Genomic DNA, 72,089 nt, shown 5'->3' with positions numbered 1-72,089 from the left:
TGAAGGGTATTCAGATGATTGGATGTATTTCTCTTTGGAACCTCCCTTTACTGTAGCTCTCCTGGCTCATGCTGAAGACATGGTGTACAGTATATACAGTACCTTATCCTAACCGCTCAGAGAAGCACATCGTCTCCCATAGATGTATAAAGAAGACTAAAGTTGCTGTGCCTTTGATACCCATGTCCTCTGAATTCACACATATATACCATACATGGCAAAATGTGTAAAGTATGGAGGTTAGGATGGTATATTTGGATGGTTAAACGTGGCTAGGGTTAGGGTTAGGGTTAGGCTGCTTTGCACTTGTTCTCCTGGTACTGAAAAGCGAGTAGAGGTTAGTGAATGTATAGAAGAAGGATGGTGTAGAATTCCAAGTGTGAGTCCATAGGACTGGATGGCTGTCTGACTTTGACATAGTAAGAGGTAAGTAGGAGGTGATGTGTATTTGGTTGAATGTAATAGTAAACAAAGATCTTTTCTACGGTGCCGTCCCATCACATGAAAAAACACATGCGAGTAGTAATAGTGACTATATTGCCTAGTTTAAAACATACCAAAGATATATATATATATATAGAGAGAGAGAAAGAAAACATATACAGTAGATAGTATATCTGTGTATCTATGCGTCTCCAGGCAGCATGTATTTACAGTATATCTACAAGGCTCTGCTGTGTACTAGCTCTGGTTGTACACAATCTATTGACTTGTACATAGCTGAGGAGCTCCTAGCTGGATTCCTAACACAGTTAAGTAGTCTAGGTAATATCTGATGGATTTGTAGTGACCTGAACTGTGTTTGTTCGTTTAATTTAGTTTTTGTATTGTCTGCAGGGTGGGAGAAACATGTTTTTACAGTGGCTTGGTTTACATAACTGATCAGGGTAGTGCCTTTTGTTTTTGGCTTTGAGGAATGACTGCTACTGAACAGAAGACACAGGAACTGATAGTTACAGCTGGTTTCAAAGCCTGTTTATAGACAGACTATAGATTATGTAGTCTTTTAACCAATTAATACCTTTAGTTAGATTTAATTCAAACAAATACACAAGTCGTTTTAATGTTTTAACAAATTATTTAGGGAATAAACTACTCAACAGCCATTTCAAAAATACTTTTGAATAAAGTATTCACAGTTTGTTTTTCACCTGCACATCTTTTTTTTCTTTGTCCCTCAATCTGATAATGTACTATGTTACATATCAGTGGATGATTTGTTTTATTTTTATAAATATTATTTTTAAACCAGTCATTCAGTTCCTGGCCCATTCTGTATGTTCATTCTTACACCTCTTATGCCTTTTTGTGTTGTTTTACAGTGTCTTGTCTTAGTGATTTAATAGCAGCTGTCAAAGAGCATTGTTCATGATGTGAATCTACAATTACACTTAATCAGAATGACATTGGCAAAGCACCATTGTCACCTCATGGTAAATGTTGCAAAAATGATACCAGATGCAAAATGGCGTTTATTTTTATCACAAGATATACGATACCATTGCAGGCATATTCAAATGTTTATTGTTTTATTTGCCTTCAACCTGGTTGGTAATACTTTTAAGTCCTGTTGCCTTACAATAGACTATGTACTGTATACCATATGCCTTCAAAAATATTGTGTACAGCTTGTTTTTTTTTACCTAGTAAAACCAGCTTTGTTGTTGTCGTCGTTGTCATCGTCGTTAGGGGAACATGATGAGGACACAATGCTAGCTGACTCCAGGGTTCGGGTTAGGGTTGGGCTCTGAGTAGACACACCTGTATCAAGCCTCTGGGCCCTCCTGGTAGACACACCTGTATCAAGCCTCTCACCAGGTCACCAGACTGGACACGCCCTCTGAACTTTCTATTGGAGAGTTAGAGTTACAGTAGGGGAGGGAATGACCTATTTATTAACTTGGTGGGATTTTTTGTTTTGTTTTTAGGTTTACGGAACGTTTCAAGATGTGCATTCTCATTGCTTTGTGTCTAACTAATGCAATAAAACCTTTAAATGTATTCTCATTGCTTTGTGTGCTAACTAATGCAATAAAAGCTTTAAATGTATTTTGGAACGTTGGCTGTTGACTTGGCGTGTCTCTACTGCACACAACAGGGTCAGGGTTAGGGTTAGGGTTAGGGTTTTACACAGCCCAGTCCCCGGTCATCTCACACATTATTAATACAGTCATTCATTCAGTATGGCCTCAGATTACATATCTCTTTCCCATTTAACCACCTGCAATGACTTAACCTCATACATTATGTGGTTTGATTCAATTGATCAGTACAGTTTGTTTACAGTGTGATTGGATGAGAAATTAGTTCCTACAGTATTTTGACTAAAAGATGACTGAGGAAGTATTATGGGTCATTGGCTGAATGTTTCTCTGTTTCTTATTGTTGCCCCCTGAGTACCTCCTTTCCATCCCAACCCCCACTCCCTACTCCCTGCTGGCCAGACAGCAGTAGGGCGACGCGGGTAATGAACTCCACTGGGACACCCACCACGGTTCAATTTCATCACTGTTCAAATTGCTCCCATGGAGCCATGAACACTGAAAACAAACAAAAATAAATATCTGGAATTGATACTGGAGTTGATTGCAAACCTAAACAAGACAAGATATTTATATCCTGACAGGAGAGGTTGCTGGGGAAATTGGGTATGCATAAAACATGTGAAAGAAAAAAAGTTAACACCACATGAACACATTATAGATTGTTTAAACTTTGCATATTGTCAGGGTACATGTGTTCTATAGCAGAGGCATAGTCCACCTAGTGGTGAGATGAATCTACTGCATATTGCCTCATCATACAGCTCTGGAAACATGCACTGAACTAGGTTCATCTGTTTATGACTGACTCACTATCACATTACACATATATTCACATATCAAAACAACTAGCATTCAATGTGGAAAAATATAATCTACAATAAAAATTCAGACATAATATAATATTTTCAGTCAGGCAACACAGACAGCCCCAATGCTTTCAGGTCATTTTGTTTGTTTATCAGCCAATACACTGGGAAGTTAGTCAAGTCTCACTGTGGAATCACACCCAGCAGCCGGAAGCACCTCATCGATTTTTTCTTCCTTCTCAGTGCTCTTGCCAGAGCTTGTATCACCAGTGAAAGAATGCGCTAATGTTTCCTGAATGTATATTATAGTGTCCAGTTTATGCCTCTAATCTGCATTACATGTATCAGTCAATACTCACATGTACTTAGAGAGACAGTGTGTGCCCGTTTGTGTGTGTGTGTGTGTGTGTGTGTGTGTGTGTGTGTGTGTGTGTGTGTGTGTGAGTGCGTGCGTGCGTGCGTGCGTGCGTGCGTGTGTGCGTGAGTGAGTGTGTGTGAGAGAGAGATGTGTGTGTGAGAGAGAGATGAAGAGAACAATATTTTGTGAGACCTTTTTTCTTATCATTTGTCCCAAGTGGATGATGTTCTGTGGGCAGACTGGCTGCTCTGGAGGACGTGGAATTGGAGTTTTTTGTGTTTCATTTTTCGAAGTCTGAAATATCAATAGTGTTTTTGGACCATTGAAATAGCTTGTGGCGCATGCTTGGCAATGGCAACCAAAACTTCAAACATATTAGTTTTCTGGGAGAAAAGAATCACCAGGGACACTCTCAAACATATTTTACACACCCTTGTTTAGTATTTAGCATTTGAGAGCTGTTATTGTAAAATGATGTTTCTTGTTGGTTAAACTTGTGTTACTATAAACAGGTCAACTCTAATGTCTGTGATATTATAGCATTCTCAAGGACAGCGTTTTGTTTGTCCTTGACGTTTTTGAGATCCAAAGACATTTACAATCCTTTAGCTGAAAGATCCCAGTGTGCTACAGCTGTTGTCACACACGCACACACGCACACACACACACACACACACACACACTCTCACTCACCCTCTGCATGTCTCTAATCTAATAGCATCAGGCCAGCACTGAGGGGGCACAGTAAGGTACAAGCAGCCCGCAGCGAGCTAAGCCAAAATAAAAAGCCAAGTGGCTCGCTAAAACGGTGAGGGGTTTTTAAAAGGCACGCACTGCTTGCTGCAGAAGCCAGTGAGGGTTTATGGAATGCTGGCCAGCAAAAGGAACTCGGAAGCACCAGCTCGGCCTTCCGGAACAGGCGTTTTCACAAACTGTAACTATTGGAAACAAATGCTGTGTTAAAACTGTTCAAAAGAAACTTGATCTAGAGAGTGGCTTTACAGGTGGCCATGGTGGAACGTCAGATCTCAACCCCCCCACCCACTCCACCTCCTCCCCAACACAGCTGGTTCTAGTTCCTGGATAGATTTTACTCACGCCACCCCTTTTCCTGTTGACCATTCTAGAGAGGCAGTAAATCCTAGATTAACATCATAAAAGAAAAACATTTGATTAGATTGTGTCTCTGATATGAATAGGATTAGGATCGTGTCCTAGAAGAGCTTTGTCATCTTATGTCCTTGGTTATTATGGCTTTGTTCAGTAACATGGGTCAGTTTTATGTCCTCCTAAGCCTCCTATATATCAAGCGTATGCCAGGCTTCCCAATGGATTTACCTCACTGTCACATGCACATGTGCCTGAGTCCAATAAAATAAGCACTCTGGTCATAAACTTGCCAATGAGCTGTCCCCAAATAACCACATCTGTCAGCTTGACTTAAATAGGCTCTAAACAGTCACCTTTAAAGATGAAGGGACCTTATCTGAATGCAGTGATAACTCGTCCCATGTAAATAAAACCACTCCCAGATGCCAGCAGGGCCTAGAGGTGGATGTGGAGCAGCTTTAAGATGATCAGCCGTTGGTTTCTGGTGATGAGGTGAGCTCGTTCCCCGGCTCCTCCATTCCGCTCTGAACTCTTGACTGAAAAGTTGTTTTCAACTTAAGTAAGTTGGCCAATGCCTTCACAGTAGCGTTTCAGTCCAGTGTCGCTTCTGTAGACTGTGATTACTCAGTCCTGTATGCGGTAACATAGGTAAGATAGACAGGTTAGACTTACAGAGTTCCTCTCTAGTCAACCAACCAATCCTTTACCGTTTGGGCAGAAATCAAAGCAGACATATTGACAAAGACCAAAAACTATTTGATCCTCCCATCTACAATGCCCACAGCTAAACAAAGGCTCCTCCACACCCATCACATGCACCCACACACTCCACCATACCTCCATGTGTGTGTGTGTGTGTGTGTGTGTGTGTGTGTGTGTGTGTGTGTAAAGGTGTGTTGTGGTTGAAGTTCTCGTTTGGAGAGTGAGTGCTGAGGGACAAGAGGAGGATGGAGTCTGTGTTGGCAGCTGACAGTTACAGTAAGTGTGTGTGTGTGTGTGTGTGTGTGTGTGTGTGTGTGTGTGTGTGTGTGTGTGTGTGTGTGTGCGCGCGCGCATGCGTGTGTGTGTGTGTGTGTGAGTGAGAGAGAGAGAGAGAGAGAGAGAGATGAAGGAGGGGGCGCGGTGTGTTTTAGAGCCTCCCTCTGACAGGAAGGGAGACAACAAAGCAGCAAGACTCTCTGACTCTGAGCAAACAGCTTGTTTAGCTCAGTAAACTACAGACCCGCTGGGGTCTAACCCTAACCCTGCATCAGCGGGGCGCCTGCTCAGGTGTGGAGGTGAACACACACAGCAGAAGCAAGAGAATAGATAAAACACACACACACACAGCACATTAAAAACAAAGCTCTGTCCGTATGGCAGGAGCACCTCAACATGACACTGGAGTGTTAACAGTGTGGTCATAAGGAGAGTTCTGTAACTGCCCACACAGTCATTGCATTACATTACATTACATTACATTACAGTCATTTAGCAGACGCTTTTATCCAAAGCGACTAACAATAATTGCATTTAACGTAGGAAGAGCCAATGTACTACTACTTGCCAGAACTCACAAGTGCATCTTCTTTCTAAAACAAGTGACTAAGAGCATAATCTAGTGCTGAAGGCAAAGTGCAAGAATCGCAGTCTAAAGTACAGTGCAATACAATACAATACAATACAATAAGTGCTTAGGAGGGAGGATTGTTGTAGTACTTCTTGAAGAGGTGAGTTTTGAGCCTGCGACGAAAGATGGGCAGCGACTCTGCTGTCCTGACGACAGTGGGCAGTTCATTCCACCACTGCGGGGCCAGGACAGAGAAGAGCCGTGACCGTGTCGATCGACCGCAGGGGCCTCGGAGTGACGGGGCAGCCAGTCGCCCTGAGGTAGCAGAGCGTAGCAGTCAGGAGGGGGTGTAGGGTTGACCATGGCCTGGAGGTAGGAGGGGGCTGTTCCTTTCATTTCCCTGTAGGTTAGCGCCAGAGTTTTAAACTGGATGCGAGCCGCTACAGGGAGCCAATGTAGGGAACGGAGAAGGGAAGTTGTGTGGGAGAACTTGGGGTGGTTGAACACCAGGCGAGCAGCAGCTTTCTGGACAAGTTCCAGAGGTTTAATGGCTGACACTGGGGCCCCAGCGAGGAGGGAGTTGCAGTAGTCCAGGCGGGAGATGACCAGGGCCTGGATGAGTACATGCGCTGTTTCATCAGTGAGGGAAGGGCGAATCCTCCTGATGTTGTAGAGCATGAATCTGCAGGAGCGTGTGACGGATGTGACGTGCAGAAAACGACAGTTGGTCATCCAGGATCACACCCAGATTCCTCACAGTCCGAGTCGGGGTCACCACTGTGTCTTCAATGGTGATGGCCAGGTCCCGGTGCGGGCAGCCCTTCCCCGGGAGGAACAGCAGCTCAGTCTTGTCCAGATTGAGCTTGAGGTGATCGTCCACTCCGAGATGTCAACCAAGCACCCAGCTATGCGTGTCTCCACTTGTGTATCAGAAGGGGGAAATGACAGGACCAGTTGGGTGTCATCGGCATAGCAGTGATAGGAGAAGCCATGCGAGCGAATGACAGAGCCCAGAGATGTAGTGTAGAGAGAAAACAGGAGAGGACCCAGGACAGACCCTTGTGGAACCCCCGTAGTCAGTCACTCCCTAACAGGTAATAAACACAGAGCTCTGTGGATAACAAGTGTACATGTGGAGGTGAGGGTGAGGGTCTGAGGGGATGGGAGATGACAGGGTGTGTGCGTGTGTGTGTGTGTGTGTGTGTGTGTGTGTGTGTGTGTGCGTGCGTGTGTGCGCTGTATGCGTTTACTCTGTTGCAAAGCACCTGACATGCCTTCAGCCCAAACTACAATTAGCACGCTTATCCCAGCCCCACCACCTTATTCCATTTATTCACTCTGCCTGTGTGTGTCTGAGTGTGTGTGTGACCCATATGTATACCTGTTATCTGTCCGCTCAGGCACATGTATCACGCACTGTAGGTGTCACTGCGTCGCTCGTCAGTATTGCTTCCACCCTTATGTCCAGGCTGGGTTCGACTGGCTGGCTGGGTTCGACCTCAGGTCCTCTGACCTGCCAACTCACATGACCACCTCTCATACTGTACTAATAGCCTAGTAACGGGGGCCATGTAGCTTGGGAGGTAGAGTGGCTGGGGATCGCAAGATCCCGGTTCAATCCCAGATCCTGCCGTTGTGCCAAATTTGAGCAAAACCCCAATATGTTCACGTGCGGCACAGTGGCATAGTACCTAGTACTGTCGCCTCACAGCAAGTGAGGGCCTTTCTCTGGGCTTTTCTGTGCTGAATTTTCATGTTCTCCCCGTGTTTACAAGGGTTTCCTCCCAAAGAACCCAATATAACAACATCTTTATTGATCACACAGTGAGACACACTCACATACGTAACACTGTGTAGGCGGCAATACCGAAACACAAATGGCTGGAACGTCCACCAATGACATTTCCTCCTGCTCTTCACCCATCCCGTCATCCTTCCCCCAAGGGCAGCCCGGAGCAGACAGTAGGCAGCGTGCATGAGCCGCGCCCGGGGGCCAACCAGGTGCTCCTGTCTGTCTTCATCAGGGACGGACAGCTTTAGCGATCTGTTCTCCTGCATGTTTTTTGTATTGGGTTCTTTATGGGGGAAAGCCTTGCGACACGGGGAGAACATGCAACCTCCACACAGAAAGGCCTGGAGACCCTCTTGCTGTGAGGTGACAGTACAACGTACTGCGCCACTGTGCCACACGTGACTGATTTTTGTGGGTTCAGTGTCTTGCTCAAGGACACTTCGGCACACAGCCAAGAGCTGGGATCAAACCAGGGACCCTCCGATCCCCAGCCGGCCGCTCTACCTCCTGGGCTACGTATCGCCCAAAAACTCAAAAATACGAAAAACATGCAGAAGAACAGATGCTCTTCAGTCCGGTCCCTGACCAAGACCAGGACTGAGCACTTGGACCTGGTCCCCGGGCGCCATGAACGATGGCTGCCCACTGCTCCTGGCTGCCCCTGGAGGAGGACAGCCTGGATGGGAGAAATGCACAGAGCAATTTCCATCGGCAACCCTCGAAAATGCATGTGTGTGTGCTGTGTGCCGTGTCACTGCTGACTGTGTGTGCAATGTGTGTCACTGTGTGGCCAAATAAAGAGCCCCCCATGGGTCCTGTAATTTATGTAAAAAAAATAAATAATTAAGCATTGTTTATGCTGAGGAGGACCGATTCAGCTTGTTTACACCAGCTGAATGTGTGTTTGTGTGTGATCTCACTTCAAAAACGGAAAACCATATTCAAACTGTCAAAAGTACTTAAGACAGGTATAGAGTACATGGCTATGAGGCACATACATTTTGACATCTCAAAATTAATAGACATGGTGAACTTTATTTTCTATTTTTTCCAATGCCAAATAGATATGATGTGATATTCAGAGCAAAATGAGTGTAATACACATTTATGCAAATGAAAGGGCATGGGGAAGTGTTCCTTGAATTCGTTTAAATGTCAATATTAGCATACAGGCTCCTAATGAATGATTTCTATGTACAGCGTCAGTCCACAGAGTTCACCAGACAGACTCTCTGTGTCTGTCCATCACACCAGACCTCTCAAATGAACCAATACACAAACTGAAAATTCTGATTCCGACCATGCATTCAACTTTCAAATGTGTAGGTGCGGCGGTGGCTCAGGAGGTAGAGCGGGTCGTCCAATGACAGCAGGGTCGGCGGTTCGAAACCTGGCTCCTCCTGTCTACATGTTGAAGTGTCCTTGGGCAAGACACTGAACCCTCAATTACTCCCAATGAGCAGGCTAGCTTCTTGTATGGCAGCTTCCGCCATTGGTGTGTGAATGAGAGGCCATTGTAAGGTGCTTTGGATAAAAGTACTATAAATGCAGCTCATTTGCCATTCAACTCTCACTTTTATCGATTGAGGTGATTTGAAAGGGGTAGAAACAGTGGGCTGAATTACGAACCGAGGCACACAGTTGCCTCCAACACCTAACCTTTTAGCCTGATGTCCCCTGCTATGGAAAAGTCCTGATTAGTTTACAGTCTACCCAGAAATCAGTATAATAAAGCACGTGATGAGGATGATGAGAACAGCCTCCGCACGCGCTCAGAAGCGGCACCCGCCCCATCTCTGTTTAAGCAGTATGTGTCACCAAGCCACCTGATGCGTCTCTCTCTAGCTGTGTTCGGAATTGCTCCCTATTCACTTTATAGTGCACTATATAGGGCGTCAGCCATTTTGTTTGTAGTGTCCGAATTCTCTACGGAATTTTCGTTCCCTATATAGTCCACTATTTATTTCCCACAATTCACCTTGATTTGCAGGGAACAGTGCATGTACCCTACATTTTCTCCGTTCCCTAGGTAGTTCACTACATGGTGAACCCTATATAGGGAATAGGGAGTGAGGGAACACAGCTCCTATCTCTCTGACACGCTCACCTGCAGTACACGCACACGCACGCGCACACACACCACAGTCGCGCGCCAGATCTCAGTGGAGACCAAGAATCCGCGCGCCCCTCTAGGCTAGTCCTGGGGTGCTGTTGCTTCTCAGCAAACACACACACACACACACACACGCACACACACACACACACACAACCTTGCATCTAATGAGGCTGAGAGATCCCGGTATGAAGGCGACAGCAGAGCGAACCTATTCACCAAGGACTGACCCGCGGTTCAGGGGCGGGAGCGAGCGCAGCAGGGGAGCTTCTCCGCGTGCTGATCAGAGGGCTGTTCCCCGGATGTGGGAACAGGGGAACAGGGAAACCAACTGATTAGACGCCGTCGTCGCTTCAGTTGAGCTGGAACCACGACAGAAAGCTCTCTCTCTCTGTTCTGTGTCTTTCCCCCACAGTTTGTTTGTCGCCTTTGTTTCCTTCATCCTCGTCAGAGACAGCGGAGGATTTTCATGAACCAGGGGTTTGGACGTAGGCTAATTAATTGAAACATTCTCCCAGTCAACACCAAAAGTTTCATTTTGAACTTCCAGAACTATTCCATTTATTGTTTTCTTCGAGACACTGCTTTTCTTTTCAGATGTAAACCTTCTCACCCAATAGGCCAATAAACTTCCATCACTCAGGCTTTGTAAGGCGGATGGACACGGCTAGCAAGAAGAGTAGCCTAGTGATTAGGAAGCCTCAGCTTATTTGAAAACTCTTTCCAAACTTCGAAGAATCAGACTAGCATGATTGCGAGATGGGATTTATGGCTCTTTGAAGGGAGCCGGATCTTGAGGATCCGTTCCTTTCAAAGAGCCGTTCAAAAGACTGGCTCATTTTTATATTTATTTATTTTTAAGAAGCCAGCCTTGGGGTGACCCATTTTATCTGGGAAATAATCACTGGGAGGAATGATAGGGTAATATTTAGATCAGAATCATTCAAACTTAGACCTCCATTATATATTCTATTGGTGGGATATTCTCAAATAATGATTAGGCTATCATTTCATTTGGTAATGGCTTGTGTGGACATTTGTGGTAAACATTCCACAGGGTGGCGCCACATGCCTCTGCTTTGACAGCAAGATCATTTTTTGGGATTTACCCTTTTTATAAAATGTGTTTGTGTGTAAATAAACCTGACATGTTATTCACGCAACACCTAAAAAAACTAAGCAGGCTACAATGAATGACTGTGCTCTCCTCCTGCCTGTTCGCCAGTGAAGTAGTAGGGAGGAGCTTGAGTGAAAAAATAACGGCTCCCACAACTGCGAATCGGTTCCCATCGTTCGTTTTAAAGAGCCGTTCAAAAGAATCGGATCGTTCGCGAACGTCACATCACTCACTACTTGCAACTAGACTCCCCATCATGAACTACGTTAAGTCTGTAGAGTAACAAAGGACCACAATAGTAAACACATCCTGCTTTCTTAAATTCTAACCAAAGATACATGTTTTCCAATCTGTTACCTTCCGTAGGCTATATCATTTTCTGATCACTAAACAAGGAGAGAGAGCGACCGCAGTCCCCCTTCATCAGATATTTTGCAGTCAAGATTTCTCATATTTGGGAGTCACATACAATGGGGGAAATAAGTATTGAACACATCAACATTTTTCCCAATAAATTAATTTCCAATGAGGCCATTCAAGTGAAATTTGCACCAGACTTTGGTATTAAGTCAAGAAATCCAGACAAAAAATCAAAACATTAAAGTCCATATGTAAATAAAGTTATGTGTAATAAAGCGGAATGACATAGGAAAAAAGTATTGAACACATTAACTGAAATTAATTCAATACTTAGTGGAGAAGCCTTTGTTTGTAATGACAGCTTCAAGGCGCTTTCTGTATGAAGTAACTAACCGCCCGCAGTATTCAGGTGTGATTTTGGCCCATTCCTCTACACGATTGTCTTTAAATCTTGAAGATTGTGGGGGGCCCTCTTGTGAATCTGGATCTTCAGATGGTTCCACAAATGTTCAATTGGGTTTAAGTCAGGTGATTGACTGGGCCATTCCAACAAGTTGATTTTCTTTCTCTGAAACCAATTGCGAGTTTCCTTTGCTGTGTGCTTTGGATCGTTGTCCTGCTGGAAGGTCCACCCACGTCTCATCCTCAGCATCCTGGTGGATGACAGCAGGTCCACCCATGTCTCATCCTCATCATCCTGGGGGATGACAGCAGGTCCACCCATGTCTCATCCTCATCATCCTGGTGGATGGCAGCAGGTTCATCTCAAGAATCTCTGTGCATGGCTCCATTCATTGTTCCTTCAATGATATGAAGTCTGCCAGTACCACGAGAGGAGAAACAGCCCCATACCATGATACTTCCACCTCCAAACTTCACTGTTGTTATAATGTTATTCGGGTGATGTGCAGTGCCATTTCTCCTCCAAACATGGTGTGTTGTGTGACAGCCAAAAAGTTCACTTTTGGTCTCATCTGACCAGAGTACATGCTCCCAGTAGTTCACTGGCTTGTCCAAATGTTGTTTGGCAAACTTTAAACGAGCTTCAACATGTCTTTTTTTCAGTAGTGGGGTCTTGCTGGCTGAGCGAGCACAGAGGCCATGGCGGTGGAGTGCATTGCCTACTGTCCTTTCTGTCACAGTTGTACCTGCTGTCCCCAAGTCTTTCTGGAGCTCTTTCCTAGTGGTCCTTGGCTCTTTGGCTACTCTTCTAAGTATCATTCTGACTCCCTGATGAGAAATCTTGCGAGGAGCTCCTGTGCGTGGCCGGTTGATGGTGGAGTGATGTTGCTTCCACTTACGGATAATGCCCCCAATGGTGCTTACTGGAAGATTCAGAAGTTGTGAAATATGTCTGTAGCCAATTCCATTTTCATGTTTTGCAACAATCTGGTTGCGAAGGTCTTGAGAGAGCTCTTTGCTTTTACCCATCATTAGATGTTTCCTGTGTGGCACCTTGGTAACAAAAAAACCTTTTATAGCCCATGTTACGTATTGTTTGTGTTGGCTATGTGTTATTTTCTTTTGGGCCCAGTATGTGTTTGGTGTTGTCTTGGTGTTGTTTTTGTCTCCCCCTTCTGTTTCTTCATTGTCAAGCTTCTAGCAGATGCGGCCGCCTGGTTCCAATCATCATTCATCATTCACACCTGTTCCGGTTCTCCAGCCCACCTCCCCACTCATCCAATCATCCAATCGCCTGGTGTCCCTCCCCTATATATATGTCCTTTTGTGTTCAGTTCTGTCTCTGCTACCCGAGCGGTGGCAGAGCTCTGGGTATGTAGAGCGGTTTGGTTTTGTTCAGCCTTCTTGTTTGAGTTATTGGTTGACATTTTGTTGGAGCTTCGAAGTAGTTATTATTAGTTAAACCTGATCCTTGTTTTGCTTAACAGCCCACTTTAGTTGTGTTCATTTGTTTGTCTGTGTTTTGTTAACTGTTTCTGTCTGTTTGCACACAGGGAGCAGTGAGCAGGCCTTAGACACCCCGGGGTTTCCATTTCTTTCACCACATGTCGTTATTTTCTGTTAGAACCCCAGTTTTAGTTGTGGTCACCATTCCTTGTATTTTGTTGGGTGCTTTGCACCTGTTAAGGGAGGGGCAGGGGTATATCTTTGGTTCTTTATTTTGGTACCACATTGTGTTTCTCACTGACTTCCCTGTGTTGCCTTTGTTTGATAATAAATTCTTTATTGCATATTAGTGTCTTGGTTTTGTGTACTTGCACCCTCACTGACCCATTGTGTCGCCCTATGTTGCGCTTTTCTGCCTTGGGCCACCAGGGGGCGTAACATAAATGGGGGCTCGTCAGGCATCTGTGATCCCTTCGGGCGGCCAATGGGGCAGTGTTGGTGTGCTGGGTGCACGTTAGTGGGCTGTTGGTTGGGTTGGTTTTGGTTACTGGTTGTGACATTTGCCCTGTAGTCATGAGCGCCTTTAATTTGGAGGCGTTTCTTGGTGATCCTTCTTTGGAGCGCATAGGTCGCTGTAGGAAAGAGGATTTGAGAGCTATTGCGGTCCACTTTGATGTTACTTTTTCAAGTAGCCTGGTAAAAGCTCAGCTGAGAGAGGCTGTAGTACATTTGTTGGTAGAATGTCATATGTTGGGTACAGGTGAAGGTGCTACTCCTGTCCCAGATGGTGATAGGCCTACTCCCATCTCTGACCCGCTCCGTTCTCAGCAGCCTCCTATGGATGAGGAGGTAGGGGAGATGAAAGAGTCTGAGTTGTCTGGGTCCGAGACTGGGACGGCGTCGGAGGAGGAGGTGAAGGAGGAGCCCGCTCTGATGGACAGTACTCCTATGAAAGAGGCTAACCCTCCTCGTACCTGTAGACGGTTTTCTCTTCCCTGGTTCTCTCCTCCCCCCTCCCCTCCTGGAGGGGGTGATGCCCAGCCTAGCTTGAGGTTTGTTCGTTTGCAGTTGGAGGCGAAGGAGAGGGAGAGGGAGGCTCAATTCAACCATCAGTTGGCTATTCGGAAGCTGGAGTTAGAGACGGAAGTAAAACTGAAGCAAATGGAATTAGACGCTGTCACTGTTCGTTCCATCCAATCCTCTAATTCCGTTCCGACAGTTACACTCTCCGCCGTCCTCTAGTCCCGCCAAGGCAAACGATTCATCCGCAGTTGCAGGTGGTTTCAATGTCAGTAAACATATAGCCTTAGTCCCCCCATTCCGTGAAGCAGAGGTTGATTCATAATTCAACGCTTTTGAGCGTGTCGCTACCTCCTTGCAGTGGCCAAAGGCAGTCTGGGCTCTACGATTACAATGTAAGCTGACAGGTAAAGCCCAGGAGATTTTAGCCTCACTATCCTTGGAGGATAGCCTGTCCTACGAGACGATCAAAGCAGCGGTTCAACGTACCTATGAGTTAGTCCCAGAGGCATATAGGCAGAAATTTAGGTCCTATCGAAAGTCACCTGGCAAAACCTTTGTTAAGTTTGCCCGTGACAAGGAGACCCAATTCAATAGGTGGTGCAAAGCCAGCAATGTGACTGACTTTAAGTCATTGTCGGAGTTGATTTTGATTGAGGAATTCAAGAACTGCTTATCAGACCGTCTGGTGACCTATCTTAATGAGCAGAAGGTTAAATCTTTAGCACAAGCTGCAGTGCTTGTAGATGAATTTGTGATAACCCACAAGCAGACATTTTCCCGTAGCGAGAGGGGTTCAGCTCCCTTTGCCTCTCCAGCGAGAGAGCAGGCTGGTGGGCACTGCCCGTCATCTCCCCGGTCTACTCCATGGTTCACTCCCCGGTCCGTCATTCCACGCGCTGATGAGGAACGAGTGTGTTGGCATTGTAACCAAGCTGGCCACGTCAGGGCCGACTGTTTCATGTTAAAACGTAAAATGTCGCAGCCCAGCAAACACCCCAAGGAGGTTGGTTTGGTACAAGCAATAGCGCCTCTGCCACCACAGTTGGGTGGAGTGTACGGTTCATTGGACCCTGGTTACGCACCGTTCTTGTTAGAGGGGTGGGTGTCTCTCTGTGGTACGGTGGCGGACCAGTGTTCAGTGTGCATCTTGAGAGATACGGGAGCAGCCCAGTCTCTTATACTCTCTGACATTCTGCCTTTTTCTGAAAAGTAATCCACTGGGTCTAGTGTATTGGTGCAGGGCATTGAAATGAGTTGTGTCGGTGCCTCTCCATCTGGTGCACCTTAGTGTCGGTGCCTCTCCATCTGGTGCACCTTAGTTGTGAGCTAGCCAGTGGAGTGTTTAAGGTTGCTGTGCGTCAGTCTTTGCCAATCAGAGGTGTAATGTTTTTGCTTGGTAATGATATTGCTGGTGGCAAGGTTATGCCCATGGTGGAAGTTCTGGAACATCCCACTGTTCTACAGCCTGATGTGTTGGCCCAGAGGTTTCCTGCAGTGTTCCCTGTGTGCGCAGTCACCCGTGCGCAGGCACGAAGACAGAGTGAGGTAGTTGACTTGGCTGATACCATGTTCGCGACTAAGTTATCTGACTCGTCAGCTGCTCCAGTTCCATCTATATCCACTTCGCCTACTGCTGAGACCAGTGCTCGTACTCAGAGCATGCTCCAGAGACAAAACCTTGTGTCCGAGCATACCCAGCTACCTATGACACGCAGTCATCTGATGTCCTTTCAGAAGACGGATGTTGGGTTGACCAAGTGTTGGGAGGCTGCTCGGGAGTTAGACATGGGTGTGGCTACGAATAAGGATGTCAACTATTTTGTAGAGAATGATCTCCTAATGCGGAGATGGAAATCCCACTGTGAGTCTGACAGTCAATGGAACACAGTGGTTCAGATTGTTGTGCCCACACCATATCGTCAGTCGGTTTTGACTCTGGCCCATGACTGCCCCTGGGCGGGTCATTTGGTCGTCACCAAGACCTATGACCGCATATTGCGCCATTTCTTTTGGCCAGGTCTAAAAAAAGATGTGGTTTGGTTCTGCCGTGCGTGTCATGTTTGCCAGGTAGCGGGGAAGCCTAATCAGGCGATTAAGCCTGCCCCTCTGCACCCGGTTCCAGCTATTGGGGAACCGTTTGAGCATGTACTGGTCGATTGTGTTGGTCCATTGCCTAAAACTAAATCTGGCAACCAATTTTTATTGACCATGTGTATAGCCACCAGATATCCTGAGGCAATACCTCTTAGGAAGATAACATCCCAATCTGTCATAAAAGCCCTGATCAAGTTTTTTTCAACATTTGGACTTCCTAAGATTGTGCAAACTGATCAGGGAACTAATTTCCTGTCAGGAGTATTTGAGCAGGTCTTAAAATCTCTTTCTATCTCTCTCAGAATCTCCAGCGCGTACCATCCTGAGTCCCAGGGGGCGCTGGAGCGGTGGCATCAGTCTTTCAAGTCGGAGTTGCGAAAGCACTGTACAGAGAGTGGTACAGACTGGGACGAGGGTGTTCCCCTGGCTCTCTTTGCCTGGAGAGAAAATGTGCAGGAGTCGTTGGGTTTTAGTCCTGCTGAGCTGATATTTGGTCACACTGTGAGGGGTCCTCTACGGGTGTTAAAGGACCAGCTCATGGGCCCGAGCAGTTCATCTGACCAGAAACCTGTGCTTTCATACATCAGTCGTTTTAGGGAAAGGTTACATGAGGCTTGTAGCATGGCTAGGGATAGCCTTTCGTCTGCTCAGAATGACATGAAGCCTCACTTTGACAAGCGCGCCGATTGCGTTCATTTGAACCTGGTGATTCAGTGCTAGTCTTGCTGCCGGTTGTTGGTTCCTCAATGTGTGCTCGGTTCTCTGGACCATATACAATCGGGCGCCGGCTAAGTGAAACAGACTATGTGGTAAAAACCCCTGATAGGATGAGGAACACCCGGGTATGCCATATCAATATGTTAAAGTGCTTTTATTCCAGAGAGGAAGCTCAGCCTACTGTGCAGCGTGTGCCTGTTGTGGTCACGCCTGCTGCTTTGGCGTCAGTTGTCCCCTCTAGTGTCTCAGTGCGTGCAGTGAGTGATGAGGATGGTCTGAGTGTGAACCGTTCAGCAGCAGATTCCTTATGTAGGTTATGTAACTCAGACATGTTAAAGAACCTTCATTCTCATGCCTCATCTTAGCCGAGAGCAGGAGGCTGACCTACTCCAGCTCATTTCAGAATTTCCCTGTCTGTTTGGGGATGTTACCACGCGCACTAAGGTACTTGTGCATGATGTTGACGTTGGCGAGGCAAGGCCTATTAAGCAACACCCTTATAGAGTCAATGCCACCAAAAGAGCTCAGATGGAACAGGAGGTTGCATATCTAGTGCAACATGATTTAGCGCACCCTAGTTCTAGTCCCTGGAGCTCTCCTTGCCTACTGGTGCCTAAGCCAGATTCCACTGTCAGATTTTGCACTGATTATCGTAAAGTTAACCAGGTAACCATTCCAGATTCATTTCCTATGCCGAGAGTAGATGACTGTATTGACACTATCGGTTCAGCCCAATTTGTCACTAAGCTAGATTTGCTCAAAGGCTATTGGCAAGTTCCGCTATCACCTCGTGCCTCCGATATTAGTGCATTTGTAACTCCAGATTCATTCCTACAATATACTGTGATGGCCTTTGGCATGAGAAACGCTCCTGCTACATTCCAAAGACTTGTCAATATTGTGTTTTCTGGGGTGTCCAACTGTACTGCATATTTGGATGACGTAGTTATTCACTCGTCTGACTGGTCATCTCATATGTCCTCGCTGAGGACTGTGTTCCAGCGTTTGTCCGATGCGTCGCTCACCTTGAATTTGGCCAAATGCGAATTCGGTAAAGTGACTGTCACTTATTTAGGGAAACAGGTGGGTGGCGGTGAAGTGCGCCCCCTAAAGGAAAAGGTTGCTGCTATTGAGTCTTTTCCTGTGCCGGCTACGCGCCGAGAGTTGCGTAAATTTCTCGGCATGACGGGTTACTACAGAGCCTTTTGTAGAAATTTCTCATCCGTTGCAGCTCCACTAACTGATCTTATTAGTCCTTTAGTTTCATTCGTATGGACAGATAAGTGTCAGGCTGCCTGACAGGTGCAAAGCACTCTTGTGCAGCGCTCCGGTTCTTATGGCCCCTGACTTCAGCAAGCCTTTCTCTATTGAGGTGGATGCTAGTTCTACTGGGGCTGGTGCGGTGCTGACCCAGATGGATTCTACTGGGTTGGTCCATCCAGTTGGGTATTTCTCGAAGAAATTCAGTTCCAGCCAGAGCCATTATTCTACCATCGAGCAGGAGACTTTGGCTTTGTTGCTTGCGATGCAGTTCTTCGAGGTCTATGTTGGGTCTAGTGCTGAGCCTGTGGTCGTGTATACTGATCACAACCCACTAGTGTTTTTACAGCGTATGTACAACCACAACCGACGACTAATGAGGTGGTCTTTGATTTTTCAAAATTATAATTTGGTTATTCGGCACAAGGGCAGCGAGAATCTTTGCTGATGCCCTGTCTCGTGCGTAAATTTGTGCGCCCAGAAGGTTTATTCTGATGGGGGGGATTGATGTGATGGGGAGGTTTGGAGTGTCGTCAGCTGTAGACTGACTCTTTGTGGGGGGAAGTGTTACGTATTGTTTGTGTTGATGATGGAGTGATGTTGCTTTCACTTACGGATAATGCCCCCAATGGTGCTTACTGGAAGATTCAGAAGTTGTGAAATATGTCTGTAGCCAATTCCATTTTCATGTTTTGCAACAATCTGGTTGCGAAGGTCTTGAGAGAGCTCTTTGCTTTTACCCATCATTAGATGTTTCCTGTGTGGCACCTTGGTAACAAAAAAAACTTTTATAGCCCATGTTACGTATTGTTTGTGTTGGCTATGTGTTATTTTCTTTTGGGCCCAGTATGTGTTTGGTGTTGTCTTGGTGTTTTTGTCTCCCCCTTCTGTTTCTTCATTGTCAAGCTTCTAGCAGATGCGGCCGCCTGGTTCCAATCATCATTCATCATTCACACCTGTTCCGGTTCTCAAGCCCACCTCCCCACTCATCCAATCATCCAATCGCCTGGTGTCCCTCCCCTATATATATGTCCTTTTGTGTTCAGTTCTGTCTCTGCTACCCGAGCGGTGGCAGAGCTCTGGGTATGTAGAGCGGTTTGGTTTGGTTAAGCCTTGTTTGAGTTATTGGTTGACATTTTGTCGGAGCTTCGAAGTAGTTATTAGTTGTAAACCTGATCCTTGTTTTGCTTAACAGCCCACTTTAGTTGTATTCATTTGTTTGTCTGTTTTGTTAACCGTTTGTCTGTTTGCACACAGGGAGCAGTGAGCAGGCCTTAGACACCCCGGGGTTTCCATTTCTTTCACCACATGTCGTTATTTTCTGTTAGAACCCCAGTTTTAGTTGTGGTCACCATTCCTTGTATTTTGTTGGGTGCTTTGCACCTGTTAAGGGAGGGGCGGGGGTATATCTTTGGTTCTTTATTTTGGTACCACATTTAGTTTCTCACTGACTTCCCTGTGTTGCCTTTGTTTGATAATACATTCTTTATTGCATATTAGTGTCTTGGTTTTGTGTTCTTGCACCCTGACTGACCCATTGTGTCGTCCTATGTTGCGCATGGAGCGATTAAAACGCGTTTTGTCTTCATTTTGCATCAATACTAACCTTTTTTTCATTTCCCAGCATGCAATACTGTATCAGATCAATAGGCTACCTTTGGTTTTCATAAACATGAGTTCGTTTTCTAAGTAAATCACAGTGAATCTCCACAAACAAACACCGTTGCATATCGTATTCAAACAGTCAGCCAAATTTATTTTATATAAAATATACTACAGCAGGCACTCCCAAACTGTGAGGCGGGCCTCCCCTGGATGGCCCCAAAGAAATTCAGGGGAGGTGCAGAGGGATGGTTAGAAAAAAAAGAGTTTTTGGAATGAATTTTCTATGGTTTTCTGAATGAAACGCGATTTTAAAGGACAGAAAATCCAAATAAATAATGGGAGAAATGTATACTAAATTTGTGGATAGTGCAGAGAGAGCCTCGCCCCGCAAGCATGAATGTATTGTGCGAAAACGTCAACGTTAACTAGCAACAGGTGCCACCGAGTTAACTTAGCTGTGTAACGCTGCGTTGCAAAATTGACAAATTTGGGGGGTCGGGGGGGCGCGGGTGTGTCACTTTTCAGAGGGGAGGCCCACATTGATGGAGTTTGGGAACCCATGTACTACAGCATAGGCTCCACGAGAACCATGACAATTCAGACTGTAGTTCAACAAGCGAACACTGGGGGGACACGCGTGCGATCCACTCGAAGATGACCTCGCGAATCTACAGCATGGAGGTCAAAGCCTATAGTCAATTGGTGGAAAATAGGGAGGGAAAGTAATCTCATCGCCCCCTAGTGGTAGCGTTCCTAATGCCGAGAGAATGAATGGGATTTCTCATAGACACGGCTTTTGAAAAATCATATCTTGGTCGACACCGAAAAGTTAGTAGAATGCCTTAAACGGCAAATCCTTGGAGACTAACTTTATTGATTCTGGTGATCATAGTTGATTTTCAATCACAATCCGAATTATGAAAATATTTTTCGCTTAAATTCCATTGACTCTGACTGGAGGAATGGAGCAATTTAGAAAATTTGAAAGAAGGTGAAATACTGTTTTGAAATTCTCACGGTTAGTAGGTTATTACTGTAAAGGTACTCACAAGTTTTTGTTTTGATAACTTTAATGGCTTCATAGTAATTGTTAGAAAATCCGGTCTAAGGGAGTTTACATTGAAACTCCTCTCCGATAGGAACAAATCCGCTAGGGGCGCATGTTTTCACTTTCCCTCCCTATTATGTGTTCTGATTGGTGACTGACTGTAGACTCCCAATCAGATCATAGAATTCGACTGTAGACTACCAATCATAAGTCAAATAGTCAAGTAATCATATACAGACCATCTCAGAAAATGTGAATATTGTGGAAAAAGTCCATTATTTTTTGTAATTTAATTCAAACAGTGGAACTTTCATGTCCATTACACAAAGTGAAATATTTCAAGCCTTTTTTGTTTTAATCTTTATGATTGTACAGTATGTTCAGTATGTTCATTTATACACTCAATACTTGGTGTTGGCTCCTTTTGCACAAATTACTGCATAAACGTGGAGCGTGGCATGGAGGAAATCAGCCTTGAAATATTTCACTACATGTGTAATGAATCTATAATATATGAAAGTTTCACTTTTTGAATTAAATTATGGAAAATAATGAACTTTCCACAATTTTTGAATTTTGACGATTTGTATTTGCAAATTTGCCATTTTATAAAGATGTCCATGGAATCATTTTTAATTAGAGAGCAATCATGCACATCCAGGCTTGTATGAGCAGCCTACATCTGACAGGTTTGGAAACACTAGTGCAGCCCAAGCCTGGCCTAGGTGCCAGCTAGACTATAGCTCACTCACTGTTAGCTGGTCCTCAATACTGAATCTACATTTCAATCAAATCTGTCCAAATAAGACAAGGTTGCAACATTGCTGAAACATTGCAAAAACAGACTGGCTCACACAGATTAGGGGGGATTAGGGGGGTACAGAGGCTCTGTCTGTTAGTGAGTGAGATCTGTAAGTCATGAAAAAAACTCATGAAAAAAACGTCTGCACCCTTGGACCAATGGCCTTGGATAGCAGGTGCATAGGAGAGCAGTGACTGAGTAAAAGGAAAGAAGATGCAGTACACAGGGGCTGCCATGGCTCAGGAGGTAGAGCAGGTTGTCCAATGATTTTAGGGTCTGTGGTTTGAATCCCGGCTCCTCCTGTCCACATGTTGAAGTGTCCTTGGGCGAGACCCTGAACGCCAAATTGCTCCCATTGGTGTGTGAATGTGTCTATAAATAGGTGAATGAAAGGCCATTGTAAAGTGATTTGGATAAAAGCGCTATATAAGTGCAGTCCATATTTACCACACCGCACAGAAGTAAAATGACTGGAGGGGTCATACATACTGTATTAAGGCATTGGTAGAACTGTGTGTGTATTTGATCTGGTGGTTGGAGTCTCTCATTATGGAGTAATGGTAATAAAGGTTGGAGTGTATTTTCACATAATTCTAGAATTCTATATATTTTGCATTTTGGTGGGCGAATTTTGGAATCGGCACTAGAGCCATGTTCGTTCTGCCAAATCGGTTTCTGTGCCCAACCGGCCACAACCATCCACCCTGCCTCATGCCCTTGACTGGCATGACCTGGCCACAGAACACTTTGGCTGGGAACGCACATCATGACCTGGGCACAGAGCACTTTGGCTGGGAACGCACATCATGGAGAGGCTGGAAGAAAGACAGGAGGACACCAATGACACAGCAATGTCCTTGAACTACTGAGAGCAAACTAGCCCAGTCTGGCCAGCTTTTCGTTTTGTCTTTTCAGTTATTGTCCCCTTCCTATACTTTCAAGCATCTGGAACTCAATTTGACTATATCCACTTTCACTCAATCCAAACTCCACCTAAACTCTGAGCTCCCTGTGAAAGCCCGAGGACAATCCCAGGTGGGAGAGAGGGTGCAAGGGGAGAGGGACGGGCGGATGGGTGCCAGAGGAGTAACAGTGGGACACAAGGAGGAGACGACTGAGGGGGGCGGGCCAGAAGAAAGACAGGAGGGGCTAGGGGGAGTGACGGAGGGATGTGAGAGGAGTGAGAGAAGGATTAGGAGAGGAGCAGGAAGTGGGACATGGGAGGGACAGAGGGAGTCGCAAAAAAATAGAAGCTCAGAGAGTGGTTGGAGGTGAAAGGAGGGAGCAGAGAGAGAGACAGAGAGAGAGAAAGTGGCTGAGCAGTGGAAGGGATCCCGTAACCAAGAGCAGCATGGCTGGCTGGCTCCCAGCACAAAGCATGGTCCTCCCTGTGTTTTTCAGCTCCATTAACATCCAAGCGCTGCACAGATCCTCATTCATTATTCATGATGGCCCAGGCAGGCGAGACAGGGGCCAAAGGCAGGCCTGATACATTCCGGTTTAAAGTGACACTGAGTGACAGAGCCTGGGGTTTTTATGGCTCTGGGCTCCCTGTGCATGCGGCGCCGTGGCCAAAGGTCCAAGCTGACCCTCTGCTAATGACTAGCTATGATGTATGCAAGGCTGCCGGGACCGCCGACGCGGGGACCCGAACTCGCACTGGGCCGCTGACTACCCCACGCCTCCCAACACCACCCTCTACCCACGCGTGACGCGTCGCAACACCTTCCCTCGACAACCCAACGCTAGCTCTCAGCTCTCCTCACAGATGCCAGCGGGGTACTCTAGATGCAGCTGACGCAGGGCTTGTTGGTTACCACAGCTCAGCACAGCTACATCACTCTCCCTAGAGCCAGGAGCACTGGTGAACCCTGACCCCACGCTTATGTTAGCGTAAGTCAAAGCATGTTTGCTAACATAGTTGAATCCAATACACTGTCTTGGATTTTGAGGCATCTTCCCTTTTAATTGAAATGGATGATGTTGAGTTACTACCATATAGCTTTTAAACAAAAGTGTCTAATACTATGGCATGCTGTATTATGTCTGGGGGCATTGGGGGTGTGTGTCCCCTGTGTCTCAGAAATGGTAATGCCTCCAACCCCACTGCTTTTGCTGTGCGGGAGGACTTAACGATACAGTGAGTATTGACTTTGTGAACATTCACCATTGAGGATTCAGACTATTCAATTCTATTTCAACTCACGGCTGCAGACGGGAGGGAGGAAGTCCCTAGGCTCCATGTTGCATGCCTTATTCTCCAGTGATATCGACTCAATCGGATTTTAACCCCTCTCTGCTGGAGCCGAATGGAGACAAACGTTCTCAACATAACAAAGGCAGCACACTGTGTGTGTTTGTTTGTGTGTGTGTGTGTGTGTTTGTGTGTGTGTGTGTGTGTGTGTGTGTGTGATAGTGTGTGTGTGTGTGTGCTACCTTTGAGATTTTTGTCTCAAAGGTATGGCAATTTGAATAGCTCCCACAAGGGAATACAATAGGGCCATTCAGCTTTCTCCCTTATTAATAATCATAATAAATCTATGTTAACACTGCCCTTTTCTTCTTTATGCCTTCAATCAATGTGTCCTTATTGTTCAACTGTTTTTCACTAGAGGTTATTTGAATGTTAGGATTTTGTTCCGACTTGAATGTTGAATGAATTATTAATTTCCTGCTTACCTTCTCAGCATAATTCCCCATTCTGAAGCAGTTTTATTTATATTGTGTTTCATACAATTGCCATGACTCTTAAAGAGGTTGAGGACTGGCAAGCCAGGCTCACCCATCACACAGGGTTAGGGTTAGGGTTAGTTAGGGTTATATCCAGTAATAGGTATCCAGGGTTAGATCCAGTAATAGGTATCCAGGGTTAGATCCAGTAATAGGTATCCAGGGTTAGATCCAGTAATAGGTATCCAGGGTTAGATCCAGTAATAGGTATCCAGGGTTGGATCCAGTAATAGGTATCCAGGGTTAGATCCAGTAATAGGTATCCAGGGTTAGATCCAGTAATAGGTATCCAGGGTTAGATCCAGTAATAGGTATCCAGGGTTAGATCCAGTAATAGGTATCCAGGGTTAGATCCAGTAATAGGTATAGAGTATCACAGCACCTCTATCTGGCTCGCTGGCTGGGGGGCAGGCTTTTGGGAGGCCATAGATCCTCATTAAACGGGTGTGTTCCCAGGTCCTGCCGCCGCCCTGCGGTTATACGTCTGCTCTTTGATTCGTCTAAGACTGATTCTTAATTCCAGCCTTCTGGACCGATAGGGGTTGGGGTTGGGTTAGGGTTAGGGTTAGGGGGGGATAGGGGTTGGGGTTGGGTTAGGGTTAGGGTTAGGGGGGGATAGGGGTTGGGGTTGGGTTAGGGTTAGGGTTAGGGGGGGATAGGGGTTGGGGTTGGGTTAGGGTTAGGGTTAGGGTTAGGGGGGGATAGGGGTTGGGGCACAATAGTCAAATCATATCACCTCTCACTTTTTATCTGTTTGTCTTAGAATACTGTGCATGCCGTGCTGACACACACACACACACACACACACACACGCACACAAACACACGCACACACACACACGCACACACACACACGCACATACATACTGTACATACATACATACAGTACACTGAACAGTTAAAAAGTATTTACTGTAAGGGAAATTTCTTAAGGAGTTTAATGGCAATGTAAAAGGGCCCCTGCATATTTCAGCTGTGCGTCTGCTTACTGTAAGTCCATGGTATTAGGATGTGTGAACCATAGTCCAATCGCCCAGTGTAGTGGTCAAACGCGGTCAGGAGATAAGGGACGCTGTGTGGTCGATAGATAAAGAGCGCTGCTCCCTCCCTGTCCGCCGGACGCAAGCTAGCGGTGGCTGGGCTTCTCGTTAGCGATAGGTCAGTGAACTGCCGTCCAGATTTCTAAATGGCCACTCAAAGCACCAGAGCCATGGATGTGACGGCCCGGGCCCCTCTGAACCTCCTCACTCACACTCACTGTTTACTGCAGCACACACACACACACACACAGCCCATCGTCATCCACTAAGAAGTCAGGGCGATACTCTTGAAATGTTCGATGGAATCAGTATATTTATCCAGAGATTATATTCTCAAAATTCCATGTTGCAAAGATAACAATCAGTTTGAATCATTAGGACTGAGTTCTGTTCGCTCAGCTCAAGGGTTAGGGTTAGGGTGAGTAGAGCTACAGAAATGTTCTGTGTATTGTTGTTGGCTGATGCATTGTGGGGCAGTTGTGGTGAAATATTGAAGCAGGTAAATCAGAAGCATACAGTATTTAGGAGGCATGAATAAAGCAGGACTCCAACAAGCAGCTTCTGGACTGACTGACTGACTGACTGACTGACTGACTGACTGACAGGTCATGTCTCTGGTGGGAGACAGAGACAGCCTGAATGTGTGTGTGCGTCTATGTGTGTGTGTTGTGTTGTGTGTGTGTGTGTGTGTGTGTGTGTGTGTGTGTCTATGTGTGCGTGTTGTGTTGTGTATGTGTTGTGTTGTGTATGTGTTGTGTTGTGTGTGTGTGTGTGTGTGCCAGCGGAGGGTAGGATGCTCTCCTGGGAGCCTCTGGTAGACCTGCTATATGGTCAGGAATAGTAGAGGAACGGAGACACAGCTACTGTATGTGTTCATGTATGTATACATTTAAAAATGTATGTTGAGTTCACACCGCATCAATATGTTTGGCACTCCGATCTCTTTCACTCACATACAAATACAGACACACACAGGAACACGCACACACACACACACACACACACACACAGCATGGGGATGAATATACATACAGTAGTGTTTGATTTATATATTCATTCTTACACGTTATATATTTTTGATACTGTACATCAACATTTAATGGTGGTAGGAAGCAGCAGTTATGTATTTTTTTTTTTTTTTACTCTGGACATGAATGTAGCAGATCTGTCATAACAGGCACAGAGAATGTCTTGAAGGTATGTCTCTCTTCAATGTATCCATCCACAAGGAATTTTAATTGGTTTGTTTTTGCTCCTGCATCCATAGAAAGGGGAAATAAAGAGAAATGTGCTGCTCAGGGTTTCCATCTCCAGCTCTCCAGCTATGCCATCTCACCGTCATGGCCCTCTGCTGTAACCCCTCGCAAAATATGCGCGTGGCTCCAGGTTTTGCCAGCATTGTGTGTTTGTTTGTTTGTTTGTGTGTGTGTGCATTTGAGGGAGTGCATGTGTGTGTGTGTGTTTGTGCGTGTGTGCGTGCTTTTGTGTGTTTCTATTAAGCTGCAGGGTGAGAGCTCCAGGCTGCTCTCGTTAGGTGCCTGTCACTCAGATGAATACACCAGCAGAGTCCATACCTCAGTAGCCCTAGTCCACACACACACACACACACATACACACACACACACACACACACACACACACACACACACATATACACTGAATACTGGTACAATATACAATCATGATATAAGCAATGTATGTGATAGATTTGGCCACTCCCCAAACCAACCGTGGAGAGAGGTCTGTTTCATGTTTAACATGGAGACACACTGGCCTCCAGTGGACATAGATTGTACTGCAGGCTCATTATACTGTACAGTAGCCCATCAACCAGAAATCAGTCTTGTAATATTGGTTTATGTAATGGGACTCGGAAAACCAGACAGTACTGTCAACAATAAACAGCATCAATTGAACAGATGAATACATAGGGAAAACGTAGAGATTTGTCAATGGTTTCGCATTATGAAATGGTTATGGCACGTAGCTTGGGAGGTAGGGCGGCCGGCCAGGGATCGGAAGGTCCCCAGTTCGATCCCGGCTCCTGGCAGCGTGCCGAAGTGTCCTTGAGCAAGACACTGAACCCCAAATTGCTCATGGGTGGCACAGTGTCTCGGTGCGTTACACTGTCGCCTTACAGCAAGAAGGTCCTGGGTTCAATTACCCATGGGCTATCTCCCGGGCCTTGCTGTGCTCCCCATGCTCACTCGGGTTACCTACACATAGAACCCCAATATAAACCAGGCCAGGTCCAGCCTGGCTTATGTGCGTGGCTGGCTTGTTTCTGTTCAGGACTGGTAGGATGGAAGCTAGTCATGCCACTGAAATAGCTGTGAATTGAAATGACATGAAATAATGTCTGATAAATTAAGATAGGTCTTGTCGCCTGGAAACATCAGTTCCAATGCTAATCCAGCACAATAAGAGCGGGATAGCCAGTTAGCTCATGAGCTCACAACTAGCAGCAGCTTCCATAACATTAATGGTAGCGGTCAGTAGCTAAAGCAGTTACAATGATGATTCCTGTAACGTTAGCTATTTTGCTGCAATTGCTGCAACTTCTGTTTCTGGACAAAGGTAAGGGATAAACCCAGATAACACAAGGCTAGCGGACCTACAGCGGGTCCCCGATGGACGAGCTGGCGGACCTCTGGCCGAATCCGCTGGCGGGTTCCTGGCCATTTGCACATCGAATGGCAAGCAGACCTCTTTCAGATTATTAGCATCAGGAACAGCGGAACGCTAGTAATCTGAAATGCTTCCGCTATTGCTCCACCACCATTCCACTGGTAGTTGTCTATATCCTAGGCCCATTGGCCCTAGGTTTATGGATTCTATTGCTAAATTAACTTACTCTGAAAATTTTTTGGGTAACCCTTCCTTTCATAGTCCCCCAATTACTAAACATTTACCTGGTAAATACATGCAAAGTATAGCCTAATATATAATGGGTTATAATAATTACTGAGACACCTATACTGTATGTATAATTTCAAAACAGGAGTATTTTAAATGCTCAATTACTGCACATAAATTCAATAACTGACAGCACCACCAGGTAACCACATTTTTACATAGCTTCTATAAAATCCAGTGACAAAAAATAATAATTCCCCACTGGTGCTTGAACCCCTGACCTCCCACATGGGAGTCAGACACTTCATCTACTACACTACAGAGGATCTGGAAAGTGCATGGTGTCATAGTGTATTTATTTTGGTGTGCTGGGACAACTGCCTCTTGTGGTGACAACATAGAACTGCAGGTCAACAACGGGACAGAGGGAAAGAGGGAAGGAGGGAGGGAGTGCTATCTATGGTAGGCCTTTAACGACTTTTCATTTTTAAAGGTCGACCTTTCACACTACCTAGAGGTCGTGCAGTCGACTAGTCGAGGCCCCAAAACCCTTTCAGGACAGGCCTACTGCACAGAGGCTGTCAGTGTGCCGTCTCATTGGCTAAGTGGAGAGTAAAAAAAATAAAAGGAGCCTCAGACAATAGTTAAAAGTAGTAATAATTAAATGTATTGTCGGAGATCGACTACTTAAATCACTTGAACCAATATGAGAACAAAATTACATTTTGTTTATTGGTCAATTAGGGTTCGTAAACAAAATCAGAAGTGTTGTAAAAGTGGTTTATATGTCACTGGCTGCGTTTACATGGACAGATTAATTCCCTTTTCATTCAGAATGAAAGCCCAATCCTATTAAAAGTGATCATCTAAACATATAAGAGTTCTCCAATATCGGCATGGCCATGCCGTAGCCTACCTGTACGTGCAACTGCATAAAAACATGAACAAAGTTGCTTGTCTAGGCTACCTACTGTAGGCCTGTAGCCTATTAGCCTAAGCACACTGCAAGAACAAACAACTTATTCAACATTTTACAAATCTTAGCTTAACATCTTTGAATACTATTATTGCACAGCAATAAAAAATAAATGTGACTCTTACGTCTGTTCTTGTGCAACACAAATAAATCCCCATGTGAGGGTTAACACAACTTAGCTCCAGTTTTAAAGAAATGCCTAGGCCTATACGTCCTTTAAGAACAACAAAATAAATATCAAACACGTTGATCAATTCTCTGCTGCTGTGGCAGCAAGCCATTACACGCAACCATTATGGACGTGAAAGCAAAATGCCATGAGGCCATTACGCGCATTAATAATGAACAACATCCGTTGACTTAACGCTAACAAGTAGGCCTATACAATAGAAATCGTAAATAGCCTAAATCCAGCAGATGACAAATTACTTCACATTAATATTCAGATGTATTTTCCGCATAACAATGGAAGTGTGACTCACCCAGAGTTCGGTAGGCTAAACAATTGTGGTGACAATCCTAACCTATAATCTCGTGTATTGATCAAACACATCCTACTCAGGGTTTCCATCTCCAGCTCTCCAGCTATGCCATCTCACCGTCATGGTCCTCTGCTGTAACCCCTCTCAAAATATGCGCGTGGCTCCAGGTTTTGCCAGCATTGTGTGTTGTTTGTTTGTGTCCTACTGTACTCCTCGCAAATGACTTTCACCTTGCTCTTTTTTCTGATTGGCATTGAGGAACACCAGGGCATCAACATGGGAAGGATGCAGGCTGGAGCGCTGCCTGGTAACTGTATTTCCTGCTAAACTGAAACATCTTTCACTCGGGGTAGACTACTTGTGCTGGGCCAGGCCAGGTAACCCCTGGCTAGCTTGGCGAGCCTTGGGAAGCGACCCTCGTGTTGTTTCCACCAGTCCAGAGGGTTATCCATCGTGGGGATCTGGGGTGTTTTAGTCCCTCAACTCATCCTCTGCTGTGCTGGCCTGCTTCGGTGTGCTGCTCTCGTAATGCGCTCCGAAAAGTTCCTCAAAGTCCCTCTCGAGCTGTGCGCTTTTCCATGGGTCCGGTGCGCGGTGCTCTCTGGGGACTGCTGTGTGTCCAACCCACCGCCGTCTTCTGCGTCCGTCTCGGCATCATCTTCACCTCTAATGTAATAATAGTTCTCCTACTCAGTGAAATATTTCCAAACACTGGACTTTCGAAAGGCCGATGCTTTAGGCTGAGGCGATCTTTCCTCTGTAGCGGTCGACATTTTCTATGGTGTTCGGAGTGCAAATGGGTCAAAGTTCATGTGATAAAATATGGAATTAATTTAGATTTTTTTTATACTAATAAACTGGAAATAGAAACGTTTAAGTCGTTTGTCAACATTTTAAATAATAAATGCATGTCGTTTCAAATCTGAGACACTGCCCTGCTGCCACACACCCCCAACACACACACCTCGACTGATCGACTGCAGCTCAACAGCGTTGACTTGTGGTGGAATGGTCGACCAGTGGACTAGTCAACCAGTCGGTTAATGCCATAATCTATGGTGCGCTGGCTTACAGCCACGCACAAAAACATGCAGAAGAGCAGATTGCAATTCAGTTGTGTCCCTGACCAGGACTTGGACTGAGCACCTGGACATGGTTCCCTGGTGCCACTGATGAGGCTGCCAACTGCTCCTGGAGGAGGACAGCTTGGATGGGATAAAAGCAGGGGTGTAGTGGTGACTAAAGAAGTGGGTATCAGAAATGTTCGTTTTTACATTAGTGGTGTTTAAAGAAGTGGATATATTGGCTCCATCAAGAAATGGGTATATTCTGTATACCTCCGTATACCTCCCATTACACCATTGCATAAAAATTCCACCGGCAACCAATGAAGATGTGAGTTTGTGTTGGGTGTGCTGTGTCGCCGCAAAGACCCTCGAGGTCCAGTAATGAGGTCCAGTAATATCCAGACTAGATATATATTGTAGTAAATTCCATGTCCATAAACAGCACAATACTTCAAATGTCAGTCTGTATCATTATTACCCACCCAATGAAACTGGGGAGGGTATTAATTTGACCCCTGTATGCTAGTACGTGTGGTGGGTGTGCTGTACGTTAGTGCGTGTGTTCGTCCCTCACACATGTAAAGCTACCAGAGCCCACCACCTGGGGGCGCTCACCACAATTTATTTTTTAGCCAAGTAGGGTATAGCCTACATGCCTTTTTGCTTTATACATAAAAACTACTCACTCCTCAAAATAATTACTGCCCAGCTAGTCAAGTCAAACTTTATAGGCTTAAAGCAAATTTAAAAACAACCGTGGTTGACCAAAGTGCTGAACAGTGGGCTAAAAAGGCACTAAAACAATAAAATCCAATATAATATATAGCAAATAACAAGAGATGAACAGGAAACACATACATAAACGAATGGGCTGCTAAGCTCATCATGTAATGAAGGCCATGGAGAAGGGGTGTGTTTTCAGGAGAGACGTAAAGGGATCCAAGGTCTGGGCAGTTCTAATATGCAGTGGTAAACTAATCCACAGCTTGGGGCCAGCAACTACAAAAGCTCAGTCACCTCTTGTTTTGAGCCTGGATTTAGGGACATATACGTACGTACACATACGGACTACACTCCTCCCATACATTTCTGATAGTTTGATTTACTTACTTTCTTTGAATGCTATCTTTGGTTGATAATCCAGCTTGCTTCAGCGTTCATGTTCTATTCAGCGTGCATGAGTGTGTGTTTGTTTGTGTGTTTTGTTGTGTGATGCGTATTTATTGGCACCCAAGCAAATCAAAGTTCAAATCATATTTTACAGACTTCAAAAACAAAAGTAAATAAATCAAAGCTCAATATAGCCTACTGGTAGGATAGGCCTACGGTTGACCAGTGATGGACCACACTCGACAAAAGGGCCGTGTCCGAAATGCATACTACCTGCTACATGCTATATAGTAGGTACTATATAGTATGCATACTACATGCTATATAGTATGTACTCTTCCACAAAACATGTGTAGTATGCGAGAAAATACAGCATGCTACTCGATTCATCCAGCGGAAGTGACGGGGCTATGACGGGGTACGATACTGTTTACTCAGACCACAAAGCTGTGGTAAAATTCTCTGGTGTTTTCTGTGATCGTTTTGTGTATTATCCACAAAAATGTTGCCTTTTCCTGGCATGGGATGTGCGGCTGCTGCCAACAGGAGAAGACGTGTTCGCGCTGCAAGGAGAAGAGCCGTCATGAGATTTTTTCTCAACATGCTTGTAGTTGAGGTAAATATTGAACGTTAGCTTGCTAGCTACGCTAGTTTGCTAGGTTAGTTGATAGCCCCGCATGTGTTGGTGACAGTAGCTGGCTTGGGGCTAGCTATACTGTTACATTTGTACCAGGGATGTTATGTATATTAAATAGATGAGAGGAGGCAGGTATCAAAACCCCAGCGGCAGAGCAACAGAGCTACTTCAACCCAAAGCTCTACCACTCCATTGTTGACTTTCATTATCTTTTATTATTGTCCTTATTCAGCTCTGCGTTTTGTTTTGATTTCAATAAAAGACGGCACCCAATGTCTCACAATACCACACAGTCCAGTGTCCCTTCTTCTGATGTATTCCAATGAATCTCTCCAACATGGGATTTGAGCGACAATCAAAAGTTGTTTTATTACAGAAGGTTATAGCATACAAAAGACGATGGCATCTAGTCTAATGTCAGCTGACCTGTCTGTATGCTGTCTGGACTCAAATCAAAGCATCTGAGCTCGAGCACCGTTCTTATGGTTCGGGGGCGTCCCCCCCCCCCCCTCCTTCCCCAATCAGACTGGTCTGGACTGGTCTGGTCTCTCCTGCAGCTTCTGGCCTTGTAGCGAGATAACCAGCCGATGGTTCGGCGCCCAGTCCAAAAAAATGGCCAGTTCAGGTCATTAAAAAGTCGTTATGAGTACGTCCTGAAAAGACGTCAAAAAAATCCCCTAATCCACACGTGTTCTGGCCTACTCCAGGACGTCTCTGAAAGACATCATCATGACGTCATTTGGCTTGCTGGGTAGCTATTCACAGTGTACACAAGCACCATCTACGTCAACACAGGGGTTAGAGTTGGACACAGGGATCAGGCTAATTTATGAAACTGGACCCAGGAGTGGAGATACTCGGACGGCGCATAGACGGCGCGCTCCGCATATCGCAATACCCCTGCGCACCCGCTCAATGCTCGCTGTCCGAGTGCCTACACGCATGCGTGGTATGTGGACCACCGGCACACGTTTAAGCAACGGGTCTATTTCATGTTTTTAAAAACATGTGTATTCTACGTTTAAGCATGGTTAAAACGTGATACTGAGCCATTTCACACAAGTGCCTCTACTTGTCTATTATACACGGATACCCTGTAACAACATTACTAGTCAACCATATCCTACTCGTATATTGAGCTTTGATTTATTTAGCCCTTGGGCCTTGGACTTTGGACCAGTTTTTGTTTGTATCCAAACATTCTATTATTAAGGTCTCTAACCAATGTGTAATTAAATGTGGGTATAATAGGCTACAGTGTCTCTACCCCCCTTGTAAGTGTTGTGTATGTGTTGTGGTAGGCTATATGTTATTAGTAAATGGTGGGATTCTCATAGGTTCAGGGCTATAGGTGCATTGTTGGCACAATTAGGCTATCATTAGGTCCTGTTCACACCAACCTTGTTTAGTCCGGTTGAACCAAACAAAACCCCTTGGTGCGGTTCTTTTGGGCGATGTGAATGCCGGAATCGAACTCTGGCGTGAATCAAACAACTGCTCTCTGGTCTGCCTGGACGAGGTGGTCTCGGTCCGCTATCAAGTGAACTCTGGAGTGGTCCATTTCTGGTGTGAACACCATTCAAAACAATCACAGGAAGTGTACCATTTTATGGGTTAAAAAAAGGGATTTCTTTTTTGGAGTTCCGTAAGGCTTCATTCTGGGGCCTCTTGTTCAACATTTATTTGCTCCCACTAGCTCAAATTATGGAAAACAACAAAATATGTTAACATAGCTACGTAGACAACATACACATTTATATCACCATATCACCAGAGGACTATAACCCCATACAAGTGCTGAGTAAGTGCACTGAACAAATCAGTCTGAACCGAAGGCCATGGTATGTGGTGTCCCTCAGGGCAGCGTGTTGGGGCCACTGTTCTTCCTCTTCAACGATATGAAGTCTGCCTGTTCATGCAACCTCCTGCTATACGCAGACGATTCGGCGCTGTTGGTCGCTGATAAAATAATATCTCAGTGGTTGAGAGCAGACTGAGCAGGGAGCTAGAGAAAGTCAGTATATGGCTATCCGACAATAGGCTATCTCTTCATGTCGGGAAGACAGAATCAATCCTTTTCGGTACCTCAAGTACCGAAGAGAAAAAGTAGAAAAAGTAGAAAAATCACCCACGCTTTAAGGTGCAGTTAGGCAAGACAGTAATTAGTGACAAAACGTGTGAACTACCTTGGATGCACAATAGACAACACACTATCAGGAGTTAGCATGTCAAGTAAAGTTGTAACAAAAACAAACCAGCGCATCAGATTCCTGGCCAGAAGCGCAGATTCAGAACACTGCTGCTCGAGTCCTCACTAAGACTAAGAAAGTGGATCACATTACCCCAGTTCTGAGGTCTTTAAACTAGCTTCCTGTCTGTCAAATAATTGACTTTAAAATACTGCTGTTGGTTTATAAAGCACTGAATGGTTTAGGGCCAAAATATATTTCTGATCTGCTGCTACGTTAGGAACGATCCAGACCTCTCAGGTTGTCTGGCACAGGTCTGCTTTCTGTCCCCAGAGTCAAAACAAAACATGGAGAAGCAGCGTTCAGTTTTTATGCTCCACATATACCAACTTACAGAAAACTGCAGGTCTGCTGCAACTCTCAGTTCTTTTAAATCAAGACTGAAGACTTTTCTTTTTGCCGCTGCTTTTTATTAAATCAAATAATTATTCATTCACTGCACTGTAACTTTTATTTCTGTATTTTATTTTTCCTGCATTTTGTTTTAAATGTCCTTTTTTGCATTTAGTTTTATATGACCTTTTATGTGTTTCTTGTGCTTTGTCTTGATGCTTTTAATGTCTTATGTAAAGCACTTTCAATTGCCTTGTTGCTGAAATGTGCTATACAAATAAACTTGCCTTGAAAAAAAAGTGCCCAAAATCATTTGGTCGAAAGAAAAAATATGCCTTTCAGTCAACAAAGATTTTCTTTGGTTGAAGACAGTCCTAGTCAGATACCTCCCTAAAATGTTGGCACATTTCTAACACTCTGGTGTTATTCTTGTGACAAAATTCTGTGTTGAGCACATGGAGGTATGGTTGGGCGAGTGCAGAGGCAAGCTTTGAGCCACACAGACCAAGGAAGGAAGTGATCACAGCCATCGTGGTGTATATATGGACTTTAGCTGCATGCTGGTAAACTTGTGTTGAGTAGGCCTAGCTAGGCTACAATATAGCCTGGACTTTCGCGATGGCATCACCAGGCATAACACCGACGAAAATTGTAAAAGAAGATGCGAGGAGAACTACTGGTTAAGGAAAAATAAAGCAAGCGGAAGTAAGAGGCGGGCTCTAAAGGCTCGAGCCGGAAGAAGGGGCGGGCTTAAGGCAGTGAAGTAAATAGACACCAGGGCTGCGTTCCGAATCGCATACTACACTACTATATAGTATGCCAAAACAGGATGTAGTATGTCCCAATACATAGTATGCTACCTGCAGTATGGCAAAAATACCAGGATGTCCTACTACATCCGGTCGTATTTTGCAGTATGCAAGCCAGCCAGCGGAAATGTGCGTCACATGTGCGAGTCGTGACAGCTGTAGACGAATGTCGCGTTATGGACAGCGACCGATGTGGGCAAATTTCAAGGCGCAATATTATGACAAGGTAGTATGTCCCAATTGGATGCCTACTGCTTGCAAAGTATGTACTTTCTAAGGGCAGCTGTAGTAGGTACTGGTAGTGTATTGGCCTTTCCGAATGTTCCACTTACTAATTGGCTCCAACACGTAGTAAGAAGTATAAGTATGCGATTCGGAACACAGCCAAGGCTCTTCTCCCCGAGGAGAGACTGGTGACGCGAGGCTAACACTTGAGGCTGCAGAGTAGTTGACGTTTTGATTGACACGGTGGATGTTGTGAGATTATTGGCCTAAAATCTAAGGTACCTGGTGTTGTAATTGCACGTGACCTACCGTTATCCAGGAAGTAAGAAATTATATACTTTGATATAAGATTAAAACAAAAGTAGAATTTCATTATTTTTTTTGGCATACATCGTTGAATAGGTGAACGCTATGACCAATTATGTGAACCAAAATGGGACAGAATTGTTTTGGCATAAACAAATCAAGCCAAAACAATTTCCATAATTTGTATTGCCCCCCATTCACACACACAGGCAGTGAGTTGACTGGAGGAAAAACGTAAAAAACAACAACAAAAAAAACATGATTGATTGCCGCTTGCGCAAGACCCATCAACGGGCCTTCAGCCCTGTGAGCCTGTGCATTAATCAGGCCTTGCGGACGCACGCAGCCCAGCTCTGTTCACTGCTGGAGATTATAGGCTACTTTGATCAGTAAGCTAATGGAACACAGTGGTCAGAAGTCACCTATCTATCATACTGCAGTACACAGAGTCCTTTCATTTATATGCAAACACTCAGACATGTAAAAAAATAAAATAAAGAGTTTAGCACGAACGATATCGTCAATGGGCTGTTATTCTCTGTGCTAATAACGACACTAATCGACTCCAAACTACTCAAAACAAGGCTAGCTCTGTAGGCCAAGATGAATCCAATGATGTCCACCTCTTGACATTTGGTCGATTTTACTGACCGATATATCGACAATACACTGTAAGACGACCAATTTCATTCAACAACTACATGATGACGACATGCATCACGGGTAGGTTAGGGGACGGCAGTTCACGCTGCACTCGTTTGCTTGGAGCCAAAAGTGAGTCGTGAGCAGGAAGAAAATTGAAGAAGTGAGAAAGCAGATGTAGTGTCCCCATCACTGTTCAACACTTCTGGTAAAAACAGAAGCAGAGCACCGAACTCAGGGAGCACAGACCCACACAGCAAAGAATGACAGGCCTACAGTAGATGGAGAAACTTTTTTTCTTCAAGTTCAGTTTTTTTCTTCAAAAGTGAAAACACTTACATTGACAGCACATGTAGATGACACATAGTTACATTATCACGCAAATATTTATTTTGTGTGCATCATAGCATGAGAATGATTATCTCTATGGCATCGTATTTGGTAACATTGAACCAAAATGTTTCAGAAGGATGTAGGGACTGTGGGAAGTCAGTGTCTCAAATATGAAAATAACTGATGATTCCAAACCCCTGCCTCTATCTGGGCCCAGGCACATTTATGCACACACAGACATACACCAATGTTTTGCCATGTCTCTCCTATGATGTTATTAGCCTCTCTTACTCTGAAAATGTAATTTAATGTTATTTATTGCTCTATAAATGTTCTTAGCCGGTAGACAAACATACTCCAGGAGCTTGCTCGATCGCCTCGTTGAGAGGGGTCAGGGAAGAATTTTTACAGCTCACTTATCTGGCCCTCGGGTGATTACTGTTTTTTTGCTTCCCTCTGGAATATGTAGGGGTGGGATGTCTGCCCACCTCCCTTGTTCTCTGTAAAGCGCATTGTGTTGCCTCTGGGTATGAAATGCGCTATATAAATAAAGCTTTGATTGATTGATTGATTGATTGATGATGGTTTGGTGTTCCTCTTTACATTGATATATTTTAACCAGCAGGCTACCGGGTAGAAAGAGTAACCTACATACAAACTACATGTGGGTGTGCCATGCAAAGAAAGCTTCACACATATTATGCATAATAAAAACGTCTGCTGCTGTTCCATTTTCATCTCAGCTCCCTGTGGTCACAGCTGGCCCAGCAGTGAGGAACTGACTAGTCTAAAGTGGCTTCCTCACCTTAGCTGTGTTCAAAAGTGCTAACTCATTCACTCACTTACTCACTCATTATTCCCTCTGTAGTGAGTGAGAAATTTTAAGGTAGCCTGACGAAGGTTGGTGGACTCCCTTTATAATGGAGATCTATGGGCCTCTGCTACAAACTATGATAATTGATAAACATGCATTTTCAAGGCAGGAAGCGCCAGGAAGCCCCTTACTGGTCTCAGTAGAATGTTGTCTTGTGAAATGAATCGCCATCCCCATGTATTGATGTGTTAGGCATGGCTAGGAGGATGTAAACAATCGTCTAGCTTTACCGCGCACGTGCATGCTCGCGATCTCTACAAAGTGCAGCGGAAGTTTACAGTGCGAAAGGTATGGTGTAGTGCATTCGGCGAAATAGTTCTGGCTCAAATGGAGCTGTTGTTTCAATATTCGTTTTGAGAATGCAATATATTTCACATGACAGCATAATGACACCGATAAGATCACACCCTGCGCTTCCTGCCTTGAAAATGCATGTTTATCATAGTTTTTAGCAGAGGCCCATATACCTCCATTATAAAGGGGGTGCGCGCACAGAGGAAAAAGGAGCTAGCTTACTACTGCACGGATCGGTTAAATGTTGGTGTGTACGGATCGGTTTCATTGAGGAAAAAGCGACATTTGAGCTAAACTTGCTATGACAGCGGCGTTCCCCTTTAAGGGTAAAAAAGGTTTAACAGCAGAGAAAACCCCCTAAATGATCCATTTTCAACTTGAAATTGTATTACTTTTTCTAGAGTCCCACTAGGAAAAGCTAAACATGGTGTTTGCTCATATGCCCATTGCCCACCTCTGGGGCAAACTCCTCCGACGTTTGAGGCCTCCTACGCACGGTCCAACCGAGTGACCCACCGACCCATGGAGAGCTGGACTCCACGCTGTCCTCTTCCTGTGTTTTCAACGTGTTTGTTTTGTGTCTTATTTTATTCTTATTGTGTGTTGCAATAAAAACAAGTGATGATTAACTGCAGTCTTTCTGCACTGTGTGTGAAGAGGGAAAACCCAGATATTCAGATACTGACAGGTTGTTTCTTCATGCAAAATAGATATGGGGTTTAAAATTCAATTAAGCTGCTTTATTTTTAGGGGTTTAGTGAAGGCGGGTCAATTTTATACAGAATTCTGAGAAATCACATGGTTAATGTGGTCAAGTAGAGAAGACCGGCGAGGAGTGTACTTTCGGTTTAAAGCCACACCCACTGCCTGTAGATGTATAAAGAGCCAGTAATTAAAAATAGAGGGTTACGCATAACAGTTGATCATGTCTCTAGCACTGAAGTGACTACTGTATATAGGTGAAATAAAGCACTTATACATACTTACCAGTACATACATACATACATACATGCATACATACAGTACAGTACAGTACAGTACAGTACAGTACAGTACATGTACATATATACAGACAGATATACTATACATACATACATACATGCCTACAGTACATGTACATACATACATACTGTACAGACAGACATACAGATTGTTCTACCCAGATGGAAACTTAGAGTTGTCCTACCAACAATAGCTAAAATTCGAATTTAATGAAAAAGAGTGAAGGGAGAGCTACTTCCTCTATGACAAATAGCTCTGCACATACTGCATTAGCTGGGAATCCCCCCATGATGCTGTCATAAGAATACGTTCTAGAAATGTTGTGTCTACTGAGGCGGTATAACCTTACATCAATACTAAATAACTAGAAATTGTGCTCAGAGAGCACAGACCTCTGCTCATGAATGCATTTCGTTTACGTGTGAGCAGAACATGTTTGGTATTTTTGCATTTGTTAGATCGAGAGCTTTATGCAAGTCGAAACCCCGTGTCTCTGTGACCTTACCATGTTGAGATATGGCCGTTTGACTTCCCCCTATTGACAATGAATGGGGGGAATTTTTCACTCCCGAAGTCCAAAAAAATGAATGGAGCTGAATGGCCGGCCATGTTTGCACGGCTCGTGGACCCACCCCGTGATTTGGATGCGCTCTGAAATTGAATGGGTTCGATAGGTGACCTCGCAGTCAGGGCTTGATCAATCAATCGCCTGTTGCCATGGGAGCAAGAAAGGGCAGCTAGACGCTGTCTATGATTTGGCTGCGCTGTCCATGGCGCTGAATTGGCCTGTGACGCACTGCTACCTGGCTGCGCTGTCCGTGGCGCTGAATTGGCCTGTGACGCACTGCTACCTGGCTGCGCTGTCCGTGGCGCTGAATTGGCCTGTGGCGCACTGCTACCTGGCTGCGCTGTCCGTGGCGCTGAATTGGCCTGTGGCGCACTGCTACCTGGCTGCGCTGTCCGTGGCGCTACTGCCGGTGGGGTTTGTCATGCTGGGGTGCTTCGCTGTTGGCGCAGCCTCCCACCTCGCGGCAGCGGGGAGGAGGCCACAGTAGCAAGAAGGTCCTGGATTCGTTTCCTGCTTGGGACCCAGTTAGCACCGGGGAGCAAGCTCTCCCCAGGGTTGTCAGGTACCCAGGTGAGGGACCCCCAGGTACCCAGGTGAGGGACCCCCAGGTACCCAGGTGAGGGACCCCCAGGCCTTTCTGTGTGGAGTTTACATGTTCTATCTGTGTTCGCGCGGGTTTCCTCCATAATGAACCCAATACAAAAAACATGCAGAAGAACAGATCGCTAACGCTGTCCATCCCTGACGAAGGCGGACAGGAGCACCTGGTTGGTCCCCGGGCGCGGCTCTTGCACGCTGCCTACTGCTCCTGGCTGCCCTTGGGGGAAGGATGACAGGATGGGTTAAGAGCACAGAAACATTTAATCGGCTTTAGCCTACTGCATGTGCGTGTGTTCGTGTCGCCCATTGCACGCGTGTGTTGGAGTGTCAAGTCGTGTGACAAATGTGGAGCGGTGTTGCTCTCTGCTTCGTTATTCCTTCCCTGGAGGCACACATCTTTATCTTTGCTCTCACACAGACTCCCAGTAGAAAGGAGTTTGAACGGGAGGGAAGTGCTTGAAAACCTTAAAGCTTTCAGAATGTCTTATCAGGAAAAGCAATGAGAGTGAGAGTGTGTACAGTAACTACCCCATGTGAGCTCAACTAAATGTGGCCACATGTGAGGCTCCATAACTATAATCTACAACACTTCCATCAGATATTTTGTTTCTGCAGATAATTAGTCATGTTTGACTTTGAGACCACGGTGTTGTGGCCTGCTCCCTCTCTGAACGTATCTAAAACTGTTCCACACAGAGAAACATTCAATCTTGTTTGTTTGATATAAACTAGAATACTAGAATGGACAATGAATGAGCAGAGAGAGATGCAAGGTTTAAAAGAAATGAGGCTTCCTGTTCAGAGTGGCGTAGATGAAATGCAACTTCCTGTAAAATAAGGTAAGGTGCAGTCTATGTGCTGTGACATCACTGGCTGACTCAAGACCAGAAGCGAGGTTGAAGGTTTGGGGAAACTTTCAGGAAGCTGTGCTGACAGATAAGACCAGCGCCAAAACGCACGTAACTAAAATTAAATTGGACACTGTTTCATGTTCTCTTTTAGTTCAAAATAGGACAGAGGAAGTTTTTGTTTTTATTTGCGTGTGACTGTCCTGTGTTGGTCTGTATTAGGCCGTATGGTGTCTAGGCACCATCACCCCAACTCTTGGATATGGCAGGTCTCCATGGACTGAAGATTCTGCTGCTATGGGCTGGTCTGCTCGGCCTGGCCAGATGTAAGTAGTCTTCCCAAGTGATGATGATGTTGATACCCCTTTCAATAGGTAGGGGACAGTTGATCTACTGCAATATTACAATTTGAAATACCCTTTTGAGGGTATCAAGATCTGAGGGTATCTGAATAACCTCAAGAAGTTGACAAAATGTGTGTAAGGATGTACATGGTGATGCACTCAAGTTTGCATAATTTCTGAAACATTTTGGTTGATAACATGCAGGGGAGACAAGAAGTTCAACTTATCGCATTTGTGATGTGGTGACACCTTGATCATTTTTGAGATGGGGGAAAACATCATCATCACGTTTAAGAAACAGTGTGAGAAAGGCAGAATAATAAGACAAATTGTAGAATAAAAAGAAATCAAAGCGTGCATTCAAAATGAATAGTGGACAAAATGTACAGTAGTTTAGAAGTGAAACTGAAATACAGAAGGATGATTTTCTTACAATTGTTGTAGAAGAATCAAAGTTATGTGGCGCTTATGCAATATACTGTACTCTCAGAAGTTCACCCAGGTAACTGCTGACAGATGAGCTGTCTTTTTCCTTTTTTTGTATTTTTTCCTGTCTTTGTCCTTTTTTTAAATTATTCTTTTAGTTTTCCCAAACATTTAGTTTAGGTGCTGTGTGTGTGTGTGTGTGTGTGTGTGTGTGTGTGTGTGTGTGTGTGTGTGTGTGTGTGTGTGTGTGTGCGTGTGCATGTGCGTGTGCGTATGTTTTATCAGGAGGACTAACTTCCAGAGATGATGGGGTTGACTAGGTGTGTTCCGTCCAGTAACCAGAGAGTGGGAAGCTGATTGTCAGAGTCGGCTCTGGTGGCATTGTGTGTGTGTATGTGTTGTGTGTGTATGTGTGTGTGTGTGTCTGTCTGTGTTTGTGTGAGAGCATGTGTGTGTGTGTGTGGGGGGGGCATGTATGTATGTGTATGTCTACTGTAAATCTCTCTATCCTCTTTCCAGAATCACTTTAAGGCATGTCTATGGGATGTCAACCTTACTCTTTGTAGGTATCAAGTGTTGTTACCCAAACATTCTTTCTCTCTTTCTCTTTCCAAGTTGCCCCATTCAGAATAGTCTGTGGTGCAGATGAGTCCTAGTCCAGTGCAGAAAAAAACAGCGTCGCTATGATTCTTTATAGCCTTGTGGTCTTCACTTTTCCATTGAAATGAACTACAACACACAGAGATGAGTCATTCTTATGGATAGCTCATGGATGGCTCATAGTGGAAGCAGGACTGGATTCATCCATGCGGTCAAATCTGCACCCAAGCAGCTTTTCTTGGGCACCAACGGCAGAAAGCCCAGTTTCTACACTTTCTATACACATTACAAAACACATATTACAGAAAGGGTGAGCTTTTGGAGTGTGCTCGGCCTGGCGGCTACAGCTAAGGCATGTAGTCGTCTAAACCGATCACTGTTGACCACTTCCGTGTTCCATTTTGAGCAAGCTTGCCTGCACTTCCTGGCAGAAGCCGAGATGGAGCACAAGAAATTACTTGAGAAAAGGGGAAGCACTGAAGTCTTAAAATGAAGAAGTTGGTTGGAAATGTTCATATGGCCATATGAATAAAATGATGTCGGTCCTGATGCTTATCATCAGGACCACCCTATAGCTCAACTGTGGATGTAAAAGAGAGAGAGTGTGAGAGAAAGAGAAAGGCTGTGTGTGTGTGTGTGTGTGTGTGTGTGTGTGTGTGTGTGTGTGAGAGAGAGAGAGAGAGACAGAAAGAGAGAGAGAGGGAGAGAGATGTACAGGACAGTGTGAGGTCACTTAGTGTGGTCTTCAGTCCAGTAGAGCAGAGCCCCCCAGGCTACTAAACTGACTGCTGAACAGAAAGTCCCAAAGCTTTGACGTGACAATCCACCCCCCCCCCCCCTCCCCCTCCCACTCCCCTCCCCCTCCCCCTCCCACTCCCCTCCCCCTCTTCAGGTGTGATCAGATGTATGTCGCACATCATGGATGGTTTCGCACCTCCGGTCTCGGCCCTCGTGTCATTGATGAGAAAACAGAAACCACAAAGAAACCCAGCCTCCATTTCAAAATCAGTCTGCCATTTCAAAAACACCAGCTTCCTGTTGACAGACAAAACAGTGATAGAGTCCGGTGCATACTTAAGAGCCATATTTTAGATCCTTATATAGGGCTCCGATGCATACAGTACACACAGTGTAATGATGGCTGTAGTTGCATTTCTATTATGCTGTAACAAAGAAGCTGAAAGCCAAAGAGGTGTTTAGTTAACTAGGCCTATTTGGAACTGTATTGACCGAAGCCCGTTCTGTACTGTACATCGTGCTGCATCATTTTCGAAATCATATTTTTCATTGGTTGATGGTAGACCACGTCCGACTGTGTGAGCTTGGTTTGGGTGTAATCATTTTAATGTGGTACCGGGCGTTGTGTGTCTATTCCATAGAAACATCAGGTTCAGACTTACAGTACTACACATTTGTAAGACCAGTAAGAACTTGACAACCTCATCAGACAACTTATATCATAGTCATAGTCACAGTCATAGTAATTAATACAGGCTTTATTTTAGAGTTTTGGTCAGTCAGCATGTGAAGTTTTCTTCATAAAAAAAATAATATAATGAAATAAAAGAAAGCCAGAAGACAGATGCAGAGGCGTCAAGTCAAAGCTAAAGCTATAATACTGTGACAAACAAACAGGGCAGCAGGCTGTTGTGAAGTGTGGGGGGGTGTATGTCAGTGCACAGAGCATGCATCCCCCTGCATGCATCTCCCTGCTTGCATCGACACAGTGCCAAACAAAACCACATCCTGAGTCTAATTGTTCTAGCAGCCTCTGTTACTCTCAGAAGTACATTAATCACAGTACATTACATTCACAGTACATTAATTAGTTAAAAGCCCTAGTTATTATAATTAGTTAATAGCCCTAGTTATTGTGGGAAAACAGTTATAAGCGGAGAAATACATGATTTTGTGCATGAGGCTCTGCAAACTGGATTACAAGAAATGTCATTAAAGTGAAGACACTTTTTGGCACACTTATATCATGTTTATTACAAAGAGGCCCACAAATAAGACTTTAGAAAAATTAACAATTTCTGTATTTGCCAGTTCCCATGCAGGTAGAGACTCACATGTGGATAAGAAACATACTCTACCCACATTTCTTACAGAAACATACTCTACCCACATACACCGGTCTGACAGAACTGAATCCAAATCGATTGTGTACAATGAAAGAGACGTGGGTTGTGATGTGGAGCAGGAAACTGTGGTAAACCTGCTGAAATAGCAAGTGCTTACTCCTTGCAACGTTACCATAGCAACCAGGTTATGCCACACTGCCTGTTGTAGTGTGGAAAACCACTGAAACACCTTTTCCTCCTCTGTGAACTCACACCAGGGGTGAGACTAATACCTCAATGTAGTACCCCTCTGATAAATAACAAAAAAAAAAGTGTCTTTTGACATGCTTTATGATAATAACAGTAATATAAATGTGATCATAACAGCATCATTATTTGCTTCTATGATTTTTAGGTCAGGGGGACCCAGACAAGAACAGTGAGTTGTGTTTTTCAATGGCACTATTAATGAATGCATCGCAATGTTAACAGTCTCCAACAAACTGCACAGTTTGATGCATGACTGGCCAGCTGTCTTATGTCCAGTGGTAATCAGAAGCAGATTGAAGTAGTGAGATGGTAGAGTAAATGTGATAAAGTGTGTGCTGTGGTTCTCCCAGGGAAAGACAGTGCCTCTTGTCCAGGTCCCAGCAAGGCTGATGATATTTATGTTCCTTGTCTCAAGGGCAGTCCAGCCCGCAGTCAGGCTGCAGCAAACTTTTAAATCAACAAAACAACATATTTTTGTTGTTGTTGTTTTTTTCACTTGCGTAAAGTGACTTTGGATACCCAGAAAAGTGCTATACAAATATATTTAAAATGTATTATTATTATTATTATTGTTGTTGTTGTTATTATTATTATTATTATTATTGTTGTTGTTGTTGTTGTTACAATCAAGAAGACCTTGAGAAAGAGTAAAAAAGCAAACAATAGGATCCATGTATCCCTTCAGGCTCTGTTTTAAACGGCATACTTCCAGGCACCACCTTACCTACAAGCACTCCACTTGCCCCCACCTCTGAAAACACCTCTCAGGCTACAGGCCAAACTACACCACCAATTGGTAATGTATTCCTCCTTCACTACCATGATTCTAGCGTCTAGCATACGCTTGCATAAACACTGTGACATGGATTGACCTTCCTATGTCTTAATAATGTCTTCCAATTTATAGCCACAAACGCCTCTGACATGACTCAAAACCAAAACCTGCAGTCCCCAACTACCCACAATCTGAGCTCTCCTGCAAGCACCCCACCCTCCATCACATCAGTCCCAGGTGGGAGCCTCCTCCCTGCTGCTCCTCTGATCACTAGTCAACATCACTGGTCCTTGATAGCTTCTTTTTTTTCATACTTGTTTGTTTCTAATCTGAGTTATCTCTTTTTTTAGGCAACCAGACATCCCCTTGTGAGTTTCACTTCTTTCATCGGGTTTGAGAATGCATTTTGTTTGTGCTGTTTGTGACTAATTGGTAACAGGACTGGACGGCCCTTTCATTATTTAACCTCTAACTAGTTATTCTTTTGAGAATGCTATGCCATTATCCAGGCCATTGATAAAGTACAGTAGGCTATATTATTATTCGTATTATCAGAAACGATGTAGCGTCTGAAATACAAATTTATAACAATTATTTTTGTATCCAGGCACATACTCGGTGGCACCCATCAAATATGGCTTTCAGGTCAACATCAGCAGCTCCATCCCCAGGAACCATGACGTCCACTTCACAGAGATTTCCTCTGGGAAAACCAAAAACAAGACCTTATCGCATACACGTGTCAATACAACTGTGCCAATCAATTCCAGTGAACCAATCTTCATCTCAACTCACACAATTAAGTTTCTAAAGCCTTGTACCAACTATAGTGTGACTATGACTGGTGGCAACATGACCTGCAAGTCTATGGGCGAAGGCACCAAGCAGACTGAAAAAATTGGTGCGTAAAAAGCATTTCCATTTCTCTGTAAACATTTGCTGTAAAAGCAACAGGTGTCTAAAGAAGCTTAACCATTGTCAGATTTGCAGTAATGTGAAGTGATTCAACACTTTGTTTTAGTGTCAGTATGAAGACGAGAAGCACAGTGCTTCTCAACAGTAGAATAGAAACAAGATGTTGCTAAAGATAAAACCATGGAAATTATAAATCTTATCTACTAACAGTTAGACCTGTGTCTCAGTCAGTCTGACAATAGCAATCAGACAATATGGATGTTTGCCTCAACTATGATTCTTCCTCATGTCATTGACTCTGTTGATCCGTTCATGCATTTCAGATAAAGAAGACTTCATGCCAAATATTACTTTCAAGCCGTGTCTTTGCTATTTGAGCGATTGGGATTTCAATGCAACAATAACCATGAACCGTGAGTTTCATCCATGCAGTGAATCTCTCATGCCCTGTATCAAGCTGCGTGTGGAAGACTTCTGCTCAACATTGAATACAAGCTTTTCACAAGCCTGTACAGAACCCTTTACCAAGACAACAAACCTCCCCTGGGGTAGGCACCGTTTTTCTTCTCCTCTTTGACTTATTGTGCTACATGTTGTACGCCTGTGCCATGGCCAGATTATGTAGTGCTTTTTCATTCAAGTGCTTAGTCGTTCATTTGAATGAAAAAGAGCAGCAATACATAATTCCCCATTCAATGTGTTTGCAAGTACATGTGTTTTACAAGTACTGTAAATCAAGCTTTTCTAATCAACATAGAGAGCTCCGCCTATTAATCTGAATTTTATACATGTTGATTTCTTTCATAGATCTATTTGAGAAAAGTGACATTGCCATTGTCATTGCGCCCAACAATAATCTTCCATTGAAACTGGTTTGGCGAGAAAAACCAATGAAATGTGATGGGATTCTTAATTTAACGGATAATTACTCCTGTCAGAGTAAGCAGAAAACATACTTTTACAAATATCATAAAGTGTATTGCTGTAAAAATGAACATTGATGAATTAGAGAAAAAAGCTGTAATGCATGATGTATCTGTTGATTGCATCAAAAGATAAATATGATGGAAGCAGTGTGGACAAATCTGATTTGCAACCCTTTACGGACTATAACTGTACTGGACATCTGAAGCACAATCTACAGAATACAACAATCAAGAACATCCCTTTTGACGTCCGGGTTAATTGCAGTGAGTTGGAAATGTTCTCCAACGTGATGACACATATGACAGATGTTTGACTGCTAAACAACAACAGTAACTTGCTTGTTGGGGTGCCCCTCAAAAGACATTCAGTTTGACTGTTGTTTAATATTGAATTCCAACAGGTTTGACTATAACTGAAAAGTATAACTCCAGTGACACCTCCATTAAGTTAAATTGGACGGCATCTGGCAACTGCAGACGTGAGGACATTAAGTTCAATTACACATGCTGCTGCAGGGAGCAACGTGATGAAGGTAGATTAAAGGCCCACATGTACATGTAAATGTTCTACTGAAATACCTCTCAATTCTTGCTACTTTCACCATTATACCAAATGTCAAATGGGACATCCTCTGTCCCATTGGACTGGATGGAACATCATGGGACATTCTCTCTTTTTTGTCATTATCTGATTAATTATTTGGATTAGTTTGGATTGTTGGAGGCAGAATTTCACATAAACAGAGCAAGTAATATTCTAGTTCATGATCTATCTTGTTTTATTCTCCCTCAGGATGTGCTTCTCCCACACCTCAGAAGTCAGATCAAGAATGTAAGGTTTCAGATTTGAAACCATTCACAAAATACTTCTGTGACATAGAGGCATTTTATAGACACCAATCTGTCACCAACAAGACTTTGTTGACTATCAAGACTAAAGCAGGAAGTAAGTGGCTTTCATAAATCAACTCAAAGGAAATGTATGTTTATTTTTACACAAGTTACATGTATGATTGACACAAGAGAACATGTTGTGGCAATACAGCAACAATAATGGGTTCTACAGTAAGTTAGCCCATGCTGCTGTACCCTCCACCAAGTTTCATGAAAATCTGTCTGGTAGTTTTTGCATAATCCTGCTAACAAACCAGTAAATAAATAAACCAAACAATAAAAACACACTCCACGGAAAACATAACCTCTCACCCTGCGATGTCGCTGGGGCGGAGGTAATAATACTTGTATTGATATCTCCCAGTGCTTAAGTCACTATACATGTTCATTGTTTACCATTTAGGTGACCAGTAGCTCAGGCTTTGGCAACCCTCTTCTTCTTCCCTTTGAGCCTCATTACATTGCATTACAGTCATTTAGCTGACGTTTTTATCCAAGCGACTTACAATAATTTCATTTAACATCAGTGAAACGTCAGTGTACTACTACTTGCCAGAACTCACAAGTGTATCTCCTTTCCAAAACAAGTGACTGAGAGTATAATCTAGTGCTGAAGACAAAGTGAAGAATAGCAAACTAGCCTGGCTTATGTGCGTTCAGATATGTGCACTAATTAAGATAGGTCTTGTGGCCTGGACCCATCAGTTTCAATGCTTCCAATGCTTATCCAGCACAATAAGAGCGGGATAGGCAGTTAGCTCATGAGCTCACAACAACTAGCAGCAGCTTCCATAACATTAATTGTAGCAGTCATTTGCTAAAGCAGTTACACTGATGGTAAGGAATGGGAGTCCATTGCTTTCACCGCCACTCTACTTGTGCAGTGGAGATTGGTGGCTTTATTTTGGTGTGCTGGGACTACTGCCTCTTGTGGTGCCAACAGAGAAATGCAGATCAACATTCACTGGAAGGAGGGAGGAAGGGAGGGAGGGAGTGATAACCGGACAAACGCTATCCTAGGTGCGCTGGCTTATAGCCACGCACAAAAATACAATAGATGCTTAAGAGGGAGGATCGTTGTAGTACTTCTTGAAGAGATGAGCTTTGAGCCTGCAGCAAAAGAGGGGCAGCGACAGTCCTGACGTCAGTGGGCAGTTCATCCCACCACTGCGGGGCCAGGACAGAGAAGAGCCGTGACCATGTGGTTCGACCAGAGGGGCCTCGGAGTGACAGGGCAACCAGTCGCCCGAAGGTAGCAGAGCGTAGTGGTCGGGAGGAGGTGCAGGGTTTGACCATGGCCTGGAGGTAGGAGGGAGCTGTTCCTTTCGTTGCCCTGTAGGCTAGTGCCAGAGTTTTAAACTGGATGCGATCCGCTACAGGGAGCCAGTGTAGGAAACGGAGAAGAGAAATTGTGTGAGAGAACTTGGGATGTAATGGTTGAACACCAGGCGAGCAGCAGCTTTCTGAACAAGTCCCAGGGGCTTAATGGCTGACGCCGAGGCCCCAGCAAGGGAGTTGCAGTAGTCCAGGCGGGAGATGACAAGGGCCTGGATGAGTACCTGCGTCGTGAGGAAAGGCTGAATCCTCCTGATTGTAGAGTAGGAATCTGCAAGAGTAGGCTATGTAACGGATGTGATATATGTGGAGAATGACAGTCGTCCAGGGTCACACCCAGATTCCTTGCAGTCCGAGTTGGCGTCACCATTTTGTCTTCAATGGTGATGCCAGGTCCCGGTGTGGGCAGAGCTTCCCCAGGTGGAACAGCAGCTCAGTCTTGTCCAGGTTGAGCTTGATCCCTGGAGCCTCCAGCGATCTCTGGCCAGAATGTAATCTCCTTTCTTCTGTGTTTCACAGCTCCTGATAAAGTGACGATTACCAAAGCTATTTTGCAAAAAAATAATGCTTTTAAGGTCATATGTAAACAAAATGGAGAATGGAATGGACCTGAACAAAAATACTTTGCCGAGATCGATGATATTAAAAAGAACACAGAAAAATGTGAATTTTATTTCAATGATCTCAGCTACTCTACATCCTACATAATAAAGGTAGGCTATTTTTTTTTATCTTATAAATGAATGTCATAAAATATACACTTGGTTGATCATAACTATCCTGTTTTTTTTAGATCATTGCATACAATGGGCACAAAAACAGTACGCCAACCGTAGATACACTTAGCACAAGTTGTAAGTACTTGTTTAACTTGTTCAGTGACCATTCTCATGTAACATGAGACATTCTCCTCTTACCAACCCGCCTGTTCCACGTCCTTGTGCTTTGTCCTTACCTCTCAGACAATGACAGAGCTGTCATTGGGATCCTGAGCTTCCTAATCATCCTCACCTCCCTGGCCCTACTCTTTGTCCTCTACAAGATTTACATTCTGCAGCACAAGAAGTCATAGTAAGTTCTCTCTCAGTCTCGGAATGTGACAGCGCCCCAGTGGGATGGCCAAATAATCTTGATAATAAATAATAATTCATAATATTTATAAAGCATGTTTCATTGAGAGACAATCTCAAAGTGAGGGCAAAACAGTTTAGCTACGTTGGCCCAATCCCAATTCTCTTCCCTCGGCCCTACCCCTAGTTAGGAAATGGGACGCCCTCGCGACACCACTCGTTTTCTGCTCTGAATTTTATTAGTTGCCTGATTTGCTGGAGGAGTCACTGCTATGTTACAACATGATTGTAACATTATAGTATTGAACCCTGCTGTATCAACTATTATAGTGACAAATCTGACCAAATTTCAGGACAGAGCAAGGCGGATTAATCTATTGAGCAGCCAGGAAGCATCTTGAATCTAATGTTCTTTTAAAACAAAGTACAGAGTCACTCCGTGACTTCTTACAAATTGAGAAGAAGGCTGATTCTTGCTTCCCCTTTCTTCCATAGCACCACTGATGATCCAGGCATTAATCTGATTGCGCGAAGTAAGTGGATCTCTTTCATCAGTGTGTTTCTGTTAAACACAACATCTACATACAGTACATACTGGAGCATGGTATAACATGAACAGTCCGCTCAAACCATTAGAAATCCATAACCTCATTTGTTGCAATTTCTTCGAGCTCTCACTAATTGGTCGTTGGTTCCCTAGGTGATGAGGAGAACTTGATGAACGTGGATCCAATAGGAGCAGAGGTCCTTCTTGATGCCTACAAGAGGAAGATTGCTGATGAGGGTCGTCTCTTCCTGGCCGAGTTTCAGGTGAAACCAGGAGCCGTCTCAGGTTTCCCAGCTAACCCTAACCCTTAACCGCCTCTTCCCTCCCCTCCCCTCCCTACTTCCAGCAAAAGACGTTTGTGTTCATGCATTACAGGGAAATCCCATGTGTGATTATCTATCTATCTATCTATCTATCTATCTATCTATCTATCTATCTATCTATCTATCTATCTATCTAGCTGTCTGTCTGTCTGTCTGTCTGTCTGTCTGTATATCCGCTGCTGTGGCATTTACCAATGTTTGTTTATGCTCTGTGGTACAGTATATAATTTCAGTGTTCTTATGTCTCAGACAGTCCTGGTCAATCCACTATACAGCGACTGAATCATTCACAAAGTCTCTGTCTTGTTTCAGAGCATACCGAGAATCTTCAGCAGCTACACTGTCAAAGAGGCCAAGAGGACCTGCAATCAGACCAAGAACCGCTATGTGGACATCCTGCCATGTGGGTGGACTGCGGCCGCTCTGTCTAGTTCTCTACTGTTTTTAAAATCTCATTTTCCTTACAGTGAACAGCAAAACCTGGTTGAACTCTCCTTACTTTAGTACAGTATACATGTGTCTTATCTGATCAGAGCAGATGAAGGGAGAGGTTATACTATTGAGACAGACCTCAGGTCCGTCTAGCCTCCTGACATGTTCTTACTGCAGCGAGGCTCTCCTCAGTGTACCTGATGGACTCTGCAGGTGTCCATCATGTTGTCTCTCTCATCCCTGTCTTCTCAGATGACTACAACCGCGTCCAGCTGACTACTGGGAATGGAGAAACAGGATCTGACTACATCAACGCCAGCTTCATTGATGTAAGGGGGATTGGTTATGCTTCATTGGATGGTTTGCTATTAAGAGAGTCATTTGGGCTATCTCATATTCTTTACAATCTTTGACATGTTGTGTCTCTCTTATGACAGGGTTTCAAGGAGTCAAATAAGTACATTGCAGCTCAAGGTGAAGCACTGTTAAAACTTTGGTGGCTGAGAAGGATTTATTCAAAATCATACTACTGATATACTGTACTCTACACACTGATGACTGTCGCTTGTGTGCATGCTTGTGTGTGTGTGTGCATGTGTGTGTGATAGGGCCAAAGGAGGAGACCGTGAGTGATTTCTGGAGGATGGTCTGGGAGCAACAGTCCTCCGTCATTGTCATGGTGACCCGTTGCGAGGAGGGGAACCGGGTAAGAGCACAGCTAACACTGTTAAGTGTACACCGTTACTGTGACAACGCCAACCCTACAATGATGAAAATTATAATGGTGGTGGTGGTGGTGATGATGATGATGATGGGGCCTTAAGGTTAGAGCGATGGGCCAGTACCTTTAGTGTGCTGCAATTGTGTCCTTCAGCGAGGTACCTACAAACCTCAGTGCTCCAGGGGCGCATGAGAAACTAAATTGTAATAATTATGCAGGCGTGTGTACAGTATGATAACTAGCCGTGTGTATTGTGTCTGTTGTGACTCGTTGTGTGGTGTAGATGAAGTGCACGCGGTACTGGCCGTCCCCGGAGAGAGAGGTGGAGATCTTCAAGGAGTTTGTGGTGAAGCTGAACGGAGAGAATCACTGTCCTGACTACGTCGTCCGTCACCTCAGCATAACCAATGTGAGTCTGTCGGCCTAGTGCCGGCAAGGCCCATAGCCTGGTGTGAGTGTTGGTTCAAATGCTTCCTCTTCTGTGTGTGTGTGTGTGTGCTGGCGCATGTGTCCCGGCATGCTTGTGCATGTGTGTGTATGTGTGCTGATGTGTGTGTGTGTGGGTTGCGTCCTTCCAGAAGAAAGACAAGACCTCAGACAGGGAGGTGACTCATATCCAGTTCACCAGCTGGCCGGACCACGGTGTACCTGACGAGCCACACCTCCTCCTCAAGCTGCGGCGACGCGTCAACGCCTTCAAGAACTTCTTCAGCGGACCCATCGTCATCCACTGCAGGTAGGGGACACGCGTATCTAATTCGAGATAACTCTGACATGAATCTCAATATTAGTACTGCATGTGTATATGTACTGTATGTGTGTGTGTGTGTGTGTGTGTGTGTGTGTGTGTGTGTGTGTGTGTGTGTGTGTGTGTGTGTGTGTGTGTGTGTGTGTGCAGTGCGGGAGTCGGTCGAACTGGCACCTACATTAGCATAGATGCCATGATGGAGGGCCTGGAGTCGGAAGGGAGAGTAGACATCTACGGTTACGTGGTCAGGCTCCGGAGACAGAGATGCCTCATGGTCCAAGTGGAGGTGAGCACACTGTAAACTTCTGATATCTATTTTAAGTTTGTGGGTCTCCCAGAAAGGCACAGTGTACAATTATGCATCAGTGTACAGCAGATAAATAGCATAGCAAATAACAAAATAAATGTGTGCGTGTGCCTGTTCGTGTGTGTGTGCCTGTTCGTGTGTGTGTGTGTGTGCGTGTGTGTGCGCGTGTGTGTGTGTGCATGTGTGTGTGTGCGTGTGTGTGTGAACAGGCTCAGTACATCCTGATCCACCAGGCTCTGATAGAGTACAACCAGTTTGGGGAGACAGAGATCTCTCTGGCGGAGCTACACTCCAGACTGGGCACGCTCAAACAAAGAGACACCGGCAACGAACCTACACTGCTGGAGGCCGAGTTCCAGGTCAGACCCCCTGCACAACTGTTTAATTGATATGTATTGATATGTATTGTCATTCTTTCCCTCCTTCCCTCCAACCCCCCCACCCCCCCCACCTCCTCCCTCCACCCCGCCATGAATACTCTCTTCTGCGATCTTGTAATACAGAGACTTCCCAAGTATAAGAGCTGGAGGACATTCAGTGTCGGTATCACTGAGGAGAACAAAAAGAAGAATCGTAATTCCTCCATCATCCCATGTGAGTGTCGGCCCAGAGGAGGGGAAACAGATGTGTTTCACTTTTGACCTCTTCCAGGACGCGGTAGCAGCAGCGCTAGCGCTGCAGTAGCAGTCCCGAGCGTTTCAGTTCAGTTTCCCCTTCCCGGAACGTTGTCTGTCCTCTTGTGCCCCACAGACGACTACAACCGTGTCCTGGTGAAACTGGATGACGAGAGCAGCCATGACAGTGAACAGGAGGAGGACGAGGAGGAGGACGAGTCCTCTGATGAGGAGGATGAGGAGCCCACCAAATACATCAACGCCTCCTATATAGACGTAGGCTTACTGTACCGTGACGCCAGCACCTTGGCTCAGACGTTCATTCTCCTTGGGGGGGGGGGATTTTAATTTCACATGCAAAGCGTGTATCGTCTCATCTATGATAAATCTGTGCTATCTGCAGATTAAACCACATGGTATTTTATCCCTGTGTAGCACATGACCCGTGTTTCCCCTGCGCAGGGATATTGGTGTCCACACGGTCTCATAGCAGCCCAGGGCCCGCTCCCCGCCACCATCGCTGACTTCTGGCAGATGGTGCACCAGAAGAAGGTCAAGACCATCGTGATGCTCTCAGAGTGCACAGAGAGTGGCCAGGTAGGTGGCTCCCTGGATACAGGCTTCAGTCCCACCATTCATCCAGAGACGTAACAGTGCAGCACACACTTCATGAGTAATGAGAATACAGTCAAAACTCATAGATGGTGCCGCGCGTGTGTGCATGCGCGTGTGTGTGTAGGAGTTCTGCTCTGCGTACTGGGGGGATGAAAAGATGACCTTTGGAGATGTGGAGGTGGAGGTGACAGCCACGGAAACCTCCAGCGCATACACCGTTCGCAGCATGCAAATCAGCCACGCTAAGGTACCCGTTATCTGCCAACGTTACTTATGAGAGGCAAAGCACTTTACTGCACATGATAAATGAAGTCTTGATAAATCAGCTTGAGTTTGATTATTGAACTTTGTACAGTACTCAAGATTCCAGATTATTTTATTCGTCACATATAATGTACTGTGTACAGTCACAGTGAAATGTTGCTGCCAGCTCCAAAATTATGCTACAAATAAACTCATTCTCAATTACATATTACAAATTCACAAGTTACAATTGACAAAAACATTTTTTTTCAAATAACACAAATTACACAAAACAATACCGTAGGTACCCAATAGGTGCTCAACCTTAAAACACCACGCTATCTCTCACTACAGAGGAAAGACAAACGCCAGGTGAAACAGTACCACTTCCTGAAGTGGGTGGGCAGAGAACTCCCGGAAAAGCCCCAAGATTTGACAGACATGATCATGAACATCAAACAGACCTGTGTCTATGACAACAGCAAGAGAGAGAGGAGCACACCCACCGTGGTCCACTGCCAGTGAGTGACGGCCTCAGAGAGATCCAGCATCCTTCCAGCACTGACATATCATGTGGTCACATTTCAGCAGGAAACCACTATGAGTTCCACTTCCATTTTTAAATCCCATCCTCCCTCCTTCCTTCTCCTCTCTCAGTGATGGCTCGTCCCGTACGGGCGTCTTCTGTGCCCTGTGGAACATGCTAGACAGCGCTGAGACCGAAAAGCTGCTAGATGTCTTCCAAGTGACCAAAGCCCTTCGCAAGCAGAGGCAGAACATGATCGGCAGCCTGGTGAGCTCTACGCCCATGTGCTCTAACCCTAACCCTAACCCTAACCCTAACCCTAACCCTAACCCTAACCCTAACCCTGCTTGGCTACTGTAGCTTAAGCCTTCTTGTCTGAAACAAAACAGAAAGTAATATAGCGTCCTCACTGTAGGAGCTTAATCAACCCTCTATGTGCGTTTCTCAGGAGCAGTACCAGTTCCTGTATGATGCTCTGGAGAGGGCGTTTCCTGTGCAGAATGGGGAAGTGAAGCAGGCCGCTGCCACAGAGGTCGCCTTAGTCGAGATCGTCAACGAGACGAAGACGGAGCAGGCAGCAGAGAAGCAGCCCGGGCAGGCAGGCGGCTCCACCGCACCAGACCAGCAGGAGGCAGCAGAGAGCGATCCTCTGGTGGCTGACTCAGAGAAAGAAGCAGGCGATGCTGAAACTGAGGGAGGCGCCAAAGAGCCAGGCAACCCCTCAGAGAAAACCCCACTGGAGGGCACCAACAACGGTCCCACTGTCTGAGTCTGAGATCCACAGAGAGAGCCACTGGTTTGTCTTATTATGTGTATTGGAGTAACAGTATTTGATTGCTATTGTCTATATCAGTGCCATTTATAATGTTACATTTCTCTCAGTGAAAAAGGCTTAGCATGTTAAAGGTAGGCTAGCACAGGAGGCTACATGAGTGGTTGGCTTTATTGCTTGATGAATGTATTGTATTTTTTTTTATATTTTTGTATTTTAAATTCATTTTTGATATTAAGTTGGTATATTGTACACTGTTTTAGGCAGATTGTAATTTGAAAACTAAATTATACATTTAGTTAATTAGGGCCTGAGCACTGGCGGTGCGAGGCCCTATTGAAATTGTAAGGATTATTATTATTATTCTCCTTCTCCTACCTTCTTCCTTCTTCTTCTCCCCAAACAAATGCCTTTTTGGCGGCCTAAACATCGATGACAACACATGAAACTTTGCAGAGACGTCAGTCTGGTGAAAAAATTGATATTTCATGGGTGACGGAAATGGGCGTGGCAAAACGGATCAAGAGTGCCCCCTGGAAAATGTAAAATGGCGAGCCCCACCTTTCACTTTGATGTAGGCGAACGAAATTCGGTGGGCATATGTAGTTCATCGAGACACACTAAAATGTCTCTTGGAGCTATACTCAACATCCAACAGGAAATCAGCCATTTTGCTCTTAATGTGCCATTTTTTCCTTGTTTTTACCATTTCCATGCCTCGTATGCCACCATTCTGAACACATATATGCGTTGGTATTCACTATATGCACAGTACTTCCTGAAATTAGACATGCTTCTTTATTTCCTGTCTTACACTATTGGATGAAATGATTATTCAGGTGTGCCTGATCATTGTGCTGCAGTCAGGCACACCTGATTAATCACTTCATCCAATAGTGTAGGACAGGAAATAGAGAAGCATGTCTAATTTCAGGAAGTACTGGAGTTGTGCAATTGGCTAATTGAGTCACACTTACAGCGCCACCTACTGGTGAAACAGGAAGTACTCATAACTCCTACATACATTATCCGATTTACTCCAAATTGCTCATGCTTGATGAAGGTCGCATCTTGAACAGTTCTGTAAGTCAATATTGCATCATGCCTACAGCACCACCTACTGGTGAAACAGGAAGTCCTCATAACTCCTACATACATTGTCCGATTTACACAACATTTCTCACGCTTCATCAAGGTACCGTCCTGAACACATCTCTGCTTCGGTATTGAGTCACACTTAGAGCGCCACCTACTGATGACAGGAAGTTTCTCTCAGTACTGGACTGAAATAGCACACCCTTTAACGGCGCTGCACCCCGACACGCGTGGGGTGCGAGGGCCCGCTCACTGCTGCTCGCAGCCCTAGTTGCATTTCAATTTCGAAAATGGTGTTCTTTTGATAAGCAAAGTACAAACTTTGCACTACATTGCTGTTTTCAAACTAAAAGCTTTTTATTATACATTAATAACAGTTTTAAAGAATAAACAGATTCTAGTTAAAGCTAATAAGATACTTTTCTATATGTCAATTAGTGTAATAATTTCCTGCTTATAATTTTGTTAAGAAATACAATTTAAAACATGTGGAGTGAAATAAATGTTTAATGAGTGTGTAATAAATGTAAAAAAAATAAAAAATAAAATAACTGTTCCGAGTAAAATGCAATTGTTGCTCTATAACCGTACTGTACCTACCTATCTTCAGTACCTACTGTACCTACCTATCTGGGACTGTGAGATGATATACCTACTGTCAATCAATCAATCAATCAATCAAAGCTTTATTTGTATAGCGCATTTCATACCCAGAGGCAACACAATGCGCTTTACAGAGAACAAGGGAGGTGGGCATACGATCCACTCTCTACATATTCCAGAGGGAAGCAAAAAAACAGTAATCACCCGGGGGCCAGATAAGTGAGCTGTAAAAATTCTTCCCTGACCCCTCTCAACAAGGCGATTGAGCAAGCTCCAGGAGTATGTTTGTCTACCGGCTAAGAACATTTATAAAGCAATACATTGCATTAAATTACATTTCAGAGTGAGAGAGGCTAAAAGCATCATAGGAGAGAGAATATTCTACGGACATGCTACATCATCCACAGCAGACACAGGGTATCTATCGGACTTCGGGAGGTCTGCTGGTGACAGTGGGGCATCCACTGGACCTGGTTAGAAGATAGGAGGGAGAGAGAGAGGCACTAGGGAGAGGGAAGGCAGAGGGAAGGCAGAGCAGGGTTAGTAGCACATAGAGCCATACAGACCACACAGATATTGAAACAGGCAACCTGTGGCAAGCTCCTGGAATATATTTGTCTAATGGCTAAGAACATTTAAAGAACAATAAATAACATTAAATTAAATTTTCGGAGCAAGAAAGGCTAAGAGCATCAGGTCCAGGCCTAAGCCGGATGTGGACTGATGTGTGTCTGTGTGTACGTGTGTGTGTGTACTAAATACTACGATATCCACAGCTCCGCAGCTGACACTGGACCTGGTTAGAGGATAGGAGGGAGAGAGAGAGGCACTAGGGGAGACAGAAAATGGTTAGTAGCACACTGAGTCATTGAAGCAACTGTACCTACCTATCTGGGACTGTGAGATGATATACCTACTGTACCTACCTATCTGGGAATGTGAGATGATATACCTACTGTACCTACCTATCTGGGAATGTGAGATGATATACCTACTGTACCTACCTATCTGGGAATGTGAGATGATATACCTACTGTACCTACCTACCTGGGACTGTAGAGAGGTAATTCTGTTGTGTTTAGTCCACCGGTAATTCAATAAAGGCAACATGATTTCAGCCTCCTGCCTAGCCTATGCCTCACACATAAGTCGTTGAATGTTCCTCACAATGACATCACCCCAGCTAGAACCCCTGCCACTCTTTTGCCACCCCAGGTAAAGCTTGATAAAACAGGCACTGCCACAAAGTTTATCTGTTGATCAGACTGAGCAGAAGACATGCCTGGACAGAGCTCTGAACACTTACTAACAATACACCCAGCGAACAGTAGATGTCACCAAAGCACAGGAGACTTTATCGGATCAACCAGACTGAATATGAATGTTATCGGATCAACCAGACTGAATGAATGTCATGTGAAACAGAATGTGAGCTTGTGAAAGAGAGATGGTGCACCAGGCCTGATCCATCTCACAATCCAATGTGTCAGTGGTTCACATTCTGAAAACATCTACAGTGCATGTGACTAGCTGTACATGTACAGTACCATACAGTTTTAATCAGGTTTTACTTGAGCATTCCTTTTCTTACATATTTAAGACTTTTAGTGCACAAATGTGATACCGTAGGTTTACACAGACTTCAGGAAAACAATCAGAAGTGCATCCATGGGATTTACATGTTGCATTGAGGACATGAATCAGTTTTGATCGATCAATACTCAATTCAAATTTTATACACTTGATCAGAATTCAAGGCTTAATTCATGTATTCACTCATCATTCATCATTTGCATAAAAAAGTATAATCTATAATCGCCTTTGAAAATTCAGTGCAGTCAATGACAATACTATAAAACCTGTGCTTCATTCTCAGTCTCATTCTGAACTTCTGAGGACATGAATTCGTTGGTGATCTTTCATTTTGATCTGTTATAAAGCCGGACCAAAGATACAACGCTGTTACACTTTATACCATACATTACATTTGATTTATGCTTAAAAAACGATTGACTGTCCAATAACCATGAGTGACAAAGGACCTTAGACCAGAACCTTAACCAGAACACTACAAGGGTCACCACACAATGATCGATGGTGAACGGTAGTGATCTGAACCTTCATTGTACTAGTCTAAGAACACTTGAGCTTTACAGTACATATAACAGTAGCTGGTACTGTAAATAACAGTCATAGGGAAGTATTCTGAAACTATCTGCACTGAGAGTTGATCATTAACCGTGCTCAAGTGAAGAGTAAAGCTATGGTACAGTATATGATACATTGAAGTCATTCAGTGCAGTCACAGGGACACTTATCAGACACAACCCTCTCTCCGAACAGACTCAATCACCTGGAAAAGGACAATTACAACCTGACAGAGGGAGCCTTTCTCTCATTTGAAGCATATTTGTGGTGAATGGATATCAACATTCTGAGCTTATTGTTTTACACTTGGAAAACAATCATCATTATACATCACTGTTTTGGAGAGGAGTAGTCTGTAATCCTTAAAGGACTAGTAAAGGGAAAAATCATGTTTAGCCCTATTTTAAGGTTACTTATGATCATATACAACGGTTCAGATCAAAACATTGACAAAACTAGCACTTTTTAGAAAGTCTGATAATTGCTCTACCACCGTTTTGGTCATACAATGAATGTAGGTGGGCACTGTGAAAAATCATTCAAAAACATGTTAAACTCTCAATTTCAAAGATAAGAAAGTCGCCGAGGTGTTAGTTGGCGTTCTGACATATAATTCGCCATAAAGTAAGATTCTAGTTCACCTGGAAAGGCTTTTTTAAATATTTAGCATATAACTATTTAGTCGCAGCACATACGTGTGTAAACGTCCACAAACTAGGTAGCCTAGCAACATAAACAATAACAATAGCTACCGTAAGTAGTTCCGCTTCCTGAATCCCCTCTGCGGATTGATCTACACATCTACAGCGGTCGCTTCAATACAAGTCAATGGATTTCATAAAATGATCAATAAAACCCTACAGGATTCATACTTTGCGGCAAATTTGATGTCAGAACACCAACGGACACCAATTACCCCCTCGGTGAGCTTCTTGTCTTTGAAATCGAGAGTTTAACATGTTTTTGAAAGATTTTTCAAGGTGCAATTATCAGACTTTCTCAAAAGTGCTAGTTTTGTCAATGTTTTGATCTGAACCATTATATATGATCATAAGTAACCTTAAAACAGGGATAAACATGCATTTTCCCTTTACTACTCCTTTAACAGTGTGCGGGGAAGATAACCACCCCTCAGTTGCATCAGAAGTGCTTCAGTCTTCTTGTCTCTTTTCCATCAGTCATACTGGTGGCAACCAAGCAAGGGGAAAGTGCTTTTTGATACGAAGGTTGCATTTTTTCAGACACAGCATTGATTGTCAAACATATTTGTCAAACAGAGATGCACTTGTGAGTTCTGGAAAGTAGTAGAACAATAAATGCAATATAAGTTGCTTTGGATAAAAGCGTCAGCTAAATGACTGCAATGTAATGTCATATTTGCTGCATTATTCACAGCCCATCCCAGCGGGAGGAAGCGTAGGACCTGCTGTTCCTCAGGGACGTCACAGGATCCGGATCAGCCAATGATGTATCCAGAACTTTCTGGGCTGTTGCAGCACTGCTCATCCCTATCGTGCCCCAGACAAGCCCAAGGCACAGCCATGGCACAGGTCGCCTGAGAGCAGGTGACCGTCCTGAGAGTGGGTGACCTGGATCGATACAAAAGACCTCCAGTATGTCACCACCATCCATACATAACCCTTGTCCTTCGTTCTGCTTTGGTCTGTCTTGCTGACGCCCGGACCGGACGGTCCAAAGACCTTTCCGACACCATGTCCTGCATTTCACCTCCTCATATCCCACCGTGAGCTGGAACTGGTTTGAAAACCTGTTCAAACTGGCTCAGACCAGATCTCATAATCTGAAGAGACTACAGTAGCACCACTGGCAGTGGTACACAGTACACACCTCTGTATGTGGCAGCTTTGATTGGAGTCAGTTCGGTCCTTGCCGTCTTAGGTTAATTCTTTGCTTTGCTGGCTGAGGGTGCATTTGCAGACTGAGTTCGGGCCATTGTGGACCCGGCACTGGCCTTGGTGGTATCTGGGCGGGGTTTGGTGGTATCTGGGCAGGGCTTGGCGGTCTCTGGGCGGGGCTTGGTGGTATCTGGGCAGGGCTTGGCGGTCTCTGGGCGGGGTTTTGTAGTGTCTGGGCGGGGCTTGGGCCGGGTGGTATCGGGCTCCCAGAGGAAGAACTCATGCAGGAGGGTGTTGACGCTCTCTGGACACTCCATCATCACCATGTGGCTGCCATCTTCGATGACCTTCAGAAAGGCCAGCAGGAGGATCTGGAAGGAGGCATGGCGGAGAGGTGACAGCCTGGGGTTAGTGCACATGGAGGCCAGAGGGAACCCTACACTGCTGCCATCGTGATGCTAACTGGTACACTGTGATGCGAAATACTGCCCGGAATTCCCTGCTTACCTCCGCCATGCGTTGGTCCTCCTCCACGGGAACAAACTTGTCGTACATGCCGTGGACCAGCAGGGTGGGCACGGTGAGCTCGGCGTGGTACACCTCGTCCCCCTCCGGCCAGTACTGCCCGCTCATCATGGCGCGCAGAACGAAGGACGACACGTTGAAGGCGTTGTTCTCTTTCAGCAGCTGCTTCTCCTTTGCACCCTGCCGGGCGAAGCCAGCCCTGCGGGGACGAGAGGACCAGCAAAACCTGTGAGGTGCAACTGTAGTAGGCCTACATACAGGACCAGTTTCTACCACCCTTACACATACGCGCTGACACACGCGCGCACACACACACACACACACACACACACACACACACAGCGTGGTCCTACTTGAGGAAGCTCCAGGCCAGGCAGGGGGACAGGCAGTGCAGCACACAGATGGGCAGGTTGAAGATGGAGCAGAGGCTGGGCTCCAGGGCCGTGGGCCCTCCTCCGTTGATCATCACCACCTTGTGGACCTGCTCGGGGTACTCGTGGGCCAGGAATGTGCAGAACGACACACTGGACAAACACAACAGGGACAATCAGTAACACTTCACGGACTGCCGGTGTCTCCCCGGTGTGAACTGTGTGGGAACGCGAAGTATGTCCTGTTCCAGAAGAATTAGACACAATGCATGATATCAAATGACACATACTGAAACAAGCGGGCTGGCGTCGTCACCAAGAACTGAGGAGTTATCGTTGAGCAATTACAATGTAATTACTGTATAAATGCCAGAGAAGAACGGATCACGGATCTGTAGGAGGAAAAGAGGGAGTCATTTTGTCTAAAACTATTATAACTATCATGATGACTCACCCGTAAGAGTGTCCAATGAGAATGTTCCTCTTCCGTGCGTATCTCTTAAAGATGACTCGTATGTCTTCAGCCAAGGCGTAGAACGTATACGCCGCCACGATCTGTGGCGCCGAGCTGGCCCCGTGACCCGCCAGGTCCGGGGCGATGACCTCATAGCCGAGCCGTGAGAAAAAGTCGAGCTGGCTGCCCCAGATGTCCAGGGAGCCGCCCACCCCGTGCACGAAGAACAGCGCCACGTCGTCGTGGGTCCCTCTGCAGGCCGAGATCCTCCTCTCGCAGTCGATCACCACCGTGCGTTTGGGCTTCCATCTGTGCTTCTGGGTTTGCTGCCCGGGGGGATCTGGCTGCCCCGGGGTCGGCGTGGCCCCGGCCCCGGGCTCTGCTCCCGCCGGCGTGCCCGCTGACCCTTTGCCAGGCTGGGGCTCGGGGTGCGCGGCCGAAGGGCTGGAGCCGTCGCACTGGGAGAGCTCGACCACCACGCCGACGCCGGGTCCTCTCTCTCCGTCGGGGCCCTGCGGGCGCTCCTGTTTCGCCCCCTCCGCCAGGTTCTCTATCAGCAGCTGGCCGTTACGGTACACGGTGATCTTGCGTTTGCAGCTGACGCTGCCGCCCTGGCCGTTGGGCTCGTCCACCGTTGGCCGCTCGGGGACGACGTGTCGGACCCTCAGGACGCGGCCGGGCTTCACCTCCACAAACTCATAGCCGTCGGCAGTCTCAGAGGTTTCTACGGGGACCACCGCGTTGCCCGTCTTCCCTGTCATGCAACAGATCAGGCTGTCCATGAAGCTGGTTAGCATGGTTGTCTGTCTGGACGCACACACACACACATACCCACAAATCAGTTCCACACCGTCTAACCTTACATAAGAAGCCATGAACAAATTGATGTAAACACACACTGCAATTGCTCAACACTATCATAAGGTTTGCCTAGAAAGATTCATCCCTGTACTGTCTGTAAATGTGCACAAATGCAATTTGGGAGGAAATTGAAGGATCCATTTCAGTCACACCTTAGCACCTGAGCACAAGGTAAACCCCGGTCATTTTCTGTCAGTCATGGCTGCCACAGAGCCCAGCTCCTTCCTCCAGCTTGGCTTTGGGATTATTAATAGCAGTGGACACTAAAAGCTCCTGACTGTGTTAAAGCCGGCTACGGTGTGACCATGTGTTCACTGTGCACTGCCACTAACACAGTGAGATTCACACAGCTCATAGAAGCCACAGATGACAAATGTGGTGTGTGATCCCCTTAATGGAAAGAATCCTTATTTAAACCATATTGCTGTCTTCAACCTGCATATTGTATTTCAGTTAAATGACACTGATAAGGTTAAGTGCTGAGCTGGTGTCTCTGTGGTATGAATGAGGCATAAACAAACCTGTCCTGAGTTGTTTCCCAGCATGGGCTGGTTGGTTCCGGTGGCATTAGCCTGCTCCACTCCCGAAAGGAGGGTTTAGACCTCCTGCTCAATCTAGTCCACTCTGCCTTATCTGTCTCCTCTCTAGACAAATACAGTACCATGGGTGTGTGGGCAGATAGCGGTACAGGTAACTAGAATAGAATAGTGAATTATCCATTTTATACAAGTCATGCTACAGGCATACAAATAAGACTGTCCACTTTGAATAGATAAGACAGTTAAAGTTAACAAATGTGAGCATGAATCTACAGTATGTTCCACAGGCCAATGCAGTTAGCAGGGCATTTTGGAACAATTTTGCATTCCTTCCTGGGATGTGAGCTTTTGACAATTTCCCCTTGGGGATCAATAAAGTCTATCTCTCAATCTATCGATCTATCTACTGTACAGTATCTAGCATTATCTTCAGCAGCTCTGTCTCATTTTTGCTTACTTGTAGGCTACATAATCTGCCCCACACAATGTTGTACAGGGCTGTGTGTTTTGTGATGGTTACAGGTCTGGCTGACCCTTTGATGTGTCTGAGACATCAGGTTTGAATATCATTCCACCCAAAAATTGTCCAACACTATCAAACATGCCAGGTTAGGCAGAGTTGACAGAATAGCAGAGGAGTGTTCTATTACATGACAGTCACTTCACAGTTACTAACAGTATCTCAACCTGTACGGGTGAGTCATATGTTTTATTTATACAGTAGCACCTTTCAAGATACAGTACATAATCACAAAGTGCTTTCCAGTCAAATAAATAGCAAGACAACAGCAGCATATACATTAGAACAAATCGACAACACACCAATAAAATAAGTACAAGTGCAAAAGTATAACTCATGCACAGCACACTACAATTCTGTTTTGTCAAATTCTGATGGAAAATACTATCATCTAGTACTAGCCTACTGTAGCTATGCCTCCTGCAATAACCAGGAGGAAAGATGTCTCCGAATAACTGAATTGATGTGATGGCAACTGCAAAAACTCAGACTCAGTCAGTATCTCATCACAACACTCTGAATGACAAATCACCCGTGAGTGGGGGACCTCATGTTGACAGTAGAACAATTCATCACAACGAGACAGTGGGTGAGTTGTTGGCGACACATAATTGCAGGATAGGCCTACACAATGACTTCATGATTCACAATACTATTCCAACCACTACGAGTCAAAATCGGCCAATTGAATTCTGAATCAGATGCGGTAGCCTATGTATCAGAGTAGACTACTGATGCCCTGAAAAGACAACATTGCCTGAATTAAAGACACTAGCCTACTCTAAATTAGGGTTAGGGGTCAAAAAACAGAACCAGTAGCCTAATCCTAACTTTTTTGCAGCGTCTTGTGTCTGGACATAATTTGGTTACTAAACTAATTCTGAGGATATATTTCACGATTGTTTAGTCATAGCCTACTGTATGACAGAATGAAAGATATCTTTCTAACCCTATCCAGCAGTAGGGCTACAGTCTGATTATCCTTTTATTTTCTCTCTCTCTCTCTTCTTCGTTGTCATCAAGCCCTCTCTGATAGTCGAATAGAAAGAGTGATTCGTTCCAAATAAGTGGAACAAGTAGCATCTCCAGTCCATTGACAGAAAACAAAGCGTGCGCACTGACAGCCTGAATAGGCCACTTGACTGAATGTCGCAGCTAATAGGCTTAGCGCAAATGCCAGAATGCTTTTCTCCTGGTGATCATTATATTTGTCTAATTCAAACGATATTTGGTGACTACATTTCGCAATATTAAATCTCACACTTCGATAGATTAAATTACTTTAAGAAAGGAATTGTAACGTAATAGGCCTACCGTATGTGCACCTTGTTGTCACGACTAGGCTCCACAACGCCACCAATCTTAACAACAAATTCACATCACCATATAGGCTTCGAAAAAACGTACCTTTTTAGACTAGCCAACTGATGATTTCCAGGGGGAATTATTAGCCTTTACTGTTTTTCTGTAGCGTTAAGGAAACAGGCGAGCTATATCTTATAATCTGTTGCAGCCAATCCAATAATCTAATTTAATTCGAATCTGCTTCCCACTCGCCGAGAGAAGCCATATGCCTATGTTAAGAAAAAGAATTAGGCTATGTTCGCCTTCATTTTACAGTTAATGTTACGCCTACTGCGTTTAGGCGCATGGACGCGCCAGGTGCATCTACATGTCCAGCTTGTTATCCATAAAAGCGCACTTGTTCGCGCTTCAGAGTGTGCTATTCATCATTCTCGTTTATAATCTTTATCCAAGAGCTGCCCCCTACTGCTTGATTGAGGCACGGTCGGGAAAACTCGTAGTCTAGGCTTCCGTCTAAATTCGATTTAGGAGGCCGTCTATCAGCCTGTCAACAAAACCCGACCGACATAAACCGCTGAAATGAAGTTCATGAAACAAGGGAGAACATGCATACTCCGCACAGAATGGACCTTCTAGCTGTGAGCCGACAATATTTGGTAGCCTACTACGATTTTTTGAGAGATTTCAGGGGTGCTGCTGGAACCGAACAACTCCCAAGCAGCTCCCGCAGAATCCTACTCCCCTAGCGCGTGAACGCGCATTCACTTGTTCTCACTGCAGCTCGTCGGCATAGGTCGATCTGCGCTCTTCTCCAGACAAAACAAGTGTTTAAGGAACATTGCCAAGGTGCAACCGTTTCTCTCTCAGGCTGACACCGAAAGACCAATGCATGCTTTCATTACAAGCAGGCTGGACTACTGCAATGCTCTACTATCAGGCCTACCAAAGAAAGCAATCTCTAAGCTACAAATGATACAGAATGCTGCAGCACGAGTCCTCACTAAGACTAGATGGAGGGCACACATCACACCAGTCTTAAAATCACTACACTGGTTACCTGTCAACTCTAGAATAGACTTTAAAATACTGTTACTAGTCTATAAATCTCTCCACAGTCACGCACCTGAATACATTTCAGACATGCTTGTCAGGTACATGCCCAACAGACCACTCAGATCCTCAGGTACTGAATTCTTAACAGTTCCAAAAGCCAGGACCTTGAGACACAGAAAGGCAGCCTCCAACCTACCTGTGAATCCTCTGTATACATTGGTGTATATCCTGCTATGCACTGTATGTATATTGAGATGTGTACATAAACTGGTTGCCCTGAAACAGGCATGTTCTGTTCTAATATCTGTGTTGCTTTTATGGCTCAGCGTGCTACTAACCATTTTCTGCCTCCCCTCTCCCTAGTGCCTCTCTCTCCCTCCTACCTTCTAACCAAGTCCAGTGGATGCCCCACTATCACCCGCAGACCACCCTGAGTCCGATAGATACCCCCGTGTCAGCTGTGGATGTCGTAGTATTTAGTTAACACACACACGTACACACAGACATACATCAGTCCACATCTGGCTTAGGCCTGGACCTGGGCCCAGTCCCCCTTCCCCTCACCCTAACCCGGGTCCATATCCTTTTCCTAACCCCACCCTACCCCCTGCCTCTACCTGGACCCAGGCACACTCACACACACACAGACATACACCAGTCCTGGGCCCAGATCCCCTTCCCCTCACCCTAACCTGGGTCCGTATCCTTTTCCTACCCCGTCCCTACCCCAACCCCTGCCACTATCTGGGCCCAGGAACATTCACGCACACACAGACATACACCAGTGTTAGCCATGTCTCTCCCATGATGTTTTTAGCCTCTCTTACTCTGAAAATGTATTTTAAAGTAATTTATTGCTTTATAAATGTTCTTAGCCGTTAGACAAACATACTCCAGGAGTTTGCTCGATCGCCTTGTTGAGAGGGGTCAGGGAAGAATTTTTACAGCTCACTTATCTGGCCCCCGGGTGATACTGTTTTTTTGTTTCCCTCTGGAATATGTAGGGGTGGGACGTATGCTCACCTCCCTTGCTCTCTGTAAAGCGCATTGTGTTGCCTCTGGGTATGAAATGCGCTATACAAATAAAGCTTTGATTGATTGATTGATTAATTGATATCTTTGGTTTGCAAAGTCAGAGGCACTTCATATTTAACCTGCTTACATTGTTATGTATGTACAGGGAGTATAGCAGTTGGGAGTGTGTTGAGAGGGGGGGCGGGGGGGGGGGGGTGTTATGGTGTTGAAAGCTGAACTAAAGTCAATGAACAGCAATCTCACTAAATTCCCCTTCCCTTTGCCCAGGTGGGATAGTGTGAAGGATGTGAGCGATGGCATCCTCTGTGGACCTGTTGGGTCGATAGGCAAACTGTAGAGGGTCCAGTGTACAGGGCAGTTTGGAGTAGATGTAGTCCTTCACCAACCTCTCAAAGCAGCTGATCACCACAGAGGTGAGTGCTACAATAGTCATGGACTATACGGACATATGGACGTTATAGGCCTATGGGTATAATATGCATTATATTGATGTGACTTAATTCATTATTCCATTATTTAAGTGTCATGCTTCAAATGAAACCCAGCCCATATGGACTCATAAGATACCTTTTCTGTTTATTTTTTCATAAACAATTATCAATTATGACAAAACAAACAATAAAAATACAAACAAGGTATCCACAGTACAGCATAAGATATACCAAACACATAATTATGGCTGTGAACTCACATTATCATAATCATTTAGCAGAGGCTTTTATTCAGAGCGACTCACACGCATCATAGAACCTGATACATGCTATCTTATAGCTAGATATTAATACAGATGGCATAGCCTACTGAAGGCTAGCCTACATACAACCAGCAGGTAGCCTACATGGCGACCATCAGTTACCTAAAAATGTAGGCTAAACACGATAATGAGTGTGGGGGGGGGGGGATAATAGAGTTGGCCTATTATGTATTTTAAGTGCTCTCGTTTATTGTCGTGGCTGTTATAGCGTGGGCTATATGCTCCATTCGCCGATGGGTCGCTGAGTTTCCATGGATGTATTAGAGGTTCGCATTTCGATGCGTTCATCTACCTAAAACCTACAATATACAATCGCTTTTTGTGATGAGCTGCTAGGCTACTCTTGTGACGTTCTGGTCTTTACTGAGTGGTAGAAACTGTATTTAAACACTCATTGTGTCGGGAGAAGAGCGCAGATCGACCGACGAGCTGCAGTGAGAATGAGCGAACCCTAACCCTAACCCTAGGGGAGCAGGATTCTGAGGGGAGTGAGAATTCGGCACAACACCGGCATGCTTTTGCATTGAAGTCAATGACTAGCTGCTCAGTGTCAGTTGGGATTTGGAATTTGGGGAAACAGTGGACAGGCACACTGATGCTGCACATTCCGGCATGGTAGGTGGCGGTATGCGTCTTATGTTGTTTTACGATCCGCCATAAAACTGAGAGGAGAAGAAGTAAGTCATCAAGTCGTGGGCTGGCCGAGTCGACTACTTCGCTATTGTTGCTGGAGTTTCTGGCGACATCTCTCACACATGACAGCAGCAGCGACATCTCTCACACATGACAGCAGCAGCGACATCTCTCACACATGACAGCAGCAGCGACATCTCCCACACATGACAGCAGCAGCGACATCTCTCACACATGACAGCAGCAGCGACATCTCTCACACATGACAGCGACATCTCTCACACATGACAGCAGCAGCGACATCTCTCACACATGACAGCGACATCTCTCACACATGACAGCAGCAGCGACATCTCTCACACATGACAGCGACATCTCTCACACATGACAGCGACATCTCCCACACATGACAGCGACATCTCTCACACATGACAGCGACATCTCCCACACATGACAGCGACATCTCTCACACATGACAGCGACATCTCTCACACATGACAGCGACATCTCTCACACATGACAGCAGCAGCGACATCTCTCACACATGACAGCGACATCTCTCACACATGACAGCGACATCTCTCACACATGACAGCAGCAGCGACATCTCTCACACATGACAGCAGCACGCCGCTTCTGTTTACATCCAGTTCGAAGTTGAAATCATGGATATCCTGCAAACGCTCTACATGATGCCATCATGGGCTAAGCTAACGTTACCTCTCTAGATGCCCGTTCTTTCAGGATAGTTAGCTAGCTAGTTACTAGCTGCTGAAACTGCCTTGCGAACTTAATTGCTAGCTAGCTAAGTTAGCCAACGGTAGCTAGCTAGCAACTAAGTGAACTTTGCACAAGAGGCAGGCTTATTATGTCGCCTGTATAATAAATGTTCAAATTTGACAAAAGTGATCTCGACTGAACTGAATGTATGTCACTTTGATCAGATGCCTGCTGATGGAGGATAAATAAATGGCCCATTATAGCTACTCCTATGTCACACTGACTGTGGAGCCTCTGTGTTTGACTTAACACAGACGAAGAGCAAGATGAGAGATAAGAGGTAAAGTTGCTGGTCAGTGAATGTGTTGGAACACACTTTGTTTGCTGAGGCACTGAAACAAACGGCCAAAAGTACACAGAATCACATCGCTGCTAGAAAAGCTTTTGACCTTTTCGACCAGTCCATCCTAGATATGAATCTTGTCAAGTCAATGTACCTCAACAATGGGCCCAGACATGCAGAT

The 72,089-nt window shown here is 45.0% G+C and overlaps 3 protein-coding genes across 3 annotated transcripts in view; 2 read left to right on the top strand and 1 right to left on the bottom strand.

The window, feature by feature from the left end:
• LOC311313856 (serine/threonine-protein kinase Nek7-like) overlaps positions 1 to 1,941 on the top strand; it is a 74,211-nt gene extending 72,270 nt beyond the window's left edge. Inside the window, exon 9 of the mRNA XM_084444075.1 lies at positions 1 to 1,941. This exon is cut by the window's left edge and continues 833 nt beyond it. The gene's annotated coding sequence lies outside the window, so the exon portion shown is untranslated.
• Positions 1,942 to 48,050: 46,109 nt separating this feature from the next.
• ptprc (protein tyrosine phosphatase receptor type C) lies at positions 48,051 to 58,475 on the top strand (the record flags this gene model as incomplete). Its single annotated transcript, XM_084443815.1, has 23 exons — positions 48,051 to 48,210; positions 48,348 to 48,479; positions 48,740 to 48,892; positions 50,695 to 50,888; positions 50,969 to 51,029; positions 51,138 to 51,246; positions 51,741 to 51,778; positions 51,946 to 52,055; positions 52,428 to 52,518; positions 52,800 to 52,876; positions 52,985 to 53,021; positions 53,156 to 53,253; positions 53,552 to 53,677; positions 53,847 to 54,004; positions 54,167 to 54,302; positions 54,533 to 54,682; positions 54,827 to 54,917; positions 55,074 to 55,213; positions 55,400 to 55,534; positions 55,677 to 55,799; positions 56,150 to 56,316; positions 56,453 to 56,588; positions 56,770 to 58,475. 23 exons carry the CDS (start codon positions 48,051 to 48,053, stop codon positions 57,088 to 57,090), a joined length of 2,943 nt encoding a protein of 980 aa, XP_084299941.1. The 3' UTR covers positions 57,091 to 58,475.
• A 4,364-nt stretch (positions 58,476 to 62,839) lies between these two features.
• LOC311313640 (protein ABHD8-like) lies at positions 62,840 to 64,942 on the bottom strand (the record flags this gene model as incomplete). Its single annotated transcript, XM_084443814.1, has 4 exons — positions 62,840 to 63,166; positions 63,303 to 63,519; positions 63,674 to 63,844; positions 64,146 to 64,942. 4 exons carry the CDS (start codon positions 64,940 to 64,942, stop codon positions 62,840 to 62,842), a joined length of 1,512 nt encoding a protein of 503 aa, XP_084299940.1.
• Positions 64,943 to 72,089: the final 7,147 nt, after the last annotated feature.

The sequence above is a fragment of the Borostomias antarcticus genome, assembly GCF_949987555.1.
Source record: "Borostomias antarcticus genome assembly, chromosome: 10".
Lineage (NCBI taxonomy): Eukaryota > Metazoa > Chordata > Actinopteri > Stomiiformes > Stomiidae > Borostomias > Borostomias antarcticus.
The sequence above is the reverse complement of the archived record's forward strand: the minus strand, read 5'-3'. Positions and strand labels throughout refer to the sequence as shown.